At 41.5% G+C, this 72,089-nt stretch overlaps 1 protein-coding gene across 1 annotated transcript; it reads left to right on the forward strand.

Annotated features, from left to right (window-relative positions):
- Positions 1–27,959: 27,959 nt before the first annotated feature.
- LOC125453997 (mitogen-activated protein kinase kinase kinase 14-like) lies at positions 27,960–60,165 on the forward strand. The gene is made up of 7 exons (XM_048534226.1): positions 27,960–28,046; positions 35,993–36,122; positions 40,640–40,771; positions 41,694–41,789; positions 51,185–51,354; positions 54,494–54,644; positions 59,098–60,165. The coding sequence occupies exons 1-7, from the start codon at positions 27,960–27,962 to the stop codon at positions 59,577–59,579; spliced, it is 1,248 nt and encodes a 415-aa protein (XP_048390183.1). The 3' UTR covers positions 59,580–60,165.
- Positions 60,166–72,089: the final 11,924 nt, after the last annotated feature.

Here is a 72,089-nt window from a genome sequence, read left to right on the forward strand (position 1 = left end):
GCTTTATATATTAATAATCTGGATGAAGGGACTGGGGGCATTCTGGCAAAGTTTGCCATTGATACGAAGTTAGGTGGGCAGGCAGGTGGTACTGAGGAGGTGGAGAGGATGCAGAAAGATTTAGACAGTTTAGGAGAGTGGTCCAGGAAATGGCTGATGAAATTCAATGTGAGCAAATGCGAGGTTTTGCACTTTGTTAAAAAGAATACAGGCATGGACTATTTTCTAAACGGTGAGAAAATTCATAAAGCAAAAGTACAAAGGGATCTGGGAGTGTTGGCCCAGAATTCTCTAACAATTAACTTGCAGTAGAGTCCGTGATTAAGAAAGCGAATGTAATGTTGTTGTTTATCTTAAGAGGGTTGGAATATAAAAGCAGCGACGTGCTTCTGAGACATTATCAAGCTCTAGTTAGGCCCCATTTAGAATACTGTGTCCAATTTTGGGCCCCACACCTCAGGAAGGACATACTGGCTCTGGAGCGTGTCCAGTGGAGATTCACATGGATGATCCCTGGAATGGTAGGTTTAACGTACGATAAACAGCTGAGGATCCTGGGATTGTACCCATTAGAGTTTAGAAGGTTGAGGGGAGATCTAATAGAAACTTACAAGATAATGTATGGCTTAGAAACGGTAAACGCTGGGAAGTTGTTTCCATTAGGTGGGGAGACTAGGAGCCAAGGGCACAGCCTTAGAATTAGAGGCGGTAAATTTAAAACGGAAATGAGGAGACATTTCTTCAGCCAGACAATGGTGGGCCTGTGGAATTCATTGCCACGGAGTGCAGTGGAGGCCGGGACGTTAAATGCCTTCAAGGCAGATATCAATAAATTCTTGATCTCACAAGAGAGTGCAGGGAAGTGGAGTTGAAATGCCCATCAGCCATGATTTAAATGGCGGAGTGGACTCGATGGGCCAAATGGCCTTACTTCCACTCATATGCCTTATGGTCTTATGGCTCCTATTGCCATCCCTAGGAAAGAGATTGCCCTCCTTCCCTGCCAGAAGTCCAAGCAAGGCATTGCTGATCCTTGGATCCATTTTCTTTGTGGTTTGAGACAAATTGGAGGTAGTTGGGGTAGAGGATAACTAATTCGTGCTCAGTCATGCTGTAGACTAGCAGCAAGTAAAGGCCTATCCAGGTGGTCTTTAAGTAAGGCATTCAAACTATGTACTTTGGAAGATCCAGGCAGAAGTGAGTTCTGAGGAAGGGTTACCGACACGAAACTTTAACTCTCTTTTCTCCTCCACAGATGCTGCCAGACCTGCTGAGCTTTTCCAGCAACTTTGTTTTTATTTGAGAAGTGAGAACTTCCTTGTCACCCACCTCACCTGATTTGCTATTCCTCTCATGCACCTGCATAACTAAAGAACTGAAAAGCTCTTGATTGCCCATGAAAATTCGTCCTGTGCCCTTACGGAAGTGACAATGTCTAAACATACCAGATACCATATGTCAACTCCAAAGTCGGATACGTCACTTTTTTTTATTTGGCAATCCTCAAAATGATTCAGCTATGTCTGAAGATTACTCAGCTGAATCTCCAGTTTTTGAATCAACTAGCTGTTTGGCCGCTTTTCGCATGGCAATTCTACAACCTCTCATTGAATTGCGGCATCTCTAATAGAATCAAGAAAGAGAATCCAATTGAGATTTTCAAGTTTGCAATGTGATGTTATCATAGAATCCTTCCAGTGGGGAAACAGGCCATTCGGTCCAACATGTCCACACCACCCCTCCGAAGACCATCCCACCTCGACCCAATCCCCGACGTTTCCGCTATCTAACCTACATAACCCAAACATTCCTGGCTGCTATGGGCAATTTAGCATAGCCAATCCACCTACATCTTTGGACTGTGGGAGGAAACCAGAGCACCTGGAGGAAACCCACGCGACACGGGGAGAATGTGCAAACTCCACACAGTCGTCCGAGGGTGGAATCAAGCTCGGGTCCCTGGCACCGTGAGGCAGCAGTGCTAACCACTGAACCGCTGTGCTGGACTTATCACATGAAATATCAGAGTGTAGTCAGGTGTAGTGCGGATCTTTCTTATGTTTATCCCAGAGAGTGACTATGAAATTTCTGGTTGTATCACCTAATTAGTTTACCAGTAGCTCTAATGCCAGGAGATTGACATTTTATTCATCAAGGATGATGGGTCCAAGATACTGTTTTTTTGATACAAACTTTTTTGTAGTCCATGTGATTCCATACTAAATACACACAAAATTAGTCCATAGATACAGAGTTGGGTATATTTTGCTCTATCAGTTGTATAGAAAGAAGTGTCAGTTTGCTGATGATAACTACAGACAATAAGGTTAGTGTTGTTTTTTGTCAATTTCAGATCTTCAGTTCATGTCTGGGGAGGAGTATGCTGATGTAGCTCTGCATCCTGCAATGAAAACATGTCAGAGACATCACAATACTCTTTGCCTACCATTCGTGATCCATCCTTCATTTTAAAATGTTTATCTGACCCATTTCCAGGATCTGATCGCACTCCAGAAGGGAAACGAAACCAAGGCCAAACGCCAAAATTTATGATTGAAAGCTCTTGTGAAAAGCAGAAAAGTTTACAAGGAAATGTGACAAACATCATAGAGAAAAACAAAAAGGATATTCGTCCTTCCAAGCGTCGTGGTGCTAATATACAAACTTCAACTTTAAAAATGGATCAGCAACCATACCACAGAAAAGCCAGTCGTTATTATTCATGTCCACCCTTGTTTCAGCAATCACAGAGAAATGAAGATGATGAGCAGATTATAAAAGGTACATTAGTGTTCAAATTAGATTTAACAGCTTCCAAATGAAAATGCACAGCCTGCTGGTGATTCTAAGACCCAGCTTACACCATGCTGTTAAATCCCATCTAGATGTAAAAGTCCAATTACAGAATGATAATATGCTAATTACATTTTACAACATTACTTTTAAAGTTATTTTGTTTGCTCAAGGGATGTGGGTGTTGCTGTTTGCCAATATTATTATCCAAACGTAAATGCTGTCATAAACTGTCTTCTTAAACTGCTACAGTCTTTATGGTGCAAGTGCCCGTAAAATGCTGTACAAAGTTCCAGGACTGTGTTCCAGCAGCAGTGAAGGAATGACAATGTACTTCCAAGTCAGGCTTGGAGTGGAATGTGTAGGTAGTGGTGTTTCCATGTATCTGTTGCCCTTGTCCTTCCCAGGTGATGGATGTCATGGAATGGAAGGTGCTGTCAAAGAAGACTAGGTGAATTTCAGCAATGCATTTTATAGATAGTACGTACTAGTTCCAATTTGCATTGGTGGTGCAGGAATGGATGGGGTGACAATCAAGCTTTTTCTGAAAAGATAGTGAGCATATTGCGTGTTGTTGGAGTAGCACCAATCTGGCAAAGTAGAAAGTATGCTATCGTACTACTGACTATGTCCCACTGCAGGCTTAATGGGCTGAAGGTTCTGTTCCTGTGCTGCACTCTTCTTCGTTCTCTGGTCAGACATTGGAGAGACAGGAGTCAGTTAATCATCACAGAATTATTAGACTCTGACCTGCACTTGAAGCCATTGTATTTATATGGCTGGTCCAATAATGTTTCTGGTCAATGGTGACACCCAGGATGTTTTTAATAGGGATTCATGATAATGCAGTGAATATCAAGAGGAGGTGGTCAGGTCCTGGTATTTATGTGACGTGAATGTTCTTGTCATTTATTAGCCCAAGCCTAGATGCTGTCTACGTATTGCTGTGTACAGATGCAGGCTGCTTAATTATTTGATTAGTGGCAAATAATGCTGAACATTGTGCAAACATCAGTAATAACCTGACCTTACGATAGAAGAAAGGGGATTGTTGCAGCAGGTGAAGATTGTTGGACATAGGAGACTATCCTGAGGAACTCCTGCAGGGAAATCCAGGGATTGAGATGATTAATGTCCAACAACCACAACTGAAAAATATTCAGTGAGGCTTGTATCGCACCATCTAGCTACCCTTTATTTACATGTGCACAGTACTTTACACTGGTCTGGCTGAATTTGACCTGAAACTACAGACGGCATGGCCCTGTCCTCTTTGAGTAGCTCTAGCAGGAGTTTGTGGTCTTTATGTTACAAATTTACGCCTGTAAATGTCTTGTTGGAACCCCCTCTCACCAAACTTTTCTTCTCTGTCGGGGCGTATTTGTGCTCTGTGTCAGCCAAAGTCTGGGAAGAATATGCTTTTGGGCGTTCCTCTCCATTGGGCAATCTGTGAGCCAACAGCATCCCCATAACATACAGGGAGACTGCATCTAAGCACCATATCTTGCTTGGGATCATAGTATGCCAACAACTTAGATGATGATAACTGCACCTTCACTTCCCCAAAGGCTATATTTTGCCTATGAGACCATTTCCAAGATGGACCCTTTTTCGATAGCAAATGCAAGAATGCCAGGATGCATGCCAGGTTAAGTATGAGCTTTCCATAATAATTCACCAAACAAAGGGAAGACCAATGCTCTGGTACAGATGTGAGATCTAGGACACATTCAGTCCTACTGTCTCAAGTTCACATACCAGCAGCAACTGCAATAGCTTGCAGGCCTGGATTTTGAAGAAAATGTTAACTCTTTGCCCAAGGCTTGGCTTGTTTTGAGGTTTTGCTATTGGCTGACCTAGAGCCTATCTGTTCACGATATGTCCCGAGCGAAGCTACGCAATTGGCCTCACTCAAGTGGTGACCCCAAGCTCAGTCAGCCTGGCAAGGGTGTCTACTTCCATGGCCATATATTGAAATTCATTATCTCCACTGGACACATTTTCTAATAACAAAGCCAGTTGTAGTGCCTGTGTGAAGTCCAGTTAGGCTTCAGCTAGTAAGTGCTTGTGCATGGTTACATCATTAATCCCAGTACCAAATTGTCTCTCAGCATCTCATGCAGGGTTAAACTAAAGTCATATACCTCTGCCAGTCATCTTAACATTATCAAAAATTGTAATATAAATTCCCCTGCCTCTCAATCTGCTGAGTAAAACAAAAGCATCTCAGAGTTAGAGGAGGCTTGGGGGTCATAATATTCCTTAAGTAAATCCATTAATTCTTGAAAGATTGTAGCATCTGATGCCTCAGGAAATGCAAGGTTCCTAATAACTGAAAAAACTGCAAGTCCGTAAGCTGTCTGGGAATTACTCATTGCTTTTCATCTGCCCCATTGTCATTTGCCTGGAAAATATAATACATTCTTTTACATACCAGGATCAATTTTCAATGGCAGGATCAAATGGGTCAAGCTTCCCAAATAACAGCATGATTCCAGAAATACTTAGCCCAACTCAAAGACAACTATTGGAAGTGAATTGCTTAAGGATCATATTGTTTTCTCTCTTCACCATTGAAATAACTCTGATATGCTGTCATCCCGTTACCCTTTAGTTAAGTGTGCTCTGTACTTGACACTGGTCCAGCTTCCTCAGAGCCACTGACAGTCCTGCTTATATCTGTCAGCAAGTGCTTGCTAATTGAACCAGATTAAGAGCCCCAATCAGGGAACGCATATTCAATTATCTCCACCTGGCTGATATTGTTACAATCACTAGAACTACCATTTTTCTATGTGCTAGCTATGTTGAGCTTTCTACTGTTGCCCATTGAACTTTGTTAGGAGTCTTCAATGGCACATTCAGTCAAATGCTGCTTTGATGTTAAAGGCAGTCACTTTCACCTGATTTCTGAGTTGAGATCTTTTGTCCATTTTTTATCTAGGTCACTAGTCTTGGTGGACCCCAACTTGGCATCAACGAGCACATTAGTGCTAAGCAAGTATTGCTTGTTAGCACTGCTGACGGCCTCTTCCATCACTTTGCTGATGACCAAGAGTAGACTGGTTAAAAGGCAATTGGCCAGCTTGGATTTGTCCTGCTTTGTTTGGGCAGGTGAAAACTGCTTTTCCCATATTATTGGATAGATGTCAGTGTTGTAGATTAATAATTCTTTAATACCAGTGGTTTAACACTAATTTGATCAATCACTTAAGCCAAGAGCATGCGAGAAGAATGATGCAATTTATTGAAAATAGTTAACAATTCTTTCATCATATTGCAGTCTGTTTACCTAAATAACTTTAATTTCACAGAGCAAATCCTAATAGTGACAATTGAAACTAAATACATAGTTCTCTCACGTACATTACAGAGCTGAAATCTGGTAACTACACCATAAGGGACAGCAAATCAAGTAGAGGACTGGCAAATGCATTTGTTAATATACCTTCATGTCACATGAATTCACCTTGAATTGTTCTACTCAATTCACATTTAATCCAGATTTCAACCCTGGCTCCAGGTAGCAAACCATCACATCATTGTATTGCCCTGTAGCCTGCAGGCTAGGTGGGTTAACTATGGTAAATGTGAGATTACCGGATAAGGTAGGATGCTCTTTGGAGGATCAGTGCAGATTCAATGGGCTGCAAGGCCTTTATCTGCACTCGGGATTCTATTATTCTATTCTATGATTCTAAGGTCTATATTCAATACATTAGTCAGGCAAGTAATACCACGTTGGAGCAAGCACATTCATCACATGTACCATATGGTTCTGGGCATTACTTATACTGCAGGGTTTCCTCAATTCCTACATCTGGTATTCCGACAATTTCCTCAATTCCTACCTCTGGTATTCCGACAGCTTGTTGGCAAAGTAGAGGGTAATTTTGTGTCACCGCATATAATGCTTGGGGCGAAGGGTATTGATAATGGTATGGTGCTGGTAGTCCCATTATGGGCTAGCCGTCACCATTTGGAGTACTGCGAAGTCAAATTAGAGGAAGTGGTCTTTACTTGTGCATTCAGCCCCTCACACTGCGTGCAAGCAGCCTAACCATTGGCACCTATGGGTGGCACAATGGCTCAGTTGTTAACACTGCTGCCTCACAGCCAGGTTCAATTACACCCTTGGGCAACTGTCTGTGTGGAGTTTGCACATTCTCCCAGTGTCTGCATAGGCTTTGGGTACTCCAGTTTCTTCCCACAATACAAAGATGTGCGGGCTGGATGGATTGACCTTGGTAAAATTGCCCATGGTATCCAGGGTTGTGCAATCAAGGTTAGGTTAGTGATGGTAAATGCAGGTTTTCAGGGATAGGGTGATATGCCATTCAGAGGCTTGGAATGGCTTTGATGAGCTGAATGGTCTACTCCCATACTTGCAGGGATTTTTTGAATAATCATTGATTCTGGCTGATACTAGGGGTTTAGAGCACCAGGACCAATGCCAACAGATGTGTTGTTTGTCATTGTGCTCAGACCCGAGTATATGTTTTCTGAATTGGATTACTGTGCTCACCTGATGTTCCATTTTCTACTCTTTTAAATCTCTAGTCTGGAAAGACGTTCTATCACAAGGTGCAGATAATAGTTTCTCTTTAGCACAGATTTCTGGTAAACTGCGGACATTTAACTGAATGCTTAATAAAAAATATGTAAACTGGGAGAAACAAGCTGACTATCATGATGATGCAAAGTACATTATTTTAAAGCCTGAAAACTTAATTAAACAATAGATCTTTGAACAAAAATTTGAATGGCCTTTCTTAATTTTTCTTTGTTCTTATGTTTGATTAAAAATGAAACAAAATTAAAAAAATATTCATTTCAGACTTCTACCGAGAGTGTTTGCAATGTTCCAAAAATGATCATTGGCTGGATTTAGTGGACTCAGAACCAAAACATTTAATACGTAAGTATCATGAGACAATAGTTCACGAGTACCCAATGTGCATCAACACAGGGGAATGACTTCTACATAATAAATGCTAATTTATTTAATGTCATATTAATTAAACAATATTAATTTTATAGCTAAGATAACAAAGTGTGAAGCTGGATGAACACAGCAGGCCAAGCAGCATCTCAGGAGCACAAAAGCTGACGTTTCTGGCCTAGACCTTTCATCAGAGAGGCGGATGGGGAGAGGGTTCTGAAATAAATAGGGAGAGGGGGGAGGCAGACCGAAGATGGAGAGAAAAGAAGATAGGTGGAGAGGAGAGTATAGGTGGGGAGGTAGGGAGGGGATAGGTCAGCCCAGGGAAGATGGACAGCTCAAGGAGGCGGGATGAGGTTAGTAGGTAGGAAGTGGAGGTGTGGCTTGAGGTGGGAGGAAGGGATGGGTGAGAGGAAGAACAGGTTAGTGAAGTGGAGACAGGCTGGGCTGGTTTTGGGATGCAGTGGGGGAAGGGGAGATTTTGAAGCTTGTGAAGTCCCTATTTATTCCAGAACCATAAGACCATAAGACCACAAGACATAGGAGTGGAAGTAAGGCCATTCGGCCCATCAAGTCCACCCCGCCATTTAAATCATGGCTGATGGGCATTTCAACACCACTTACCTGCACTCTCCCTGTAGTCCTTGATTCCTTTTGAGATCAAGAATTTGTCGATCTCTGCCTTGAAGGCATCCAACGTCCCGGCCTCCACTGCACTCTGTGGCAATGAATTCCACAATCCCACTACTCTCTGGCGGAAGAAATGTCGTCTCATTTCAGTTTTAAATTTACTCCCTCTAATTTTAAGGCTGTGCCCACGGGTTCTAGTCTCCCCGCCCAACTGTAACAACTTCCTAGCGTCCACTCCTTCTAAACCATACATTATCTTGTAAGCTTCTATTAGATCTCCCCTCAACCTTCTAAACTCTAACGAGTACAATCCCAGGATCCTTAGCCATTCATCATACATTAAACCTATCATTCCAGGGATCATCCATGTGAATCTCTGCTGGACACGCTCCAGGGCTAGTATGTCCTTCCTGAGGGCCCTCTATCCATCCCCCTCTCTGATGAATGGTCTAGGCCTAAAACGTTAGCTTTTGTGCTCCTGAGATGCTGCTTGGCCTGCTGTGTTCTTCCAGCTCCACACTTTGTTACCTTGGATTCTCCAGCATCTGCAGTTCCCATTATCATTAATTTTATAGCTTATGGTATTGCTCCATTTTATAGATTTTGTGGTGCAACAAAAATGAACTAATCATCTACAAGCAATAAGTGGAGAGAGTTCATACCATCATGGATTGTGTGTTGGTTTTCAACCTTCAACCAAATTTCAACCTCCCAAACCATTTCCAACTGATTCATTCTAATTTAATCAGCTCATATTAACATGGATTAACCTGGCTGCTTTGAAGAATTTTAAGCATGGATTTAAAATTCAAGGCAGGCTGGAACTGGGCTGGAGTGAAGCGTTAGAACAATAGGAAAGGGTGATATAGTGGTAATAGCACAGGACTATTAATCCCACAGCCCAGGCTAATGCTTTGGGATCTTTATTCAACTTTGTCCAAGGCACCTAATGGAATTGAACTTCAGTTAACAATTCTAGAATATAAAGCAGGTCTCAGTCATGATAACCATGAAATGATCACCAATTGTTGTAAAAACATGTTTGTTTCAGTAATGTCCTTTAGAACATAGAACATCACAACGCAGCACAGGCCCTTCGGCCCTCGATGTAGCGCCGACCTGTGAAACCAATCTGAAGCCCATTTAACCATACTATTCCATTATCATCCACATGTTTATCCAACTTTAGGAAGGAATACTTCCAACATTACCAAATTTGGCCTACATGAGACTCCATGCCCAGCAGTGTAAATGACTATTAACTGGCCTTTGTAGAAGCCATGAAGCTACCCAGTTCAAGGACAATTATGGATGGGAAATAAATGGTTGCCAGCCATGGACACCTACCAAAGAATAAAGAAAACAAGTCTGTTCTAGAGGCAATGTCTACAACAAAATGTGAACACTTGCATTACTGCATGTTTACGTCACTGCTAAAGGTTTACGTTTGGGAGGGATGAGCTCTTTTGAGAAATCATTGTCAGGCTGATTCACAGGCACTTCCACTACTCTTGAAGACAGATAAAAGATCTGACAAATTAAAAGTTTTGCTTACAACTCCTCATAGCTCAGACTTATATGAAATAAAGAATAAAGTCAGCATCCGTGCTAGAGATATTTTTATTTTTGTCAGCAGGCATCTTTGTCAGCAGGCATCTTTGAGATTCCAGTCTCTCTACCACTGATTGTCAAATACAGAGATGCCACTTATCTTGCAGAAAATTTTCTATTATGTGATTGTATAGAGATAGGGTTTAATGAGTTTCTGGATGAGCCTCTGAGGTAAACTGTGGTGTAACTGTGACATGAGTGGCCATAAGAAAAGCAGTCTGCTCGGAGGTAAGAGCTGTTATAGCACAGAGCGTGCTGCTAAGTCACCTTGTTCATCATGAACAGTCCAAAACCACAAGCTCTTTCACATTCTAATTTTGTGCTGTCTCTCAATTACTGATTTGCATCATATCTGTGTGTGTTCTCACAGCTTGGAGATGAATAAAGAATCTGCTCCCTGGACATTTTTTGCCAATTTTACCATTTGTGTATTACATCGGCCTGGCATGATCTAGACATTTTGGTCACACTGAATGCAAACACAGGCACATTGGAGTTATCAAATTGGCTTTTTCAATCCTATTGACCCTTCTGAATCTCAAATGCAGATTTCTTTCCTTCTTTCTTTCAAAGTAAGATGTTGTACCTGTCTTGTACCCTTTCGATATATCCTTTTCTTTTTTGCCAAATGCAGTTGTTATTTCATGTGTTACATCTGCTCATTTGCTTCAATATCTTAGCAAACAGAAGGCTCACCCACATTTCACACCAGTTGCTCATCCCTATTTATTGTCTCCCTGTACTTCCCTCTGGTATATACATTGTTGGCACCTACCTTTCAAATAGATTCCTTATACCAGTACAGAGAAGGATTTTTGAGAACATGAAGGAAAGGACATATTATTGTATTGGTTATAATTAATATTATTTCTATGTTACAGTTTTCCTTTATTTTAAAAAACAAACACAAAGTAAACATATGTCAAAATTCTTACAATTTCAATAGACAACCACACCTCATATTGGTTGTACTTCAATGACATCAGCGACATAAAAGGTAAGAAGCATCAAAGCGAATCTGAAATAATCCAGAAAATAGGGAAACCTCAGAGCCAAGAGGAAGTTTTCAGGAAAACATTCAACTGGGAAAAGCGAGTAAATAACAACAGGGAAAATACAAGCGATCAGGATGAAGAGCTAACCGCAAAAGAAGTAAGTGTTGTGCATTTTTTTAAAAAATTTGTACAATTGTAATATTGTCCATGATTTGGATGTGGGAGCGAAAGGGTGGATTAGTAAATTCGCGGATGATATGAAGGTGGGCTGAGTTGTCGATAGTGCGGAGGGGTGCTCCAGATTACAAAAGGAAATTGATAGGATGCAGAGCTCAGCTGAGAAGTGGCAGATGGAGTTTAACCCTGAAAAGTGTGAGGTGATTCATTTTGGAAGGACAAATTTAGAACACAATGTTAACGGAAAGATTCCTGGCAGTGTGAGGTGCAGAGGGATCTCAGTGTTTATGTTCACAGTTCCCTGAAGCTGCCACCTAGGTGGATAGAGTTGTCAAGAAGACATATAGTGTGTTAGCTTTCATTAATGGAGGGATTGAGCTCAAGAGCCATGAAGTTATTTTCCAGCTATGCAAAACACTGGTTCGGCCACATCTGGAGTATTGTGTCCCGTTCTGGTTGGCTCATTACAGAAAAGATGTAGAAGCATTGCAAAAGGTGTTGCCTGGAATGCAGGGAAGGTCTTATGAGGAATGGTTGAGAGAGCTAGGGCTTTTCTCTTTAGAACGATGAAGGATGAGAGGTGACTTGATAGAGGTGTACAAAACGATCAGAGGTATAGATAGACTGGATAGCCAGAGACTTTTTCCTAGGGTGGAGGTAGCAATTATGAGGGGGCATAGTTTTAAAAGTGAGTGGAGGTAGATATAGGGGAGGTGTCAGAGGTAGGTTCTTTACTCAGAGGGTGGTAGGGACATGGACATTGCTGGAGAGGGTAGTGGCGTCAGCCTCATTGGGGCATTTAAGCGGCTATTAGATAGGCATACGGATGATAGTATAAGGTAGGGGTCGAGGTTAGATAGACCTTATTTAGTGCAAAAGTTTGACACAACATCAAGGGCCAAAGGGCCTGTAGTGTGCTAATAGTTCTATGTTCTAATATGTAGTAGCTCCCACAAAGATTTGTGGTGTCTGGTGGGTCCATATTAATCAAAGTATAAGAAACTATAGATGTTTTAATTGTTTACTGTTCATAATTCGCACAAATGTGAAATAGATTCATACGTTGAATCTATTTTGGTTTTGCTTCTGTTTTCTTTCTGTTAGGGTGTCAAAATAAGTGAAAACGCTTTGACCAATGGGGACTCCTTCACTATTTTGATAGCTTGTTAGTTTCATCTTTTTATTTCACCCTTAACTCCATATTTCCCATTCTGCCACTTCAACAGGCTTTATATCTGTGGTTTCTGGAATAGTTGCCAACGTTTGTGAGAGTTCTTTTTCCCTTCCTTAGATTTGCTTTTAATTCATTTAGCTAAATTCTGACCTTATAGTCTGACGTTCCTTCAGCTTTCAATGGCCAGCATTTATTGCCTCTCCCTAGCTGCCTTTGAACAGAATAGCTTGATAGGCCATTTCAGAGGGCAGCTGAAAGTCAACCACATTGTGCGTTTAGAGGCACCTGTAAACCAGACTGGGTGAGATTAGTAGATTTCCTTCTATGAAGGACATCAGTGAGCCAGATGGGGCTTTTTTCCTGACAATCAGCAATTGTTTCATAACCATGAGTAGATTCTTAATTCCAGATTTTAGTCTTAATTGATGTGAAATTCCACCATCTGCCATGGTGGGATGCAAACACAGGTCCCCAGAATATTGGCTGAGTTTTTGGATTTACAGCCCAGTGATAATACCACCAGGTCATCACCTACCTCTAACCTTCAACCTCCAAGCTGCAACCAATGAGAAAACACCTTGTAGAAGATAAGTAGTAAGACAGCAGTTCTCACTAATTGTTCACTAATTTGTATAAGGGATTTTATGAAGGTGAATAAAGCAGACAACACATCTGAAAGTGTTTTTTCAGATAATTGATGGACCTGAAATGTGGGTTAACATGAAGAACAATGGTGGCAAATGCTTTGGGTGAATGCATTTTATTTAAGATCAGAACAACTTGGAGAGTAATTGTTAATAATGACTGTTAATGCTGTAGAAGAAAGATTGTTCAGCTAAAGCACTATTCAGTTAGCTGCTGCTGAGGAGCTCTGAATCTGGACAGATGTTTGTGCTCATGCAGTTTCCAATCATTCTCAATATCATCAGGGTCCTCTAGCTCGCTGTGATATATTTTCTGGTTCAGTGGTGGTTCCATGTAGTATTTGTCTTGCAGAGCAAAAGCATTTGGCATAAAGCACTCCATGATGATACAGAGCCAGACTATCCAGGCAGCTGAATTATTATTTTAGGGCTTTCATGTGTTCATGGAGGAGAGCTCTAGCTGAACAATGGATGTAACTGTAGTAAAGTTGAATGCTGAGAGAGATTATCTGAGAACAGTCAATGCACAAAGCCTCTCTCTTGCTTTGAGACGTCAAAAGGGGGAGGATTGCTAATTGAAGCAAGATGATATTGCCATGGTGACTGTCATGAAAATGGGCACAAACTACATCATGTGCTGTCTGTGTCATATTAATAGAGTGCAGTTCCTCATGATCCATTGGGACAGATGGATCTTATGGAAGGACTTACAAGATGTAAAGAAGAAACATTTCATAAAATATTCAAGCAGTTAATAGTAAAGTAGTTTTTACTGTTATGACCAAGTTTGGAGAAGTGCACAGTTCCTTTTAAATTTAAGCAAGATGGTGATGTGGCCAATTATGACGTTATCAGACTATGTCAAGTTCAATGTGAGGAGCAAGTCAGACAAGATTCTGTAGTCAACAATAAACAAGTGGTACCAAAAATAAACTTACTCAAGCAAAGATGCAAAGATAATTGACAAACAGTTCAGACGACATAACTTTTAATGTTAGCATTAATGTACTTCGGCCACATAATACATAAACACTGGATGAAAGAATAAATAACAGATTAAATGGTTTTCTGGTTCAAAATCTATCCAGCACACAAGCCTCTGTTGCTGAGGTATCTTTCTGGCACAGTTGTCATTGAGTGAGTTCATTTTGCTTTGGACAATGGGATAAATTCCAAAGATACCCTCTTCAGGCATTTGCCCCAGTGATAAAGATGACTTTCAGTAGGTTTTAAATTCACACACTTTGCTGAGAGGAGTTGCAAAGATACAGAGATATGTTTCCCAGGCACATTACAAATTCTCACTCACTGAATTAGAAAATGTAATAATCTTACCTCATCCACAAACTCAGCCACGTGAACTCCTGCTAAAGGTTCCCAATATTGAATTCAAGCTCCCTATCCTTTCCAGGAGCATTGTTGTTGCCATTGAACCTAATGCACTTTTCTTAATGTGTCCTTTGTTCATCAGTTCAAGTTATACAGGTCCACATGATTTTTCAAAAAATCATTTTAATTGCATTTGTAGTAACAGCGTAATATACTTTATTTGAATTAAAAGTCTTTCTTTTTACCAAGCATGCAAAAATTAAAACATAACAACTATGATTGCTGTGGGTAAATTAATTTTCAGTTATACTACAATTGCAAGCTCAGAGCTTGTGTGTGGCTGGAGTATTTAACATGGTGCCTTCTCACAGGCTTCACAGTGCATTAATTTGTCCTTGGCTTCTGAATTCAAAATTCTCAAATTACTAAACAATGTCGAATACCAGAAGATAACATGGTGTGAAGCTGGATGAACACAGCAGGCCAAGCAGCATCAGAGGAGCAGGAAAGCTTGACGTTTCGGGTCGGGATCCTTCTTCAGAAATGGGGGAGGGGAAGGGGATTCTGAAATAAATAGGGAGATGGGGGAAGCGGATAGAAGATGGATAAAGGAGAAGATAGGGTAAGAGGAGACAGACAGGTCAAAGAGGTGAGGTTAGAGCCAGTGAAGGTGAATGTAGGTGGGGAGTTAGGGAGGGGATAGGTCGGATTAGGGAGGATGACAGGTCAAGGGGGCTGGATGAGGTTAGTGGGTAGGAGATGGGGGGTCTTGAGGTGGGAGGAATGGTAAGGGAGGCGGAGACAAGCTGGGCTGGTTTTGGGATGTGGTAGGGGGACGGCAGATTTTGAATTTGTGAAGTCCACGTTGATACCCTTGGGCTGCAGCGTTCCCAAGCGAAATATGAGATGCTGTTCCTGCATCTTTCAGGTGACATCATCGTGGCAATGCAGGAGGCCCAGGATGGACATGTCGTCCTAGGAGGCGAGGGTAGAGTTGAAATGGTTCGTGACTCGGAGGTGTAGTTGTTTGTTGAGAACTGAGCGTAGGTGTTCCACAAAGTGGTCCCCAGGCCTCCGCTTGATTTCCCCAATGTCGAGGAGGCCACAACAGGGACATCAGATACAGTATATCATGTTAACAGATGTGCAGGTGAAATCTGTTTGATGTGGAAAGTCTTCTTAAGGCCGGGAATCAGGGTGAGGGGGGAGGTATGGGGCAGGTGTAGCACCTCCTGTGGTTGCAGGGAAAAGTGCCGGGGGTGGTGGGGCTGGAGAGGAGTGTGGAGCAGACAAGGGAGTCACAGAGAGAGTGATCCCTCCGAAAAGCACATAAGGGTGGGGAGGGAAAAATGTCTTTGGTAGTGGGGTCAGATTGCAGGTGGCAATCGAAGAATGATGCATTGGATTTGAAGGTTGGTGGGGTGATACGTGAGGACTAGGGGGATTGTGTTTTGGTTATTATCGCAAATTGGGGATGTGAGGGAGGATGAGTTGCAGGAAATGCGGGAGACACAGTCGAGGGCATTTTCGATCACTGTGGAGGGGAAGTTGCAGTTTTTAAATAAAGAGGACATCTGGGATGTTCGGGAGTGGAATGCCTCATTTCGGGAGCAGATGCAGAGGAAGTGAAGGTATTGGGAATAGGCGATGGCCTTTTTGCAGGAAGGTGGGTGAGAGGAGGAATATTCTTGGTAGTTGTGCGAGTCGGTTGGCTTAAAATGGATATCGGTTTCCAGGTGGATGCCTGAGATGGAGACACAGAGGTCCAGGAAGGAGAGAGAGGTGTCAGAGATGGTCCAGGTTGGGGTGGAAGGTGTTAGTGAAGTGGATGAACTGTTCGAGCTCCTCGTGGGAGCATGAGGTGGCGCCGTAACAGTCATCAATGTAACGGAGGAAGAGATGTGGGATAGGGCCAGTGTAGCTTTGGAAGAGGGATTGTTCCACGTATCCTACAAAGAGGCAGGCATAGCTGGGGCCCATGCGGGTGCCCATGGCCACCCCCTTTGTCTGTCAGAAGTGGGAGGAATTAAAGGAGAAGTTGTTGAGGGTGAGGACAAGTTCGGATAAGCGGATGAGGGTGTCAGTGGAGGGGGACTGGTTGGGCCTACAGGACAGGAAGAAGCGGAGGGCCTTTAGGCCATCAGCATGGGAAATGCAGGTGTATGGGGACTGGACACCCCTGGTGAAAATGAGGTGTTAGGGACCGGGAAATTGGAAGTTCTGAAGAAGGTGGAGAGTGTGGGTGGCGTAGGTAGGGAGTTCCTGGACCAAGGGGGAGAAAATGGAATCCAGATAGGTGGAGATGAGTTCAGTATCTCTCTAATACCAGAAGCTTCTTTTAATGGTCAGAACATAGACAGATAGCAAATTATCTATTAACTTCCACCATCAATTATGTCATTTAAGTGAGTAAATTTTCAAAATATTAGCATTTTTATAGATAATGAATTGAATTAATGAGTAAAGCTTGTACTGTAATGCAAGAATCATAGAAATCATAAAATTATACAGATTTACAGCATAGCAGGACAGCATTGAGCCTGTTCCATCTGCAGGTATGGAGGTAGCCATCCAGCCTAATCCCCTTTCTAGCTCTTGGTCTGCAGTCTTGAAGATTACAGCACATAAAGTGCTTTGCTTTATTTTGTTATTTTAAAGTTGTGAGTGTTTCTGTTTCTATTTCTGTATCAAGTAGTGAATTACAGATCCACACTGCCTCTGGCTGAAAACTTTTCTCTTGAATGCCCTTTAAACCGCTCACCTCTAACCCTAAATTTATAGCGATTAGTTATGAACCCCTAAATCAAGAAGAATAGATCCATCCTGCCCGTTTCATCTGAAGCCCTCATAACTTTATGCACTTCAAGACAGGCCTCAGCCATTATCTCCAAAGAAAAGCCTATCCAACTTTTCCTCATAACTATAATTCTCCAGTCCAGGCAACATCCTCGTAAAACCCCCTTTGTATTCTCTCTATAGGGCAATCTTTTTATTATGCTGTGCGCAATATTCTAGCTGAGCCCTGACTAATGCTACAAACAGTTTCAGTCTGAATTCTTAGCTCTTAATTTCTGTGCTTTAGCTAATAAAAGCAAATATCCCTTCTGTCTTCTTGATCACTTTATTTTCCTGTCAACAATCTTCTAAGAGTCATTTTCAATTTGAGAAGTTAACTTTCTGCCTCCATGGACTGGCTGATTTTATTCAGCACATTCTGTTCTGAATCAACCCGCTTCAGGGATCTGTGGATGTACGCTGGGTCCCTATGTTTCTCTGCAGTTTTCTGTATCGTACCATTTATCGTGCATTCTCTTCCTAAATAGACTTCCCCAAGTATATTATCTCAGGCTTCTCCGAATTGAATTCACTTTGCCACTGTTCCATCTCCCTGATTAGTGTACTGATATTTTCATGTAGTTTATAACTTTTGACTTCATTATGAATTACAGAACAAATTTTTGTATTGTCTGAAAACTTCCCAATCAATCAATCAGCACCCATTCTCATGCTACATAAATTGATGCCACATTTTATAAGAGATAATGGGAACTGCAGATGCTGGAGAATTCCAAGATAATAAAATGTGAGGCTGGGTGAACACAGCAGGCCAAGCAGCATCTCAGGAGCACAAAAGCTGACGTTTCGGGCCTAGACCCTTCATCAGAGAGGGGGATGGGGTGAGGGAACTGGAATAAATAGGGAGAGAGGGGGAGGCGGACCGAAGATGGAGAGTAAAGAAGATAGGTGGAGAGAGTATAGGTGGGGAGGTAGGGAGGGGATAGGTCAGTCCAGGGAAGACGGACAGGTCAAGGAGGTGGGATGAGGTTAGTAGGTAGCTGGGGGTGTGGCTTGGGGTGGGAGGAAGGGATGGGTGAGAGGAAGAACAGGTTAGGGAGGCAGAGACAGGTTGGACTGGTTTTGGGATGCAGTGGGTGGGGGGGAAGAGCTGGGCTGGTTGTGTGGTGCAGTGGGGGGAGGGGACGAACTGGGCTGGTTTAGGGATGCAGTTGGGGAAGGGGAGATTTTGAAACTGATGAAGTCCACATTGACCGCACCCCCATCTACCTACTAACCTCATCCCACCTCCTTGACCTGTCCATCTTCCCTGGACTGACCTATCCCCTCCCTACCTCCCCACCTATACTCTCCTCTCCACCTATCTTCTTTACTCTCCATCTAAGGCCTGAAACGTCAGCTTTTGTGCTCCTGAGATGCTGCTTGGCCTGCTGTGTTCATCCAGCCTCACATTTTATTAGCCACATTTTATAAGTCTGTTTCTTGTGTCCCAGTTCTGATAAGTGTGAGATGAAAACCCTCAACTTCTAGTTTTCTTTAAGTAATGTAAAAGAGAAGGATGATATAGATGTTGCAGTCAAGGAAGTTGAGTGTGAAATATTAGGTGAAATTAACAAAATGACTGAGAAAGTATGAAAGGGTTTTAACGTCGTTGAAAGTAAAAAGTTCGCCAGGTCCAGATGAAATATATTCTCTGCTGACAAAAAAGCAACAGGAAATATAATAGAGGTTCTACTACCAATGTCCAATTCTCTTTGACATAATGTGTGGTTCCAGAGACTTGGAGTACGGCTAACACAGTAGCCAAGTTTAAAAAGCATTAACAGAATAATTACAGGTCAATTAGTCAAATCTGTGTGGCCGGACAATTATTTGAAAAAAAATTGAGGGACTGGATAAATCTTCTTTTAGAAATTTGCAGATTAATAAAAGCATAGGCCAGTTTTTTCTGATTAATATGTTTTTTTTCAGGAAGGCCAATAAGGGTAGCACATTCCATTCATTTATATGGATTTTAACAACACTTTGGTATGATACAATGTGGCAGACTAACCAGATAAGTAAAAGCCCATGAGATCCAAAGCAACAAACACTGTCCAGTTGCCTAAACGAGTTCCAACAACATGCAAGAAGCTTGACATCAGCTAGAACAACGCAGCCTGTTTGATTAGCAACATATACACTACACAGAAACATAGAAAAAAGGAGCAGGCCATTTATTCGTTCAAACCTGCTTCACCATTCATTATAATCATGGCTGATCATTGAAAGCAATTCCCGCTTTTCCTTCTTTGATCCCTTTAACCCAAATGCTTTATCTAAACCTTTCTTGAAACCATACAATATTTTGGCCTTCAGTGTTTTCTGTGGCAGTAAATTCCACAGACTCTCCACTCTCTGGGTGAAGAAAGTTCTCCTCATCTCAGTCCTAAATAGTTTTCCCTGTGTTGTTAGACTGTGTCCCATGGTTCTGGACTCTCCTCCATCAGGAACATACTTCCTGTGTCTACTCTGTCTGGTCCTGTTAGAATTTTATAGATTTCTCCTCATTCTTCTGAACCTCCAGTGAATAAAATCTTAACAGATTTAACCTCTCCTTTTATATTAGTCCTGTCATCTTAGGAATCTATCTGTTAAATCTTTGCTGCCCCCTCTCTTTCATAAGAACATAATTCTTTAGTACAAAAAAAATCAATATTGATTTTCTTACTAAAATGTCTGGCACTTTTCTCCTCTACCAAAATATGAAAAGGAGATTTGCACAATGCAAGCAAGAACTATCTTTAGGTGATGAACCTGACATATTCTACAAATTTGAGAGTGTAAGTCTTGTTGGACTAGCTCTCAGTAACTGCTGTGTATTTCACCACATGGCCATGCAAATGTTGCATGGGAAGCATAGAAACATGCATCTTCATTGCAAGGATGACATTATCAATGAGAACTTTCTCGATATTGGGATTAGTCTTTTTATGCCACGTATGCTCCATCCTCGTCTTGTGATGAGGTGTTTTTGAGTTTGAAGATTCGTTTGTTTTTCTTTTGGGCCTATCAAGAAAACAAATCCTTGAAATATGATGGAGAAATGCAACTTGATAGGTGTATTGTGGTGTTACATTCTTTTGGAAAAGCCACTTGCTTCCCGGATGGAGTGCCTGATCGTCCTCGTCACTGCTGAGAAGACTGTAAACTCCCCAGGGCACAGCAATCCTGTTGCTACAGCTTTCAACTTGAGACCCCATCTGGAGATGATGTGGCCAGACTTCTTCCCTTTCCCAGAGCTTGCTTCAGTAGTCACAAGCTTTTACGATTTATCTAGAGCTGGAAGTGGTTGCATAATTAAGTATGGACTTCAGAAGGCCTAAGCTTTGCTCTGGTGTATGATGGATCCTGGATGGCACGGTGGCTCAGTGGTTAGCAACGCTGCCTCTCAGTGCCAGGGACCCAGGTTTGATCACAGCCTTGGGCAACTGTCTGCACGGAGTTTGAGCATTCTCCCTGTTTTTGTGTGGGTTTCCTCCCATACCCCAAAGATGTGCAGGCTAGTTGGACTGGCCATGCAAGGTTGCCCATAGTGTTCAGGGATGTGCAGGCTATGTGGGTTATCTGTGGGAAATGCAGGGCTACAGGGATGGAGTAGGGCAGCGGGTCTGGTTAGGATGGCCTTCAGAGGGTTGGAGTGCACTCGATGGGCTGGCTGGCCTGCTTCCACACTGTAGAGGTTCTATGGTCTATGATTCAAAGACATACCACCTCTACACATGGGTTGCACTTATGGCACCCAATTGACCCTGTTATTTCTTCAGTTACCTTATTGCTCTTTGTGTAAGGAAGGATAAATAACTATACTATAAATTATTATCATAAATCATAAATAATTAACTATAAGTTATCCTTGAATGATAATTGGCATCTCTGCCTATTGAAGAGAACAATCTAATACATCGCTTGAAGGCACCACACTGTATTGAGTATGGAGCAATGTGAGGAGGCAGGCCTCAATGAACTATGGGATTGAACCCACATCACTGTCAATATTGTTCTCTGCACTGAAGCCATCTGGCCAATAGGGGAAAAGAAAATCTTTGGATTCTCTTTGATTTTATTTGCTAATATTTTCCCATGTCCCATCATTATTTTATCCCTGAACTTCTTATACTCCTCTAGGTCTCCTAAAATGCTGAGCCTTTGATATCTTTCATAATCTTCCCTTTCTTTATTTCCTACACAATCTACCAAAACTCATCTGAATGGTTCTTCAAAAACTGGTATGGGAATCAAAAGATTACATGTTGGGCTTTCCTACTGTTGATATATATCACAATTTTATAGATCTGCAATACGTCTTTATAAAGTCTTGGCCATGTACAACACCTGTTATGCAATTTCTGCATTTTCTATATTCGTATATGGCCTACCATAGGAATTTCACATGGTACTCGTAATGTCTTCTTACAATATCTAGGCAATATGACTATTTGACAAACAGCTGTCCGAACAGGTACATAAGGATGCCTTCATTTCCTCATTAGAACCCATTTTGAATTCAGTAATATTGTGGAGCTCTTTCAGCCTCAGATTCAGGGCAAACTCCCACTGCTAATTGACTTAATCTAGATCAGCTTGCTGAGCTTCAATGAACAAAAGAATAGAAAACACATTGCTTTAATTAACTTTACACTTAAACAGAGTTTCAGCAGTCTAGTATCTGCTTGTAATATTACTGTGATCCTAAATTTTGTTCAGCCATTTCTCTGGTCACTACAAATGATGGTAATAAATAAAGTGTTCTGTCTCATTAGCCTGAACTGTACTTTCCCTGATTACAGATGAAACCACAGCTTTCACTCCTGCCAATCTTTCCTAAAAAGTAAATCAACCTCATCCATTTGTAATTTCTTAACCATCCTGACTACCACTAGTCCAGCCAACAAGTCATGCTCCAATTGGACTTTGTACAAAAGAACTGGGATATATTGTCTACCTATTCCATTTACCAGCCCTTTGACTTTTATTGAACGTTTGAATGGAAAACTAAATCCTTCACAGCATAAGAGTTTGAGTAGCCCCTATATCCCTTTGAATAATTATAGACTTGGAAACTTCCTTTGAAGAAAAAAGGAGTTATATTTTATTCAGACAAAAGCACTTTATATCTTTCATTTACTCAATGTACTTTTTTGCACTCATAGCAGAGCTTACCTCTAATTTCTTAGCTATATTTAAAGCTAAAATCTGATCAATGACCCTCTCCTTTGAATTTTCTTCTTGGACTTTTTCACATGAACTTTGATATGTGTCTTGCCTGCAACTTTCTGCATTCTGAATGAACATATCCCACCGTGGTACAAAGGAAGCACTTCCATTTCCGATTCTCACCTCCAACCTCTGATTTGATGAGGAGGCTGTGGGGCATTCCCAGCTATCTATTCTTTGCCCTGGCTACTCATCTTCTTTGCAACGCTCCCATGTTCTATTCCTTTGGAACATATGAAACAAATCTAATCCAAACAAATCTAAGCAAAACACATCTAATTTTATGGATTAGTACATAATAATCATCATCCATTTTGCTTCCTATCCAGAAATTCCAAACCTTTGGTCTCAATATTTGTTCTTAGTACAGAAGTGAGTGAGTCTCTGAATTCCTCTAACAAAATAAGTTCTCTAAGAGCTTCATATGTAGTTTCAGTTGCTAATGTTGTAATAACTTGCCAGATCATTTCTCAATGATCTTAATACACAAGCTTAATGAAGACCCCAAAGGAAGTTACTCTTGTTCACGAGAAGTGCCCAATCTGTGTTAGTTTACCCCAGAAATGTAAAGTATTGCCAAAGTTTGAGATACAGGTGAAGCTAACTGTTTGACTCTGTAACCATATAATGCAAGTGGTGTCAAGGACGCTGCCATCAAGCCAAAATGAATTTCAGTTTTCACACAAATGAGTAATGTGGTCTATGAAGACCATTTCTTTATATTTTCTATATTTTTGATTGTAGATGGGAAATTGAATGTTTTTTAAAAATCGAGGATTTTGGAAGAAATTATTGTGCTTCTTAAAAAACAGTTTTCCAATTTGGTTTCATTCATTTGATTTGATTTATTTTTGTCACAGAAACAATGAAAAGTGTTGTTTTGAGTGCTATCCAGACAAATCAGACCTTACTTATGTAGATCAGGGTCATAGAATAGAATGTAGTCTATAGGGTTAGAGCTACAGAGAAGGTGGAGAGAAAGATTAGCTCCAATATATGAGAGGTCTGTTCATAAGTTTAACAACAGCAGGGAAAAAATTGTTCTTGAATCTGTTATTACTTGTTTTCAAACTTTGATTTGATTTATCATTGTCACGTGTACTGAGATTCATTGAAAAATATTGTTTTGTTTGCAAACCAGACAAATTTCTACTGTGGAGAAAGCAATGGAGAATGGAGAATGAGGGAAATAAATATTGATGTTTTGAAAGCAGTTCACATTACAGAAGAGGATGTGCTGGACACCTTCGAAAATATAAAGGTGGAGAAATCTCTGGGACCTCACCTAGTGTATCCCAGGATGTTGTGGGAAATTAGGGAGGAAATTGTGGGGTGCATTGCAGAAATTTTTTGTATCATCCATAAATACAGAAGAGGTGCCAGATGAGTGAAGAATGCCTAATGTTGTGCCTTTGTTTAAGAAGGAATCTTAGGAAAAGTCTGGGAACTATAGGCTTGTAAGTCTGACTTCAGTCATGGGTACATTGTTGGAGGTCATTCTGAAAGATCGGATTTATATGCATTTGGAGAGGCAAGCAATGATTATCAACAATCAGTATGATTTAGTGTAAGGCAAATCATGTCACACAAATTTAATGGTGTTTTTTGAAGAAGTAACAGAAAAGATTGATGAGGGCAGAGCAGTAGATATTGTTTACTTGGACTTTAGTAAAGCCTTTGGCAAAGTTCTGCATGGTAGAATAATTAGTATAGTTATATCACTTGTGAGCTTGCCAGTTGGATATAAAATTGGCTTAACAGCAAGAGACAGAGGGTGGTGGTGGAGGATTGAATCTGATTGTGTGTGTTTTCAAAATTCTATATCTTCGGCTGATGGAAGAGGATGGAAGAGAGTATAACTGGGGTGGGAGGGGTCTTTGATCATGTTGGCTGCTTTCCCGTGGCAGCTGGAAGTGTAGATGGAGTCGATGGAAGGAAAGCTGGTTTTCATGATGGGCTGTAATTGCTTGCGATCTTGGGCAAACCAGTTGTTATAGTAAGCTGTGACGCAACCAAATAGGATGCTTTCCATGGTGCATGTATAAAAACTGATGAGTCCTTGTGGACATGCCAAATTTCCTTGGTCTTCTGAGGAAGCAGAGGTACTGGTGTGTTTTCCTGACTGTAGTGTCAAGGAAGGACCATTAGTCCTAGGAAGTTAAAGCTGTCAACCACCTCCACCTCAGGTCCATTGATATAGTCAGGGGTATGTCTTCCACTCCACTTCCTGAAATTGATGACCATCTCCTTCATTTTGCTGACATTGGGGGAGAGATTGTTGTCTTTTCATCATGCTCTTAAGCTGTCTATCCCTTTCCTGTACTGTTTCTCATTGTGGTTTGTGATCTGATCTACTATGGTGTGTCATTAGCGAATTTGTAAATGGATTTAGAGCTCAATTTGGCCACAGATCAGTGTATAAAGAGTATAGTAAGGGGCTGAATATGCAGCCTTGTAGGGCACTAGTGTTGATGATTATTGTGGATTAATTATCTGTACTGATTGCAATCTGCAGGTCAGGAAGTCAAAGGTCCACTTGCAGAGTGGAAAGCAGAGTCCTAGGTCTTGGAGTTTGGAGATAAATTTGGTTTGAATTATAGTGTTGAAGGCAGAGCTAAAGGCAATAATTAGGAATCTGAAGTAGGTATCCTCATTATCCAGAAGTTCCAGCGATAAATGTAGGGCCAGGGAGATGGTGTCTGCCATGGCCATATTGTGACAGTTGGCAAATTGTAGTGCATCAAGGCAAGCCGAGAGCATGTAGCTGATTTGTGCCGTTACTAACTTCGCGAAGCACTTCATAATGATGGATGTCAGGTGGTGGTTATTAATGCACATTGCCTGTATTTTCTTTTGTACCGGGATCTTAGTAGTCTTCTTGAAGCAGGTGGAAACCTCACAGCATTAGTAAGGAGAGGTGAAAGATGTCTGCAAACACTCCCGCCAGGTGGACCGTGCAGGATCTGTGTGCACAGCCAGGGCACAATTGCCATATCAGGATTGGATGCTTTCCATAGGGCATCTATAAAAATTGGAACCAGTCATTGTGGACATGTTGAATTTCTTTAGCTGCTGAGAAGGGACAGGCATTGGTGCACTTTCTTGACTGTAGCATCAACATGGATGGACCAGGGCAGATTGTAGATGATATTTACTCCCAGGAAGTTGAAGATCTGGACTACTATCACCTTAGTACCATTGATAGAGATAGGGGTGTGTTCTCCACTCCTTTCTTGAAATTGATGACCAGCTCCTTTGTTTTGCTGACATTGAGGGACAGATTGTTTTCTTTATACCATACCATTTTCTATTTTTGATCTCATTGTTTAGGAGCTGACCTACCGGTGCTGGTGACATCAGCAAACTTGTAAATGAGTTACAGCAGGCATTTTGTAAAGGTCCACCAACAATGCTATGAGGATATCGACTTAGTGACAGTTAAGGAACATTAATATGGTTCCAAGTCAGGACATTGTATGACTTGGAGAGGAAGTTGCTATTAGTGGTATTACCATACATTGAATTTATGTCCTTCTAGGTGTTAGAGCTCAGGAGATCCTGGATACGTTTCTGTGGTATATCTTGTGGATGGTACATGATCCTGTCACTGTGCACAGGTGGTGAGGGGACTGAGTGTTGAAGGTGATAAATAGGATGCTAATTAAGTTTTGTTCTTGATGGTGTTGAGTTTCTTCATTGTGTTGGAGAGGTACCTATCCAAGCAAGGAAAGAGTGTTCAATTATAATCCTGATTTGTGCCTTGTAGATGGTGGATAGGCATTGGAGAGACAAAAAGTGAGTTATTCATCACATAATTCCTAGCTTTTCATCAGTTCTTTTAGCCACAGTATTTATGTGGTTGACCCAGTTCAGTTTCTGATCTATGAGACACCCCGGGATATGGATAAAAATGTATAGAATCAAAGAAAACAGGAGACATAGGAAATAGGCACAGGAGTAGGCCATTCAGCCCATTGAGCCTGCACAGCTATCTCAGTAATTCGGTATTGGTAATGCCATTGAATGCTAAGAGGAAATGGTTTGGTTTCCTCTTGATGGAAGTGGTCATTGTACGGCACTTGTGTGGTGCAAATAATGTTTGCCATGCTGCACAGGGACAGAAGTTGGTTGTATACATCACAATTGGTGAGTGGTACTGACCATTGTGTAATCATCATTAACATCCCTGATTCTGATCTTATGATGGAGGGAAAATCATTGATGAGCAGCTGAAGATGGTTGGGCCTAGGATACTACTCTGAGGAACTCCTGCAGTGATGATCTGGAGCTGTGATGACTGATATCCATCAAACATAATCATTTTCTTCAGTGCTAGATATGACTCCAACCATTGGAGAATTTTCTTCTAATTCCTTCTGATTCCAATTTTTCTTGGGCAAGGCCATTCTTGGTCAAATGGCAACTTTGTGTCAAGGGCAGTCACTCCCAACTCACCTCTGGAGTTTAGTTCCTTTGTCCACAAATGCACCAAGGCTGTAATGAAGTTAGGAGCTGAGTGGCCCTGGTGGAACCCAAATTGAGTATCAGTTAGCAGGCTTTTCCTTCACACATGCAATTTAATAGCAGTGTGGATGTCTACTTCCATCACTTTACTGATTATCAAATATAGAATGGTAGTGCATTCTTCGGCCAGGTTAGATCTGTGCTGTTTATTTTGTGGCAGGACATACTAGGGTAATTTTAGATAATGTTGCGTTGATGCAAGTGAAACTTGAAGAGCTTGGCTATGAGAATGGCTAGTTCTGAGGCACAAGCCTTCAGTGCTGTTGCAGAATAATGTCAGGGCCTACAGTCTTTTCCAATTTCCAGCATCCCCAGCCATCCCTTATATCGCGTGGAGTGATTCAGTGTAATGGAAAACGATCATTTACGATATTAGGGACCTCGTGTAGAGGCCAAGATAAGTCATCTACTTGGCAGTCTTGACTGATGAGCAACACTAATGCTTCAGCCTGTCTTTTTCACTGTTGTGCTGGGCTTCCTCATTGTTGAGGATAAGAACATTTGTACATACTCTCACTCCCTGTTAGTTATTTAATTGCCCACCTTTGTTCATGACTGATGTAACAGGACAGCAAAGCTTAGGTCTGTTCTATAAGTACCCTTTAGGATCTGTACACTATTGAAATGAATAGAATGAGAAATTATCTTTTTATTTATACTTTCCCTTTTAAAGAAGCAACTTTTCACTGGCTACTCAATAATGTTTTTTGGGTTATGGTATAGTTCAGTTCTAACAGTGATCTCTATTGTTAATTTTCTTTATTTGTGCCTTTTTAGAGACAACATCAAGCAAATGATCATTTAAGTGAGGGTAGAAACTGGCTCCCTATTTATTATCTTGGATGTGGAAAGTTTGGTGATGTCACTCTTGTTTATGACAAGAAGAAGAAGCTTGTATGTGCTGCAAAAGAGGTAACAAAGCTGAGATACAGAGTGTGGCTTAATTTTGAAAAAGTCTTGTTCTTACCCCTAATAGATTGCTAGTATTTATAATTGCATGAACGAATTATTGATTTTTATATTGTTGTTTCATTAGGCAAAACTATGATAATTGTACATATTAGTTAACATTAAAATTGTGGAAAACCATGAACTTTGAGAAAGTCTTTTCCCCGTTAGCTAATCACCTTGCGTTTCTGGCTGTCAATATAAATGGACATCTGCGGGCACTGCATGTAAAACCACATTGAGAAATGGCTTTATTGTAGTTATTCAATTCAAAATTGTAATTCTCACAATTGACCCATTACTGTACAATTTGAACTGTGGTTAGGGGTAGCCTTATTACTTGTGAGCCAGAAGATTGCAGGTTCAAGATAATAAAATGTGAGGCTGGATGAACACAGCAGACCCAGCAGCATCTCAGGAGCACAAAAGCTGACGTTTCAGGCCTAGACCCTCTGATGAAGGGTCTAGGCCCGAATCGTCAGCTTTTGTGCTCCTGAGATGCTGCTTGGCCTGCTGTGTTCATCCAGCTCACATTTTATTATCTTGGATTCTCCAGCATCTGCAGTTCCCATTATCACAGGTTGCAGGTTCAGGTTCTCACATTCGCACAATAGTGATAGAGTGGTCTATTGGGACACCCTGAGGAAGAAGTTGCCCTTCAGGTACATTGTACATTTTTCTCCTTTCACCTTGAAAATATGCCCTCTAGTTTTGAACTCCTTTGCATTGGGAAAATACCTTTGCCATTCACCTTATCTATGCTCTTCATGATTTTATAAACCTCTTAAGGTCACCCTTAACCTGCTATGCTCCATTGAAAAATATCCCAACCTATCCAGCTTCTCCTCATAACTCAAACCCTCCAGTCCTGGCAACATACATAGAACATAGAACATAGAACATAGAACAGTACAGCACAGAACAGGCCCTTCAGCCCACAATGTTGTGCCGACCATTGATCCTCATGTATGCACCCTCAAATTTCTGTGACCATATGCATGTCCAGCAGTGTCTTAAATGACCCCAATGACCTTGCTTCCACAACTGCTGCTGGCAACGCATTCCATGCTCTCACAACTCTCTGCGTAAAGAACCTGCCTCTGACATCCCCTCTATACTTTCCACCAACCAGCTTAAAACTATGACCCCTCGTGCTAGCCATTTCTGCCCTGGGAAATAGTCTCTGGCTATCAACTCTATCCATGCCTCTCATTATCTTGTATACCTCAATTAGGTCACCTCTCCTCCTCCTTTTCTCCAATGAAAAGAGACCGAGCTCAGTCAACCTCTCTTCATAAGATAAGCCCTCCAGTCCAGGCAGCATCCTGGTAAACCTCCTCTGAACCCTCTCCAAAGCATTCACATCTTTCCTATAATAGGGCGCCCAGAACTGGACGCAGTATTCCAAGTGCGGTCTAACCAAAGTTTTATAGAGCTGCAACAAGATCTCACGACTCTTAAACTCAATCCCCCTGTTAATGAAAGCCAAAACACCATATGCTTTCTTAACAACCCTGTCCACTTGGGTGGCCATTTTAAGGGATCTATGTATCTGCACACCAAGATCCCTCTGTTCCTCCACGCTGCCAAGAATCCTATCCTTAATCCTGTACTCAGCTTTCAAATTCGACCTTCCAAAATGCATCACCTCGCATTTATTCAGGTTGAACTCCATCTGCCACCTCTCAGCCCATCTCTGCATCCTGTCAATGTCCCGCTGCAGCCTACAACAGCCCTCTACACTGTCAACGACACCTCCGACCTTTGTGTCGTCTGCAAACTTGCTGACCCATCCTTCAATTCTCTCGTCCAAGTCATTAATAAAAATTACAAACAGTAGAGGCCCAAGGACAGAGCCCTGTGGAACCCCACTCACCACTGACTTCCAGGCAGAATATTTTCCTTCTACTACCACTCGCTGTCTTCTGTTGGCCAGCCAATTCTGTATCCAAGCAGCTAAGTTCCCCTGTATCCCATTCCTCCTGACCTTCTGAATGAGCCTTCCATGGGGAACCTTATCAAATGCCTTACTGAAGTCCATATACACCACATCCACAGCTCGACCCTCATCAACCTTTCTAGTCACATCCTCAAAAAACTCGATAAGGTTTGTAAGGCATGACCTACCCCTCACAAAGCCGTGTTGACTGTATTTGATCAAGCCATGCTCTTCCAGATGGTCATAAATCTTATCCCTCAGAATCCTTTCTAACACCTTGCAGACGACAGACGTGAGACTTACCGGTCTATAATTGCCGGGGATTTCCCTATTTCCTTTCTTGAAGAGAGGAATTACATTTGCCTCTCTCCAGTCCTCAGGTACGACTCCAGTGGAGAGCGAGGATGCAAAGATCTTCGCAAGTGGCGAAGCAATTGCATTTCTCGCTTCCCAAAGCAGCCGAGGACAAATCTGATCCGGGCCTGGCGACTTGTCAATCTTAATGTTTGACCTGTAAATTTTTTCTGAACCTTCTCCAATTTAATAATATCCTTCCTATAGCAGGGGAACTAGAACTGGATACAATACTCCAAAAGTAGCCTCAGTACAACTGTACATTCTGTACAACTGCAACATGATGTTCCAACTCCTGTACTCAATGGTCTGAGCAATGAAGACAAGCATGCAAAATGCCTTCTTCACCACCCTGTCAACCTGTGACACAACTTTCAAAGAACTATGTACCTGAAGTCCTAGGTCGCTTGTTCAACAATGCTACACAGGGTCCTCCTATTAACTGTATAAGCCCTGCCCTTGCTCACCTTACCAAAATATAATACCTCACATTTAACCAAATTAAACTCTATCTGCTACTCCTCAGCCTATTGGCAAAATTAATCAAGGTTTCTTTGTAATCTTAGATAACCTTCTTCACTGTCCAATATATGACAATTTTGGTGTCACCCACAAAATTACTAACCATGCATCCCAAATTATTATCCAAATCCATTATATAAATGACAACATAAGTAAACCCAGTACCAATCCCTACGGACCACTGCTGGTTTCAGGCTTCCAGTCCAAAAAACAACCCTTCACTATCACCCATTATCTCTTACCATCAAGCCAATTTTCATATGGAAAGTACTCCCTGAACCCCATGTTATCTAACTTTAAGAACCAGTCTACCATGCAGAACCTTGCCAAATGCTTTATTAAAGTCCATGTGGATAACATCTACCTCTCTGCCCTCATCTATCTTTTCATTCACGTCCTCAAAAACTTCAATTGAATTCATGAGACACAATTTACCTCGCACAAAGCCATGCTGACTATCCCTAGAGACCAGATTAATTTGGCACATTCTTGATTAATTCAGATAATTGATTTTTAAAAGTAGTTAACTTCTAACAGTAATGATGTGCTTATATTTAAATGATTAATTTTAACTTAACTGAAAATAAGGTTTAGGTGCACGGTTATCAAATGAGTTACAATAACTTTATCCCTTTACAATAATACTTTTAACTTTAATTTTAGCATCACCATTGCTTACAAACTTTTGAAGTTAACTAATCTTTTGCAATCATTCTTGCAAAACAAGCTCCATATTTTGACATTAACTCCAAGTAAATCAAGTGCTCAGGATTACTATATTATTGGGATGTACATCACTGTATAGACTTAATAATTTCTCTCAAAGTATCAGTCAAGTTCACAGGGACATATAATTCCTGAAATACTGAACTATTATTGTGATAAGTATAATTTAACTGAAAAAGGCTCCATGGTATATAGATTTATTACACTATTAGACTGAAATATTAAATGCTAGTGACTTTGAACCATTGGGCACAAGAAGATTTTCATCATTATTTGTTAATTGATCCTAGTGGGCAAGAGCTTTCACTGTTTCATGGCTTTTCATCTGTCCAAACGAGTTAAAGGATTTTCTGTTTTTGAAATAAATTTAACTCTAGATGTAATAAAAAAATATGATTTGCTGACATTCTCAGGGGGTACTGCAGAGCCTAGCCTATTACAGGAATGAATTCCAGTGTGCATTCACATTCTCTGTCTCTTAAGGCATTTTACTCACAGAAAATGTCCTTAAAAATTACGATATAATTAAACTTATTTCCTTCTAATCCTTCACTCAGCCTCACAGTTTTTGCTTTGAGTATAGAAATTTTTCAATAACAAAATGAGAAAGAGCATGTTTACTTTTTCACATTAAAAACAGTGTAAAGTGAAACCTGGATGGTTCATATTGAAGTTTCTAAGCTTAAGCTAATTATGTTTTATCATGCAGGCTCACAAATAATGCATCTGCAAATGTATTTATCAAAACTGTATTGTCACTATTGAAAATAGTGTTGATGCTTAAATAAATAGTATTTCTGCACTTGACAACCAACATATTCAGAAGAATTTTCCTTGTAATTACTGTTGTGCTAAATGCTCAATTTTTAAGACAGAAATGACTGATGACTCATTATATTGAGGAGGGAAATTAATTCACATAGTCCAGCTTCAAAGCCATGTTACACAGACTACCAGATGGGGCAAATAACACCATCAGACTTAGCACCTAGGCCCAAGTGTATTTATTCAATTATATAAATGAGGAATGTTTCACATGTAGTGGCCATCAGTGCCATTTGGTTTCAGTCATCTAATGCAGTTTGCGGAGCATGGCCTTGAAATGGCATTATGTGAAAGCATTTTTCCCTGTGTCTCTGACCCCTTTATGTTGTTCCATGATTTACCCCAGGAATGCCATCCTTCCTCATTACATTGCTGGCCAACGGAAAGTGTAATATTCCCAGCCTCTGACCTTCGTCTCTTCTTCAAGAATTCAGAGGAACATCACTGCTTCAGATGAGTCATCCCGCAGTTATTTGACTTGTATCCATTTGGAGTGGTAGTTTACTACAATCAAGAACATTTTATCCCTGTGGCCATCCATTCCAAGATGTTCACATGGACTTGATGGAAGCAGGAAGACATCAACAGTTCTCTTGTCTCCTGTTGATGAATTGTACAAAAAAACTATAGCTTGATTTTAAATTTAGTGACAACAACAGCAGATCAAATGCTAAGAATTCTGCACTGAGTAACTCATCTATGATCTCCCCAGTGCCTGTCCACCATCTGTAAGGCACAAATCAGAAATGTAATGGAAGAATACCCACTTGTCTGGAGGAGTCCAGCTCCAAAAACACTCAAGAAACTTGACACCATTCAGAACAAATGATTGATTGGAACCACATCCATCATCTTCAACATTCATTCCTTTCACCACAATGTACAGCAGCAAGCTCTGCGTACTATCTACAAGATGTAAAGCAGAAACATATAAAAGCTCCTCTGGCAGCACCCGCAAAACTAGCAACCCCTACCACTTAGACGATTAAACAAAGCAGCTACCTGGGAACATCACCTCCTGCAAGTTCACATCAATACCACACACTATCCTGACTTGGCAATATATCATCGCTCCTTCACTGTTGCTGCAATAAAGCCCGGGAACTCCCTTCATAACGGCATTGTACATGTATTTACACCCCACGGATCACAGAATTCCGTAAGTTATCTTACCACGTCCAACTCCAAGGCAGCTAAGGATGGACAATAAACATGGTCCTAGCCAACAATGCCCAAATTCCAACAATGAATTAAAAAAGTGTATCTTCCAACGTCAGGGTCAGAGTCTTATAGATGAAGAAAGGATCCACGACTCTGAAGTGTCCCTTCTCTTCATCTGACTATGAGAATGTGAAACATATGCCACCCATCCTTAAATGTAGTATTCTCTGATTCCCTGCCAGATTCCTACATCTCTGATGTGTCACTGATTGCATTCGGTGCCTGATTCGTTGCCAGTAGTGTTGTGATGATTATCAATGTAAAGGTTTCATCATCTTCAACTAAAACTATGTCTCCTTGTTCAGGTCTCGCCAACGATTATGAATAAATCTATACTACACCTCTTCTCACCCACCTTGCTGCAAAAATTCCATCCCCTATTCCTAATTCCTTTCCTTCCACCGCATCTGCTCTCAGGATGAAGCATTCCACTCTCGTACATCTCAGATGTCCTCGTTCTTCAAGGACCGCAACTTTCCCACCTCAGTGGTCGAGAATGCTCTCGACCGAGTTTCCCGCCACTCATCTCTCACACCCAGCCACTGCAATAACCGCCAAAAGAGAATCCCCCTCGTCCTCACATACCTCCCCACCAACCTCTGTATACAATGCGTTATCCACCAACACTTCCGCCATCTACAATCCGACCGCACCACTAAAGACATTTGTCCATCCCCACTCTTGTCTGCCTTCTGGAGAGACCACTCTCTCCAGGACTCCCTTGTTCGCTCCACACTCCCCTCCAACCCCACCACACCCGGCACCTTCCCCTGCAACCGCAGGAAGTGCTACACTTGCCCCCACACCTCCTCCCTCACCCCCATCCCAGGCCCCAAGATGACTTTCCTCATCAAGCAGATGTTCACCTACTCATCTGACAATGTGGTATATTGTATCCATTGTACCCGTTGTGGCCTCCTCTACTGTGGGGAAACCAAGCGGAGGCTTGGGGACCGCTTTGCAGAACACCTACACTCGTTTCTCAATAAGCAACTGCACCTTCCAGCCGCGAACCATTTTAACTCCCCCTCCCATTCCTTAGACGACATGTCCATCCTGGGCCTCCTGCAGTGCCATAATGATGCCACCCAACATTGCAGGAACAGCAACTCATATTCCGCTTGGGAACCCTGTAGCCCAATGGTATCAATGTGGATTTCACAAGCTTCAAAATCTCCCCTCCCCCCACTGCATCCCAAAACCAGCCCAGCTCATCCTCACCTCCCTAACCTGTTCTTCCTCTCACCTATCTCCTCCTCCCACCTCAAGATGCACCTCCATTTCCTATCTACTAACCTCATCCCGCCCCCTTGACCTGTCCATCCTCCCCGGACTGACCTATCCCCTCCCTACCTCTCCACCTATCTTCTCCTCTATCCATCTTAGGTCCGCCTCCCCCTCTCTCCCTATTTCTTTCAGAATCCTCTCCCCATCCCCCTTTTCTAATGAAGCATCTAGGCCCGAAGCGTCAGCTTTTGTGCTCCTAAGATGCTGCTTGGCCTGCTGTGTTCATCCAGCTCCACACTTTGTTATCTTGAATAAGGCATTTGCTGTTTTCAAAAAGCCTATCTGTTTTTGCATTAATCTCATTGTTGTCAGTTTGTAAATACTTATGGAGGCCTTTTGCAAAACATTTAGCATCCTAAAAGGACTGGATTAAGTCATGTGTTACATGGATGAGTTCCTGATCCAAAGATCAATTCAATCAGAACATGGCAATAGAATCAGTGATAATGGGAACTGCAGATGCTGGAGAATCCAAGATAATAAAGTGTGAAGCTGGATGAACACAGCAGGCCAAGCAGCATCTCAGGAGCACATAGAATGTGAGCTTTTCTGCAACACCTACAGGAAGCAGGGCCTACACCTTACAACAAATATGAATTTTCACAAGTCAAGACTGCCAAGTACCTTGAGCATATTGTAGATGCATTTGATTTAAGATTGATCTACAGAAGACGAGAGCAATAAGGGAGTTTCAAACTCATCAGTATGTGACTAACCTCCAGAGATTCATGAACAAGATAAACTGAGTCAGAAAGTCTCCATCCAAACTAGCTGCCATCGATAAGCCATGACATCAGTTTTTAATCACAGGATAATTTGTATTTACTGGGTGAAGCATAACAAGAGGTCATTTGAGAAATCAGTTGATATCAGCTGACATTTTCATTCACTTCGATTCAACCAACTAGTATCATTGTTGTAGATACAAATTGTACAAAACAGCAAATTGTATCCTTCCAGATCCAAAGGGATGGAAATCATAAATCACTTACTAACATCCTCATTCATTGACAGTGACTAAATAAAGATACGCAGTGATAAGGAAACAGCGTTAGCTGTCAAATGGGATTGTGAAAAGTTTTCAGATTAATTCCGTGGTCTTCACTTCAAGACAGAAACAGGCAATGATCCCTTATCTGAAAAGACTGGCCAAGTTTTAGTTTTATATTAGCAATTGTTTAAAATTGTTATGTTGCTCTACATAATTGTTCATTAAGAATTGAAATGCTAGTAACCTTTACATCAAATGCTAGCAGACACTTCTTTTGTTGCTATTTGACCATCTCTGTGCCTTGTTAGGTTCCAAGGAAACATTATAGACAAGAAGAATTGGAAATCTGGAGAAGTCTAAATGCAGTGAACATTGTTCAGCTGTTTGGATCTGTTGCACATGGAGATTGCGTAATATTCTTCATGCAACTGGTGAACGGTAAGTACTAATTGAAATTACTTACAAGCTCTAAATGCTCATTTATGGAGAAAGTCAATTTTTTTTCAGAATTTTTTTTCAACATGTGTGCTGTCTTATTTATAGAGTGGGTATCAGATGGAACTCATAGTTGTATGTCCAATGCAATACAAAAAAGCTATATTATGCTAAGAATAATACATTTGAAATGCTTGATGTGTTTTACATTGAGACAAACTGATATAGCTCACAAATAATTTTTAGTTGCATATTGGAATTTTAAAATGTATATACTTCAGACTTGTAGCTAGCAATTCTGTTGCACACACATCTATGGTGGAAAGAAAATCATGCATGATTGGCCAAAATAAAATTAACAATACAGTTTGTTCAAGTAACCAATTGTTCCCAGTGTTGATCAAAAACATTGCATTAATTATGGAAGACAAGAAAGCTACAAACTCACATTAATAAAAATAACTTATTGCTGCAACTTCTTGCCATCTGCAGATTGCTGTAAGTTATTAATTTGAAAATATTTGACAAAATGTTACACATTCCAAAGATTCTGCGATAGTGGCAATATTTAGAAATTGGCATTAATTTTATCTGAACTGTAATTTTGTAGCAACAGTACAGGTCTCAGTGAAAATGTTGAATTCTGGTTTAATTGCTTTTAGTTGACTGGAAATATATAATCGTATATATTACCACTTCACTTTAGAACTTCTCCTCACCAATGATAATAAATTTGACATCCGTTCAAGGCCTACATTTGACTACTTTGATTCTTCCCTGAAGTAAAATACTTAAAAAAATGAAACAAAGTTCTCAAGGCTAATAAGGGTTTTGTTTCAGTGAGAACTGCAGTAGTGTTATTTTGAAAAGTGCACATTATGAACATACAAAGAAGGATGTGCAGGAAAAGACCCTCTGGTCTCTCTGCCAAATTCAGGGTTTTACTCAGGGTTAACAAGGGGTGGGTTATTAAACAACAGGTGGGTTATTAAACTGCTTCCAGGGTAGTTGGAATTTTAAGTGTGTTCATCAGATTGGAATGTGCTGATGTAACCTGCCAAATTCTATAGCCTCTCTGTACCATTGTTCAGTACAGGGTAAATTTGTGGTGGACAATTCAGCAACTGCATGAAGATGATGGCACCACTAAATATCCCCATCTTCAATGATGGGGCAGATTAGTACATCAATGCGAAAGATAAGCCTGAAGCATTTGCAACAGTTTTCAGCTGGAATGGATGATCCACCTCAGCCTCCCCTGAAGGTCCTCAGCATCACAGAGGCCAGTCTTCAGCAAATTTGATTCACAATGTGTACTGTTAAGAAGCATTTGAAAGTGTTGGATGCTGAACAGGCCATGACCCTTTACAACAGCATTGAAGACATGTGCTCCAGGATTTACCCTGCCCTTAGCCTACCTGCACAACTACAACACCGTCAGGAGTCACATGACACCAGGTTATGGTCCAATGGGTTTATGTGAAATCACAAGCTTTAAGAGTGTAGCCCCTTTGTCAGGTGAAGTGAGAGAGAAGAGCACACAGACACAGAGTTTATAGGCAGAGAGATCTAAAGATCGTACTACTGGTGTGAGTGGAGTGTCGAATATTAACACTCTGCAAGTGACCAAGGTGCGAGTAAAGTGTCAACAGTTGAATAACAAACAATGGGATGACCTAGAATCTGCTTAAATGGGGCAGAAAGATAATTACAAAAATTTAAAAATAAGGTGGTGCTGGAGACAATCTAAATGACTGCAATAACACAATATTCCCACTTCATAACTACAACACGAGCATCTGTGCTCCAAAATTGTCCAGGTTTGTCCTGTGCTTGAAAAGCGAGACAAATCCAACTCAGCAAATCCTGTTTCATCAGTCTGCTCACTACTATTAAAAGTGGTGGAGAGTGCTAACAATAGTTCTATCAAGCAAAACTTATTTGGCAACAACCTGTTCACTGATGCTCAATTTGGGTTCCACCAGTGTTTTTGAGCTCCTGACCTCATTGCAGCCTTGCTTTAAACATGGATACTGGAGCTGAATTGCACAGGTGAAATGAGCGTGACTCCTCTTGACATCAAGCCAACATTTAACGCAATGTGACATTGAGGAGCACTGACAAAACAGGAGTCAATGGGTTTCAGCAGGAAAGCCTTGCCACATATCCTCCACATAGGGAGATGGTTGTGTTTGTTGTAGGTCAGCGAGCTCAGCTCCAGGACATCTCTAGGAGTTCCTTAGGGCAGTGTCCAAGGCCCAACCATCTTCAGCTGCTTCATCAATGACTTTCTCTCCATCATAAGGTCAGAAGTGTAAAAGTTCACAGATGATATCACTATATGCAGCACCATTCTCAAATTTTAGATGCTGAAGTCAGGCCCAAATGTCACAAAACCTAAGCAGATATTCAGATTTGGGCTAAAAGATGGCAACTAACATTCACCCAGCACAAGTGCCCAGGAATGACCATCTCCAGCAAGAGGAGTTCTATCTATTGCCATTTGACATTCAATAATAATATCACTGCTAAATCATTCCCATTAATATCTTTGGGGTAACCATTGCACTGGACTGGACTAGCCATATAAATACTGTGGGTACAAGAGCAAGTCAGTAGCTAGGAATTCTGCAACACATAATTCATCTCCTGATCCCCCAAAGCCTGTCATCCAACCACAAGACATAACTTAGGAGTGTGAACGAATGGCTTCTGTTTGCCTGGATGAGTGCAGCTCCAAAAATACTCAAGGATAAGAGATAATGGGAACTGCAGATGCTGGAGAATTCCAAGATAATAAAATGTGAGGCTGGATGAACACAGCAGGCCAAGCAGCATCTCAGGAGCACAAAAGCTGACGTTTCGGGCCTAGGCCCGAAACGTCAGCTTTTGTGCTCCTGAGATGCTGCTTGGCCTGCTGTGTTCATCCAGTCTCACATTTTATTATCCAAAAATACTCAAGATGCTTGACGCCATCTACCACCTGCCAAGTTCCTCTCCAAGTCACTTACATCTCGCTTGGAATATATTGCTATCGCTTCATTGCTGATGTGTCAGAACCTAAAACTCCCATCCTAATATACACCAAATGAACTGCAGCATTTCAGGAATGCAGTTTATCACCTTCTTCTCAAGGACAATTAGGGATGAGCCTAAATACTCGCTCAGCCGGTGAGCAACACCCACATTCCCTGAATAAACAAACAAAAAACTAGACGAAGTGAATGAGTAAGAATCTGACAGATGGAATGTAATAAGTGTGAGGAGGTGCGAGGAAGACAGGTGTAGAGTATTTCCAGAATGGTGACAGATGGAAAGCATTGATGTCCATAAGGACCTATCTGCCCTTATTTATAAGTCACTGAATACTAGCATGAAGGTGCAGCCAGAAATTAAGACAAGTTGTATATTAACCTTTCTCAAAAGAAGATTTGAGTATAGCAGGAAAGAAGACTTGCTTCAATTGTTTTGTAGGAACACTACCACCAGCAAGTCCTGTTTTTGAAAGATATTGCTGTTCCTCCACTGTCACTAGTTCAAAATCCAAGAACTAACTGCACTGTAAATGTTTTTAAACTCCACAAAATTGCAACAATATAAGAAGTCAGCTTACTACCATCTTTAAGGATGGATAATAGGTGTTGTCCTATATCCCATGAATTTATACAAGACGAAGGCTAATACTTTCTGGGGTTTATGAGTATGAGAAGTGATCTCATTGAAGTCAACAAAATTGCAAAGGGGCTTCATAGTGTAGATGCTGAGAGATCTTTACCACAGGTCAAGGAATTTTAAAAATTGGGGTCATAGTCTCAGGATAATGACAGTGATGAGAAAATAATTCACCCAAAGGCTTATGAATCTTTCAAATTGTCTACTCCAAAGATTTGTTGATGCTTCATCACTGGATACAATTAAGGTTGGTAGGGATGGATTTTTCAGTCTGTTAGAACAGCAGTTGGGTTGAATGCACGCTCTAGAGTCAAACTTCAAAGTGAGTATGCAGCTGCTGTCCTTGTTCTGGACAGGTCAAAAAAATAAAATTCCATACCCCTTCTCCCCTCCATATTCTGGCTGATGTTTGACCAAAGTTTTGTACCAGACTAAAATATGCTCACCTAACAATCAACTTCACTCACACACATACCCCAACACACTGTACATGCGAGATATTTTGCCACTTATCATTGCACAGAATAAATCAATGCACTGGAACACTCAGACCTCTATCTTTAATTATTTTCCCTGAAGGTATGTGCATTTTGATCATTCCCCGCTGTGTGAGTAAAACAGCACCCTTGCAAGTTAAACATCACTTGCCAATCACGGCCCAATTATCACAGCACAAGGGTTGCCTGAAGCATGTGAGTTTTAAGACTCACTCACACGAAGTATCATCTGCAGACTTGCATGCCATGGCCATCTTTAAATCAGAAATAAATTAATTCCAACAGCCCACTTATTGTTTTCCTACATTTTATTTTGAAAGACATTTTATATTCGTCCTTCTTTCTCTACAGGTGGAACACTAAGTACACTGATAACGAAAAAGGTTTGCCTTTCTCACAAAGTGGCCATAAAGTACTTCAAAATGGTTCTGGATGCCCTAGACTATTTGCACCGATGCAGCATCATTCACAATGATGTCAAAGGTAGAAGAAAGCTTCATGCCATTTTTTGCTGTTATTTAATAAATAGCATGGGTATTACAGCATGATTATTATGATTCACTGTTCTGACAGATTGAAGTATTTATTCAATTAGTAATAGCAATTGTGTTTCTATTAGGTTTTTCAGAGAATTAATTGCTTAGATTGTCCAGTGAGTGAGCAGTTAGCATTCGTCATCTGGGGAAATGGCTGAATTCTGCATCAGCGACTTTCCTTTGCTGGCATTTGAAACATCCTGCCACTGGATTCAATCACATTAATATCCAATATAAGTAATGATGCTGTTCAAATGCTTATCCTATATCAAAGTTAAAAGGGGAAATAAATAATATTATTAAGGTTTTGCAATATTTTAAAAACTAGAGCCTGATGAGGCTAAAAAGATTACATGCAATTCTCATGCAGATTGATAATAACATTTTTTTAAAAATTGAAGTAGGTTTGTAATTCAGCCATACACTATGATTGCAGTTGGTCCACCCAGCCTCTTCCTATTGCACCATTACACACAAAGACTAATGATGTGACAAGTTAGATGTTTCCTAATCTTCTGGGAAAAATAAAACCAGCTCAATATTATGTTATTGCTACTTCAAGCTGAAATATACAGCTAACAATAACTTCCCAGAAGGATGGAAGGGATGTGGAAATTGGGTTCGGTTTAGAATTAGCTCAGTGCTAAACTGGGAAACTTTTAGCATTCATGATGAGCAAGGAAGTAACCAAATAGACATCCACCAGCTGAGCTTTCCTATGTTCTACTACTCTTCATTCAGCTGCTATAGACTGTACTAATGAAAACAACATTTTGATTTGTTTTCTTTTCATTAATTTAACAACTAAACAGATAAATAATAATAGTTTTATGATAATTTTCAATAACAATAAGTTTGAAATATTTCAGGTGACAACATTCTTCTCTCTGACAATGAACAGCGACTTTTGCTTTGTGACTTTACGTTTGCCAAAAAGCTACCACTGGGACAGCTCACACCCAAAGGTAAACTGGTTTAAGTAGACTTCTAAAGTATGCTTATTTTGTATTACATTGCTGTTCAAACCTAGATTACAGCTAAAGCTCAATGAAGAAGTATTGGTATTGTTTACACTATGTGCTTAAAAAGTAAAATGGCATGAAAATCCAAGAGTTCTGACCAACAGATTCAGAACTGATAGCTGAATCTGATAAATAGCAACATTTGGAATCAAAGTTCTGCAGCATACAATGTAAGCTTGAGATTCGTTTAATCTAGGGAGATTTTTAATAGATATCCTAGAAGCATCGCAAAGCCAGTTAACTCATTGGTATCTGCATGAAGCTTAATAATTTCATGACTTGTGTTAATCTCCATGCCAACTGATGTAGTTCTTGAGACTTGCTCTTCCAATGTGACATCATGGGATCCTTACACCATGGCAACCCTCCGACAATTAGCGTGCAATTAAAGAGAGGCAATGGTGAAACTTTTGTCTTAAAATTGGGTGACATTTGCTGATTCCCAGAAGTATGAGCATTAACAGTGATATCTCTCATAAATAAGGGTTAACAAAAAATGCTAAGTACCAAACAATTGTACAATTTTAACGAAAGAGTAGAACGGACAAAAGAAGTAAATTATAAAACAAAGTAGAACATTGAATTTTTAAAAATTGTGTTGTTGTGTGTATACACGTCCAGTGTGCAAGCCCATTTGGTAATGTCATTGAGGCACTGGTGTCAGAAAACATATTCTGATAATTATTCAAGACCTGCTCTAGCAATGCATGACTAGTAGAGTAGTCTTCCTGGTCAAAAACCAGAGAACCAATCCCAGATCCCAGAGATAACCCATGACAGGAATGTGTGTATCAGACCTGTAAGTGCATTTCAGTAGCCCACAGCACAAATTTCCAATTCAGTTCAAGATGGCTGGTCAATTGCCAGAAATAGTCGCAGGTCTTGTAGGGAAAAGAAAACATTGATCGATAAATTCTTCAGTTTCCTGCAGAACCATTGTTCCCAGTTCATGTTTGTGGCCTTGTAGAAAGCTACTGGGATGGCAGCATTTCACTTGGGCCAACTGAAAGCATAGTTGGAACATACCATACGATCATGTCTTACACAGCCACCTTCTTAGCCCCAATTTGACCCTGATCTGCGAAGGAACTGGAATGTTATTGCTGAGCCAGAATCTGTCCAGATTGAGAATTTTCCTAAGTACTTTAATTGACCATCCTGAATTTATAAATTTTACTTACCACCTTCTCCAGATGTAAGAATTTCAAATTTTTTGTCTTTTAAATTAAAAGTATCAGCAGTGGCAAAAGTGCATTGATTATGAAAATTCCTTACATCAATTTTCAGTGGTGGTTGACTGTTTGCTTTGCTATTACAATATCATGATACCTGGGATGAACTAGGAATTGTAAGACTTGTGAAAAAATATGTTGATGTAAATGTAGATTTACAATGAAAGTGTATAGTTGTTTTTCTGCAGCATCACCAGAGGCTGATCTTTCAGCCATATTGCTCCTGCTTTTTAGCATTCACTAAATCACTTAGACTCACTACTTCTTCCTTTACTTTTAAAAACCTATTTCATCCTCTCTCCATACTCGCCCTGAGAAGTATTCTACAACTCAAAGTTCTTGTTAGATTTGCAAAGCACAGATTGCAATTTGAGCAATTTCTGGGTACAAGTGGAGTGCAAGGAACAATCCCTTCACTTGAATGATGAGGCCCAAATGATATCAAAGTCTTTGGGCCACAGCAGCTTCACTGTTGAGCTGCAGACTCCTAAACCGCCAGGTAACTCACTGTGAAGAAGAATGGAAAATCAGGCCACTCCAGTTTCAGCTGCAGCTGTCAGGTAAGTAATGAAAAGAGACTGGAAGGGGTTACAATTGGGAGGAATCGTGGCTGAGAAAGGAGAGGCAGTTGAAAAAAGGGGTTGATTAGGTCAGTGAATGGGCAGATGTCTGCAATGTCCAAGAGGAGGTACCTGTGGTCAACTAATGTCAGCAATTGGGCAAGCCATACCAAGCAACACTCCACCTTCTTTGAAACACACCATTGTTCCTCTGAGCTCCATATTCAGGTATATGTAAGTACATTTTAAAATCTTACCTTATTGACTGCAGTCTAGCGGATTCTTTGAGGATTGCCTAATTGTGGCTATGTAGATTGGTCTCCCTGAGGGAAACCAAATAAACATATTGCAGAAACATGTATTTGGCCCTTATTTGCTTTTGATCATTATCAGTGTGGTGAGTTAGACAATTCCTGCTCATTTCGAACACGTGCTTGCTGTCACTATATTGAATGCCTAGGAGTCCATGCAGCCTCCTTAAAATAGGCATTCTTCTGAAAAATATCAAGATCTACAAATTTCAAATTGGCTATGCCCAAAATGTCTCGATAATATTTGTCACTTTGCTTACTGCTTATTTTTGAAAAAGTGGTTGAGAAGAAGCTACCTAAGTTTATCTTAATTTATATGTGTTTTGTATTTTTTGTTAAAACATCTCCACAGTTGTTGGCTACAAACTGGACTTGGACACTGAAATGGAATATTTTGCATGTGTACACAGTGTGGGTGGGGTGGTGATTAAGAGGTTTACATAAAAGTTTGAATGTTGAATTGCCACAAAGAATTCCCAGCATTCCCACCTTTAATTTTCACTTGCCTGACAAAATGGAAGGACTGGCCATTTTCCGAAACCAGGGACATACCTTAAATTGGAAAGTGAGAGCCTGACGCCATCTTAACTTAAGCCTTCAGGAAGCCTGCACATTCCAAGCCCAACAGCCAAAACATGGTGAGAGTTGTAGAGTTCATGACCAAATGTAGACAAGGAAAGTGTAAAAGTGTAACTTTTCCGCAGAATGCTTCTGGATTGGGAAGAGCAGGAACAATGTCCGGAGCACTGCAAGGTATCCTTGCGCATCCCAAGATCCTGTTGTCAGCTCCCTCATAGGAATTGGATTAATTGCTAATCCCAATTATCACCATTAACTTCATGTCAGAGACCATCTCCTTGGTTTTCCAGTCACCTCAGTTTTAAATTTTGTAACTGTCTGATGTCCTTACTAGAACAAGACTCTTCTGTTTTATTAAAATGATGCCCTGAAATGAAACTGGGCTTCATTGTAAGCTCCCCTTGGTGATATGACTTCTCCCCTACTACTCCAATTACATCTACAGTTTAAATTGCATTTGTCAGGAAATATAGAATTGCCATTGGAGGAGGATGGCAGAGGGGTTCTCCAGTCTTGTTCATGGGCAAAATGGACCAGTATTCACTGTGTTTCAAACAATGAAAGATGATCCCATTGAAACTTACAAAGTACTTCAAGATAGACAATGTTGCCGCAGGTAAGATGTTTCCCCTGGTTGTGGAGTCTAGAACCAGGGACCACAATTTAAAAGTAAGGGGAATGCCACTTAGATCCAAGGTAAGAAGGATTATTTTTGTACTCTAGACGATTGTGAACCTCTGAAAAAATATACCACGAGGGCTGTGGAGGCCCAGTCTTTGAATATGTTAAAGTTAGATATTGGTAGATTTCTAATTTCCAATGGCATGCGGAATAATGGGGATGGGTTGAATAAAAGGCATTGAAGTGTTTGATCGGCGATGATTGTATTGAATGTTGGAGCAGACTTGATAAGCTGAATGCCTTACTCCTCTTCCTATGTTCCTAACCACAACCTTCTCCCTATTTGCTAGGTATGACTCCAAGTAGCTGAGAGTTTTTCCGAATCCGAGTGTCTCCAGGGCTGCTTGATGCCATATTCAGTCAAATGTGGCCTTGATCAAGGGCAGTCATACTCACCTCACCTCTGATACTCAGCACTTTTGTCCATGCTTGAACCAAAGCTGTAATGAGATCAGGAGCTGAGTGGCCCTGACTCAATCCAACCTGAACATCAGTGAACAGATTATTAGATTAGATTTCGTACAGTGTGGAAACAGGCCATTTGGCCCAACAAGTCCACACCACCCCTTGCTGCATCCCATCCAGACCCATCCCCCTATAACTCACACACCCCTGAACACTACGGGCAATTTAGCATGGCCGATCTACCTAGACTGCACATCTTTGGACTGTGGGAGGAAACCGGAGCACCCGGAGGAAACCCATGCAGACACGGGGAGAATGTGCAAACTCCACACAGACAGTTGCCCAAGGGTGGAATTGAACCGGGTCCTTGGCGCTGTGAGGCTGCAGTGCTAACCACTGAGCCACCGTGCTGCCCTTATTGCGAAGCTAATGCTGCTGATAACACTGTTGATGACGTCTTCCAACGTTTTACTAACGATTGATAAACTGATAGGGCAGTAATTGCTGAGCTGGATTTATCCTGCTTTATGGGTACAGGACATACATCTAAACCTTTTTCCACATTGTCGGGTTGATGCTGTGGTGTTGTAGCTGAATCTGGAAATAGCAAAGCAGATGCCAGTAAGAAGTAACCTCAAAGATGGTGCGTTTGCATAAAAATCAAACTGGTTCACCTTGCAAGAAGGAGACTTCTTGGTGCTTAACCATTCTGACCTATATGTGATGCCAGTCTCACATCAATATAATTCATTCTTTGATACCCATTAAAATGGCCAACAAACCTCTCAGGTGCATCAAGCCATTCTGAATGTCTTGAGTGCTTCAAGATTACACAGGAACACTGACTACTGGGGGAAATTCAGGGTAAGTACTAAATGTCACGTTTGCAAGAATGAATTAGAAAAAGGAATGATTACATGTAATTTGAGTCAGACATTTTTGGAATACATTATTAGAGAAATATGATTTTCTGTAATAAGAAATTTGTATAAAATGCAATAAAATTGAAATTAATTCATCCTTCAACTGATGGTGTAATTTATAAAAGTCATGTTTTATGACTTGCAAGCTCATGTACTGTAGAAAAAGGAATGGAAACTGCTTTTACATCCTTTAATTGGGAAAGTAAGTGACAATCTCATATATTAAATGATGTGCCCTCCCCATCTCCATTCAGTAACTGACATAGAATGATAATGCAGAAGGAGGCCATTCAGTCCAACATACATGTATCAGCTCGTTGAAGGGGCTACCCAACCTTTATGTGTCATCCCACAAACAATTTCCCTTCCCCTCTATGATTCCCTTTTGGGAGTTACTATCATTTCAGACCATATAACATTTCCATTTCCCTTTCTAATTAAAGTTAAGATATTTCATTTCCCCCGATGCAATGGCAATAAAAGTCAACATTTTGAGTCAGAAGGCTGAATTTTTATGTTACTGACTATTTATAGCAGAGGGGGATTGGCAGCTTGTGTTTTGCCGTAGATTCTTAATTCAGCCTTAGTATTAGAAATCTGCTTCTAGATTATCTAACCAGTCACAGAGTGCAAGTGAGATTGTGTCGATTGCAGGATACCTTTATGAAGGAGTCCCAGCAGGATTCAGAATGAGTCCATTGAAGACCAGCTGCTCATGAGACGGCAAGTATAAGTATGGACGTTCAATGTGAAAAGGCTGTCCCTTTTCTGATGCTTCCCTGGAGGTCGTTATGCAGCTGAGTGCTCAAGGGGAAGTGGAATTCCATACGGAGGAAGGCGCCAGTCTTGCAAATGAAACAGCCGTGACTGGAAGTAGCTGAAAACAACAGTGGGAATGTGCTCCTCAGCTGCAATCAATATGCAAGGAGTACGATGATCCTATTGGGACTAAAAAGGTGTTTGACATTGAGCATTCAGATGCCAACCCACACATAATTCCTCAATGTTCTTCTTTGCAGCATTCCTCACACCAACACACCTTGTGACTGCACTTATTCCATTGTCTTTCTGGGCACACTCTCACACCCCCTGGTAAACAGCCAATGACCTCACCTGCATCAAGCCCTGGCCTCAGAGTCAGCCTCCACAAGGGTTATTATTCCATCCTTTTCCCGCAATCCTTTTGTCAAACCTTTAGCTCAGATTTCTCTTCTTGCAGGAGTAGAGAGCGCTGTCACTTGTACTTCACCAATACTGATTTGCTGTAACCGGTGACTGAAATATAAGCACCCGCACGTTGATGACTTTAAATCCTTTCCCTACATCACTTCTAATAGTTGCCTTTTATGGATTCTTGAAGTGTAACCCAGAACCTGGAACAGAAGGAAGTGAGGAGTTCTTAAAAGAAATTTCACACGCTCAAGGGAACTCGTGTACTTGACTCATGTTTACCCTTCGGCAGCTCAAAGATGGACTCCTCAACACAGCCTCCAGGTTAGCCAGGTTTTCACATAGTGAGACACACAAATGAGCAACAGCTGGGATTGGAGGCACGAACAGGAATGGAGAATCCTTGTTGGAGGCTGCAGGACACTGTAAGTTCTAGTCAGCTGGATGCGAAACGTCAGCTTTTGTGCTCCTGAGATGCTGCTTGGCCTGCTGTGTTCATCCAGCCTCACATTTTATTATCTTGGAATTCTCCAGCATCTGCAGTTCCCATTATCTCTGCAAATGCTAAGCCTCTGGGTTCATCAGCAAAGAAGGCAAATCTGGAGCAGCAGCAGAGAATGTATGAGGTTCTATTAGTATTTCCAAAGGCACTATGCACCCTTGCAGAGAGACTGCTGGGTTCTGTCTCTGACGTGTGCACTATATCCCAGACATTTCCATGGAAAGAATGGCCACATGCAATGAATCAAATGCAACAGGCAAGCAAGGGCTTATGTATAATGATTGACCAATGGTCTTCACACTCAGCTTAACAACTGAAATATGATGAAGGAAAACCTCATCTACTGTTCAATCGTCATTAAACTGCAGGCAATTACTCTTCAAATTTAGCAAGAAAGCACCATGAGAGGAATGAGGGAGAAAGAGCACCAGAAAATTGGAACGCTTTTCCTGGTAATTCAACTTCTCAATTTTCACCTCTGCTCAACCCTACTCCAGTGAACAAGTCTGACCCCCTTCCGCTGGTACAGGCGGGGAAGCTTTTGGTATGGATATCATGAGCTTCAAAACCCATCTGCCCATGGGAACCTCAGCAGTCACAACAGGAGAAAAACTAATTTGTTTCCAGCTTTGTTAAAGGGATAATATCACAGAGGTACAATAAGATATGGAAGAGAAAGACTTTTAACATGCACAATTGTACTTGGATGTTTTTCCACAATGACACTGTGGTCAAGAATTTGAAAATGTCTCTGAATCACAACCTTTATTTCCAGTTTTCATTATTCAGTCATTTTCTTTATTGGGTTCTACCTTCCAAATGAACATTAGTTTCAAGAAGAACAATATGACATGAGTAGAAGATCAGTAAAGGGTGTTGATGCAATGCAGAGATTACAGGCAATGAGACTGATTTGAGTTTTGTGGGTGACAGGAGACATATGTGCATCGGTGGTGTCTGGACAGTGGATTCAGGAGTGTTCATATGTCTGAACTGTGCTGCCTGAGGTCAAAATTGAACTCTCCAGCGGCTAAGAGAATGGCTGCAAGTGCCCAGGGAGCATAAATGTCCTCTTCATCTGCCTTCCAGAATGCAGAGTAGTCATCATCTTCCTCCTTCTGTGATTCCATTCCTCTCTGCAGCACAATATTGCACAAGATATAGCATTTCTAGGGCTGTCCAGACACCCTTATCTCAACACAATAGTTTGCCCTATATGATCTTGTGCTTATGTGGCAACGGTTGTAACTTTTCTCTATTATTTCAGAGAAGCCGTCATATGTATCATCATGCAAGTCTTTATAGACAGTGACTCCAAGAAGGCACCCACAATCTCTGCTTGAAGACGCAATGATATATGAACAATGTGACCAGCCCAGAAGTCAAATATTTTGTCAGCTTTCTCTTATCTTATACAGGCATGATTTAAAACCTTTCAGAAGTCACATAACAGTGAACATTGAGAACAATGGAATTATTTCTGGTTGAGGTCTTCTGGTTGACCTGAGAGTACTTTGATTTCCATGTGTACGTATTCTGTTGTTCCTGTAATTCTCCAAATCCAGCCACTACAGAAGAAAAAAAGAACTCACTGGTTCCGTTTGTCCCCATCGTTATCAAAGTGAGCATACACAGCAACCCTGTTATAAGTCACCCAGGAGGTGAAAGCAGATTTTAACAAAGCAGATTCTCAGATTCTGCAGATGCCAGCAGCAGATCCTTGAAAGGAACCACAGCAAAGAAATTCAGATTTGCAATGACCTTAATAGCCAGAAGCATTGCATGCTCAATGGCTCACTTGGAAGGAGTTCCTGCATCAGAAGTCTACTGATTTCAACAACAATTACCAGCAAAGGCTCAGTCTCCTGAGGCACTGTTTCCCAATCATGTTGAGAAAGTTGATCCCCTGCCAATATATACTATGCTGGCGCCTCCATTCAGCTGTGTCCATTTCCCTTATCCTTTGGAGTGACACGTGGCTCAGGAGAGGACAGCTACTATAATTGTTATAATAAAATGTGAGGCTAGATGAACACAGCAGGCCAAGCAGCATCTCAGGAGCACAAAAGCTGACGTTTCGGGCCTAGACCCTTGACGCCCGAAACGTCAGCTTTTGTGCTCCTGAGATGCTGCTTGGCCTGCTGTGTTCATCCAGCCTCACATTTTATTATCTTGGATTCTCCAGCATCTGCAGTTCCCATTATCTCTGATACTATAATTGTTATTACTGCTGCTGCTCCTTTTGTTCTCAAAGGTACACCTGCATAAATTGCTCTCGAGCTCCACTGAATGTTGACAGCAGGGAAGTGCAGATCATGCTAAATGGTCCAGGTTAGATGAAATGACTTCAAAATTTTGGAAATCTCCTCTAAAGCAGTGAAAATATAATCTCAGAAAATTTCTTTGAGCAAGTTCCTTCACCAAGGCAAAGCATCTGTGTTGTTTCTGTATTTGAAGGCATTCTATCCAGTCAATTTCAAAAAGTCATTAAGGCCTCCTAGCTTCTTCCCTTATTGACACTGGCATATTCTACAGAGCTTGGGAAGCCCTTGCGCTGTCTGTTTAATATTCATTTAACTGCCCATTAACATATTAAAATTGCAGGCTGTCATTCCAATGAGTTCTCATGATCCTCTAAATGCATGGTGTGGCTTCTGTCATCCCAACATTTTGTTTCACTCTTTTAACTCCCCATACCCCTAACCTGCGCTAGAACCTACCCCTTTCACTTTTGAAGTTAAAATTCTACCCAGTGTCAACAAGGAGCTGATGAAGACAGTTGAATCAAATTAATCCCAAAGAATGATCTGAATGACCAAGAAAAATCTGAGATTTCAAAGTATAGAATAGACCAAATCTTACTGTGTACCTTTTGTGCACTAAGTCAAACTACTACCTCCTTAACACACTTCAGATACCCGGAGTAGTCCGTAATTTAAAGTGTAAGAAAACCTCTTCCATGTTTATTCCTTCAGGAGAAGCTCCGGTAGGTACACAAACACATATGGCTCCAGAGGTAGCTCAGAGTGCTGGCCATGACTGGAGAGCAGATGTTTGGAGTGCGACCTGTACACTTCTACACATGATTAATGGGAGGCAGCCTTGGCTAAAGAAGTTTGGTGACATACCTGTTTTATATAAGGTGGTAAGTGCAATGTATCAATATAGGAAAATAATACAAAATGGTTTTTATTCGTTTAGTGGTCAAGCATTTAATTTTCCACGAATGTGCACATGTTTAGTAAATATTTAGCCTGTGTCATTTTGAAGACTGATTGTTGCTGCTGTACTTTCATCTCTGGAACATGGATTTGAATTATATTATACTTGCAGAATGAAAGGGTACTCATTCTGCTTGATGTAAAGGACTTGGGTGAGTTGAATTTGAAGCAGTCTCATTTCCAATGCGTAGGAATAAAAATATCCATCTATAGTTTGGGTCTCACAGGTAACCACTTTTGCAAAGGCTGTAAAAATGGCTAAAATGAGGCAATTAGAAGTAACTAAAATAGTCTGATGTGGATATAGACAGGCACTATTATTTCAGTGTGAAAAGAGTTTTATTTTGACCTGGAAGCACTTGATAGCTATGGAAAATGGTTTCTCCATTGCACCTTAAGTACAGAAACATTCTTGCAAACATAGAGACCATATGAGCAGTTCATACAGTCCTTTGAGTCTATTATACCATTCAATTAGATCACAGTTGATCAATACCTAAATGAATTCATCTAGATTTGCTGCAAACTCCAATCAAAATTCAAAAATCAAACAGGTTTCTGAGAGGCTCTTGACAACTTTACTTGCCTTTCCTCTGCCCACTTCTCTGCCAACAACTCCCTATCCCACTACCAGTAAGAATAAAGTAAAAACTTCTTCAAAACTTCTCACAAATTGTACATATGAAAATTGAACATTCCTGCAATTTCATTACCATTTTACTGCAGTCGCCAACTCTCCGACACCTCCTCCTACCGCTCCCCGAATCATGACTGCATCCCCAAGCACCACAACCTGATCACCTCAGGTGACCTCCTACCCACAGCCTTCAACCTCATTGTTCCCCAACCCCGCACGGCCCATTTCTATCTCCTTCCCAAAACCCACAAACCCGCCTGCCCTGGGCGATCCATTGTCTCCACCTGCTCCCGCCCCACCAAACTCATCTCCACCTATCTTGATTCCATTTTCTCCCCCTTGGTCCAGAAACTCCCTACCTACGTCCGTGACACCACCCACACCCTCCACCTCCTCCAGAACTTCCAATTCCCCAGTCCCTAATACCTCACTTTCACCATGGACATCCAGTCCCTATACACCTGCATTTCCCATGCAGATGGCCTAAAGGCCCCCCGCTTCTTCCTGTCCCGCATGCCCGACCAGTCCCCCTCCACCGACACCCTCATCCACCTAGCCAAACCCATCCTCACCCTCAACAAATTCTCTTTCGATTCCTCCCATTTCCTACAGACAAAGGGCATGGCCATGGGTACCTGCATGGGCTCAAGTTATCCCTGCCTCTTTGTAGGTTAGGTGGAACAATGCCTCTTCTGTACCTACACTGGCCCTAAACCTCACCTCTTCCTCCGTTACATTGATGACTGTATCGGTGCCGCCTCGTGCTCCCAAGAGGAGCTCGAACAGTTCATCCACTTCACCAACACCTTCCACCCCAACCTCAAGTTCACCTGGACCATCTCCAACACGAACCTCACCTTCCTAGACCTCTCTGTCTCCATCTCAGGCAACCAACTAGAAACTGATATCCATTAAAAGCCCACCGACTTCCATGCCTAAATAGAATACACCTCCTCCCACCCAATTTCCTGCAAAGATTCCATCCCCTATTCCCAATTCCTTTGCCTCCACTGCATCTGCTCCCAGGATGAGGCATTCCACTCCCGGACATCTCAGCTGTCCTCATTTTCCGAGGACCGCAACTTCCCCAACCCCCACCCCGCAGTGGTCGTGAACGCTCTCAACCATGTCTCCTGCATTTCCTGTAAATCATCCCTCACGCCCCATCCCCGCAATAACCACCAAAAGAGAATCCCCCTCGTCCTCACATACCACCCCACCAACCTCTGGATACAACACATCATCCTCCAACACCTCCGCCAACTACAATCCGACCCCACCACCAAAGACATTTTTCCATCTCCACCCTTGTCTGCTTTCCGGAGAGACCACTCTCTCCGTGACTCCTTTGTCCGCTCCACACTGCCCTCCAACCCCACCACACCCGGCACTTTCCCCTGCAACCGCAGGAAGTGCTACACTTGCCCCCACACCTCCTCCTTCACCCCCATCCCAGGCCCTAAGAAGACTTTCTACATCAAGCAGATGTTCACCTGCACATCTGCCAATGTGGTATACTGCATCCGCTGTACCCGTTGTGGCCTCCTCTTACATTGGGGAAACAAGCAGAGGCTTGTGGACTGCTTTGCAGAACACCTACATTCGGTTTGCAATAAACAACTGCACCTCCCAGTCACGAACCATTTCAACTCCCCCTCCTATTCTTTAGATGACATGCCCATCATGGGCCTCCTGCAGTGCCTCAACGATGCCACCTGAAGGTTGCAGGAACAGCAACTCATATTCCGCTTGGGAACCCTGCAGCCCAATGGTATCAATGTGGACTTCACTAGCTTCAAAATCTCCCCTCGCCCCACTGCATCCCAAAACCAGCCCAGCTCACCCCCGCCTTCCTAACCTATTCTTCCTCTCACCTATCCCCTCCTCCCACCTCAAGCCGCACCTCCATTTCCTACCTACTAACCTTATCCCGCCCCCTTGACCTGTCCGTCCTCCCCGGACTGACCTATCCCCTCCCTACCTATACTCGCTTCTACTGGCTCCATCCCCACCCCTTTAACTTGTCTGTCACCTCTCCATCTATCTTCTCCTCTATCCATCTTTGATCCACCTCCTCCTCTGTCCCTATTTATTTCAGAACCCTCTCCCCCTCCTCCTGATGAAGTGTCTATGCCTGAAATGTCAGCTTTTGTGCTCCTAAAATGCTGCTTGGCCTGTTGTGCTCATCCACCTCTATGCTTTGTTATATCAAAAATATACTTTTGTTTCCTTTTATACAAGTACAGGATTGACTTTTGTAATAAAACGTATGTTTGAATATGTTTTTAAACAAATGGTTTCCTTCATTTGAGGGTTTTAAGTTTATTTGGATTTTCCTCAAAAGAAATTGTTGTATTGTTTCCACATGATAAGTTGTGACATTTGGTTTTTTCCAATTTTAATGAAATAAATTAATTCCTTTGTAGATTGTGGAAGAAAGTCCACCATATTTTGAAATCCCACCATCGTGCCACATTTTGGTTGATAGTCTTATTAAGAGGGGCCTAATAGTGGACCAATACAAGAGACCATTTGCTGGAACCTTGCGAGATGAAGCAGTTGATACCTTGGCACAGAGTAAGAAATAATTTATAAAAGAAGTATAATTTTGCATTTTCATTGGAAATTTAACCAGTTTTACTTCCATCATGGGAGTATTAAATGCCTTTTTGCACAGTTTGTTGTTTCTCCATATGTTAAAATGAGATCAAAGTTACTGCTTTCTGGTGATTAAGATTTTCAGAGCTACAATATACTGTGAGGGGGAAACTATTGGAATGTGAATTTGAGCATACGCAAACTTCACAGCAGGATGAGGTTCCAATCCTGGCTGTACCAGCCTGAGAAAATGAGGAAAGATTAAAAGGATGGAACACAAGGCTTATGCAAGATCAATCTAGACAGTGTAAAGGCACCTCTAGGCAGCCAATGTGCAATCAACAATGGCCAGGCATGCTGTTTGGACTAGCAATTCTTTTTTATGTAAAAGGCAGCAACACATAATAAAATTAACTGCATTATTTAACAACTTAGTGAAACCCCATTTGATAATATTTAAGTTTCCTAGAAATTTCATATAGCCCTAATGCTCCTCATCATTGATGTTTACAAGAATAGATCTTTGACAACCTCTCTAACAAATTTATGTTTTCATTCAAATATTGTAAACATATACTTTGATATATTTACAAATATTAATGTAACTTACCCCTTTCAGTTTCTTCCCTTTTGTTTTTGTGTACTTATCATCCCAATCCCACTCACCTATCATCCTTGCCCTCAATAACCTATATAATCTCCCAAGTTAAGCAATGCCTCCACTTTAAAATTCTCAGTTTCCATGCATTCCAAAGTGTGGGCCACCCTATTCCTGTAATCTTTGCCAGTCTCACAACCATCTAGATAACTCTAATCTTCTAATTTTGGCCTCTTGAACATTGGCTATTCTGATTTCTCCAACATTAATACCTAAGCCCTAAGCACTGAAATTTCCTTTCCAAACATTTCCAACCTCTCTACTCTCTTTCCTTCTGTAGAATGCTCCCTAAACCTTATCTCTTTGATGAGGGTTTTGACCACCTGCTCTAGGATAAACTTATGTGACTCAGTGCCAAATCTTGCTTTATAATGTTCCTGTAAAGCATCTTGGAACATTTTACGATGTAAGGATATAGATATATACAAGTTATTGTGGTGTTTGTTATTCATCCATTTATTTATTTTTGCTCTTCCATTCTCATTTATTTAGTTGTTATCTGGCTTCTGGGCCTCCTCTTAAATCTTTGCTTTTTATTTCTACATTGTGATTACTTCCTATATTTTCTTTCCCTCCTTTCTTACTTTTTTTTTCTTTTGAAGTTTAACATTTCTTGAACTGTAATACTGCAGCTTTCCTTACATATCCAATAATCTGGAAAATTGCCAGCTATTACCCTGCAAGAAAAAGCTGGAAAAGTGTAGGTTAATCATTAACTGATCATCCTTCACATAATCATCAGCAAAAGTGACACACTGTCTCAATATCTAGTGCCAATAACAGGTTCTCAAATGGTAAATTTGGATTCTGCCAGAACCACTTGATTCCTGAAAACATCACACTCTTTATTCAGGCATGTGGGCAACAGCTGAATGCTAGAGGAGTGGTGAAGGTAGCCAGCCTTGAAATCAAGTCAGCATTTGACCAGATATGACACCAAATGTCTCCAGAAAAATAATCAGTCAGTGTGAAAACAATTCAAAGCTTGGAGTTATACTTAATACATTTGAAGTTTGTGGTGAGTGACAGAGACTAATTATAGCAATCTCAGAATATCATTGCAGGAGTTTTTCAGAAAAATGTCCTTGGTCTAACCATCTTTAGCTGATTTATCAGTGACAAAAATCAGGTGCACAGCTGCTTATTGATGATTCCGCAAAGTTAAGCTTCATTTACAACTGCTCTGTTAATGAAAAAGCCTATGCCAGCCTATGTCAGGATTTGGATAATATTAAAGCTTGGGTTGACAAGTATAGCATTTGTGCCACATGTGTTTTAAGCATCTCCAACAAAAAAAAATCACAATAGTCTCATCCTGACCTTCAACGTGCCACCATTGCAAATTTCACACCATCACAATATCAAGACATTGACAAGACACATCACTCACTGGGCTGGCATACCAGAACTTGTAGGGTGCAGGTGTGTGTGGGTTTAATGACACCCCTCCAATTAGACAAAATTGTGATGGCATGCTCAATAGTCCCTTTGATTGCAGCAGCCATAGTGATATTCAGAAACTCAACAGAATCCAGACAAAAACCATTCAATCAGTGACACAACCATTAGACTCAAGAACTGCTCACCCAGTTACCAACACGCCAGTCATAACGACAGTCATGATCCACAGCATACATGACAAAAACTTAGAGGTTGCTTTGATAGCACCCCTCATTTGCAATCTCCATCACTAAGAAAGATGAACATCATGTAACTACAGCACCATTATCTTCAAGTTCCTTTTCAAGTTACGTGCCATCCTGACTTGGAGATGCATGCGTCATTTCTTCACTGTCACACATCAATTTACTGTGAAACTCTACTATCAAAGCACTATCACCATGAGTGCTGGAGTTGTTCAAAGGAAAGCCCTGCCACACTTTCAGACAAAAGCTATGGATGTGCAATAAATGTGTCCTTGAAAATAATGCCTGCATCCTGAGAATAAACTTCTAAACGAAACATGCTTGTGTGGAGTCAACTGCAACACTGAAAATGCAATTCCAACTCACTAAATCCAAGTATGCAACCACTATTAATTAGCTCTGAGAGGAAATTGCTCACAGGAAGACTAGCTAAGAGGTTCACAAATAGAAGACCAAAACAAGTCATAATTTATTCATGATAACAAAGTGTGAAGCTGGATGAACACAGCAGGCCAAGCAGCATCTCAGGAGCTCAAAAGCTGACATTTCGGGCCTAGACCCTTCATCAGAAGAGGGGGATGGGGAGAGGGAACTGGAATAAATAGGGAGAGAGAGGGAGGCGGACCAAAGATGGTTAGAGGAGAAGATAGGTGGAGAGGAGAGTATAGTTGGGGAGGTAGGGAGGGGATAGGTCAGTCCAGGGAAGATGGACAAGTCAACGAGGTGGGATGAGGTTAGTAGGTAGGAGATGGGGGTGCGGCTTGGGGTGGGAGGAAGGGATGGGTTAGAGGAAGAACAGGTTAGGGAGGCAGAGACAGGCTGGGCTGGTTTTGGGATTCGGTGACGGGAGGGGACGAACTGGGCTTGTTTTGGGATGCAGTGGGGGAAGGGGAGATTCCCTCTCTCCCTATTTATTTCAGAACTCTCTCCCCATCCCCCTCTCTGATGAAGGGTCTCGGCCCGAAATGCCAGCTTTTGTGTTCCTGAGATGCTGCTTGGCCTGCTGTGTTCATCTAGCTTCACACTTTGTTATCTTGGATTCTCCAGCATCTGCAGTTCCCATTATCTCTCATAATTTATTCATGGCCAGTTTTCAGTGGATGAATTTTGATTTCAGTTAGAAAATTACCCATCCAGACAGACAGAGACTATGTCACTTTTAAGTGTTGCTGGCTGGATTTACCTTCTTTCAGAATAGAAAGTGATGAATTTGGTCTACTGCAGAGGTCATCTGCAAGCAGCAAAACCATTGGGCCAACTACCTGGGCCATTCAAAGGGATACTCATGATAGAGGTAGGCTAATTGCAATGTCAAAGCTTAAAGTTTCCATGTTGGAGCTGAAGAATTATAGTGGCTCCCCCCTTGACAGCATATGGAAATTAATTTCTGACTTCATTTCAGCCTCCATAATGAATGTGTATAATCTCCCAAACATTCAGTGCACAAGGAGCAGGAAAGTTTTGCATTACGTCTACATCTCCTATTCATTGCTTTGTTCTATTTGAATTTAATTGTCTTGGAGACTTGTAAAGAATTGTTAACAGCTTAATGACCTGATTTGTGGTTACAAGCTAAATCAAAAATAATAGAAATGATATGCATGAGGACCGAACCGGTTGGGGTAACTTTCACTGGAGCTTAGACTACTAAAGGATGATTTGAGTAAAGTTTACAAGTTCCGAAGTGGTATTAGGAATGTGGACATGGAGGGACAGATGTCAGAGGCAGGTTCTTTTCTCAGAGAGTGGTAAGGGGTTGGAACGCCCTGCCTGCGAACGTAGTTAACTCAGCCACATTTGGGGCATTTAAACAGTCCTTGGATAAGCATATGGATAATGATGGGATAGTGTAGGGGGAGGGGCTTAGATTAGTTCACAAGTCGACGCAACATCGAGGGCCGAAGGGCCTGTTCTGTGCTGTATTGTTCCATGTTCTATGTTCTATATATTTATGCTGTATTTATGTTTATATTATAATTTCATGTCAATACTGATTTGAGTTAGATGGTCTATGTTTCCTCAAAACATGCTCACAGAGGCATAAAGTTGGGCATTCTTGCTCAATGAACTGTATGAAAAGAAATCTCTCTATTAGATAATGATAACTACCTACAATACTGTCTGTCAGTTTCAGATCTTCAATTCATATTTGGGGAGAAGTATGCTGAAGTATCCTCTCCACCCTGCAGTGAAGATATGTTGAAGACATCACAAAATTCTTCTCATACAACTCTCGAACCATCCTTCACTTTAAAATGTTTACCTGACCCATTTCCAGGATCTGACCACACTCCAAAATGTGAGGACAAAATCATTGAAGGCCAAATCCCAAAAATTGTGGTTGAAAACTCTTGTGAAATGCAGCAAAGTCCAAAAGGAGACGTAACGAATACCATAGAGAGGAACAAAAAGGATGTTGATTGTTCCAGGCCTCATCATTCTTGTATTAAAGCTTCAACTTTGGATATGGGTCAGCAACCGTACCACAGAAAAGTCAGTCATATTTATTCATGTCCAACTTCATTTCAGCAACCAAAGAGAAATGAAGATGATGAGCAGATTACAAAAGGTAGACTAATGTTCAAAGTAGATTTAACAACGTCCAAATGAAAATGCACAGCCTGCTGGTAATTCTAAGGCCCAGCTTACATCATGCTGGTAAAGTCCACCCAGACATAAACGTCCAATTTACAGAATCATAATATGCTAATTACATTTGACATCATCGTGGTTCAACAGGAATTCAATAAATTACTTGTGTGACAGTACGTTAAATAAATAATGCAGTCTGTTTTGGATAAAGAGCAATTATTCCATCATACTGCAAGTTATTTACGTAAATAATTTTACTCTCGCATACTAAATCCTAATACTGATTAGTGGAGCTAAGTATATATTTATCTCACACAGATTACAGAGATAAAATCTGGAAACTTTGCTATGTTTTTATTGGCACACTTACTTCAGATTACATTCAAATACGTCATTATTTTGTGCACATTTAATGAAAATACATACAATTTAAGGAGACAATCAGCTTTCTGTCCTGAAATCTGCTTGGAAACCTAATAAAGTGAATGTTGTCATGTCCAACAAAACCCCACAGAAAAAAGAAGTAGATTAAATATTTCAGAAATGCTTACATTTCCACACAGAATCCTGATTTCTGAAGCATTGGCTGTACATATTCTCTGTTTTTGTGATTGATTTGGAGAAGAAAGGAAAACACTGGGCACATAGCTTTTGGAACCAACCCCTAGTTGCACATGAGACGAATGCTAAGAATTACATGTTTGGGGTGGTCAAAATAGTGTCATACTTCAGAGCATTTGATCAAGTAGGCGGGGGTTGGCTGACAACCTCTCCACCTCCTCACCATCTCCCTGATTAAGTCTATGACAGGAAAGCTTTTGGATGACCTTGCTACAGTGCCGCTGTCTCATCCCGTTGCATTTGGGATTCACCATGTGACAAAGGCTAAAGAGATTGAGAGTCTGCACACTGGAATTTAGAAAGTGAGAAAATTCCTATATATAGGTTTCTTGAAGGGTTTGACAGGGTAAATGCCCAGAAGATGTTTGCCATCGTGTGAGAGTCAAGGATGACAGAGCACAGTCTCAGGATTACAGGGCACCAATTTAAGACTGAAATGAGGAGGCGTTTCAGAGAGTTGTGGGTCTTTGTGACTCCTTGCCCCATGGAGCTATTGGGGCAGAGGCCTTGCATATATTTAAGAATTATATAGATAGCACTCTAGAACAGTAGGGGAATCAAGGTTTATAGGGAAAGAGTAGGAAATAGATGTGAGGAGAGTCAAATCAGCCATGATCCGATCCATGAATGATGGAACAGGCTCAAGAGGCTAATTGGCCAGCTCCTGTTCTTATTTAAAATCAGAGAGATATACAGCATGGAAACAGACTCTTTGGTCCAATTCATCCATGCATTTCTAATGGTCATTTGGTCTAAGTCACAAGGGATATCTGTTCCGGTGGGGATAGTTTGTTGCAGGGACTGTTGTGTCTAGTGGGATTGGGGTCGTGCGTGTTGGACCTGAGGTATCAGTAATCAGGGAGGGGTATGGTGTTGTCGGAAGTGGCAGGGTTTGGGAGGATTATGATGTTTCAGTGGGTCTATTTAATCGTTACTCAGATGTTAGAGTAGGTTTTACCCCTCTCTCCGTTCTTGGCTATCTACTGAACTTAAGTGTCAGAATGTTTCAAAATCTTGGCTTCCAACTCAAAACTGTGGACTTTATCAGGGGATTCCTGATGCCAGATAATTGCCCCAAAGAAATTTCAATTTTACTAGCAATTTACAAGAGCTAGCTCTGTCAGGATTTGATACATAATCAGCTGTAATTATGAGTCCCATCAGAATTTCTTGCCAATATCTCCTCACATGGCTTATTACATTATCTTTAAAATGTTCCTGTGACCATTCTTTTCTAAGAAGGATCTTGAGATATGTTCCTCAAAATAAATATTTCTAGATGTTTTATTTATTTCATTTCTTTCTAATGGCACTATATTTTGAACACCCTACAAACGTAATTCTTAGCATTTGTTTCACGTGCAACTAGGGGTTGGTTCCAAAACCTACATGATCAGTGTTTTTCCTTCTTCTCCAAAGTAATCACAAAAAACAGATAAGTAGAAGGGGCAGATGTGGAGAATCTGAGATAACAAAGTGTAGAGCTGGATGAATGCAGCAGGCCAAGCAGCATCAGCGGAGCAGGAAGGCTGATGTTTTGGTGAAGAAAGGTCTAGGCCCGAAATGTCAGCCTTCCTGATCCTCTGATGCTGCTTGGCCTGCTGTGTTCATCCAGCTCTACACTTTGTTATCACAAAAACAGATAACATGTACAGTCAAAGATGGGCGTGGTGACACAGTGGTTAACACAGGTGCCTCACATCACCAGGGACCCAGGTTCAATTCAATTGGGTGACTGTCTGTGTGGAGTCTGCACTTTCTCCCCATACCTACATGGGCTTTTTGTTAGGTGCTCCAATATCCTCTCACAGTCCAAAAATGTTCAGATTAGGTGAATTGGCGATGTTAAACTGCCCCATGGTGTGCAGGGATTAGCAAACTATATCTGTTAATCATAATTATTACAGGGATAGGGTGGTAGGCTGGGTGGGATGCTCTTCAGACTCAATGGGCTGAATGGCCTCTTTCTTCACTGTAGCAATTCTATGGATCCTCCTTGATGTTTGCCAATGTACGTGACATTATTTCCTTCTTATCTTTGAGATGTCTGCCTGGCTCCTCCAAGTTTTACGTGTAATTTTATTTTATTTTAACATTAAAATAAAGTGTTCTTGCTGCTGGTCCTATCTGTTCTGATTGACATTAATCTAATCCCACATTTCCTGCCTGTATTGCGTGATTTGCCACCACTACGGGCAAAGGTTCTCAGTTTCCATTCTCTTTGCCTGTTCCCTGCTTTTTATATGTCTCCTGCTGCTAAGATGGAGATCAACAATTTGTTTCTTTGATTTGCATATTGTGGTACCACATGTTACCAGTAGTATTGTATTAAAACAGAGAGAGATTTTGGTGTCAACATACATGAATTACAAATGCTAGAATGCAGGTACAGCAAGCGATTAAGACAGTATGTGGAATTCTGTATTATTGAAAATTGTACCCAGAATGGAATATCAAAGTGAGGATTTCTGCTGTTTGGGGTCTTGGTGAGACTGTATAGTTTTGGTTCCCTTATTTGAATAAAGATACAGTTGCACTAAAATCACTTTACGAAGTTTTTTTTCAAATCATTCCTGGGATGATGAGTTTATCTTATGAAGAAAGTTTGAACAGGGTAAACCTTTCCTCACTGGAGTTTAGAAGAATGAGTAGAGATCTTATTAAAATATTTAAGATCCAGAATGGATTTGAGAGTGTGGAAACTGTTTTCTCTTGTGGGGAAGACTAGAACTAATGGACACGGATTACGAATATGAGACCGCCCACTTAAGATTGAGGTGAGGAGAATATTTTCTCTCAGAGGCTCATTATTACCATGAATCAGAACTATGGAATTGTAGAATTTTACAGCACAGACGGAGGCCATTTGACCCATCATATCTGTACCAGCTCCCGAAAGTGATACCCAGCTTGTTCCACTCTCCAGACCTATCTCCATAGCCCTCTAACTTCATCACTTTCCACCTCCACCACTCTCCCAGACAGCGCATTCCAAATCCTAACAACTCTCTGAGTAAAGTAATTACTTCTCCTCTCACTCCTAGGTCTTTTGCTGATAATCTTGAAATTTTCTCCCTCAGAAAGCAGTAGAGCGTGGATCCCTGAATTTATTTAGGGAAGTGATGTATTGACGCTATGGTGTTATGGAGCACAGGCATTAAAGTGTATTTAAGACCACAATCAGATCAGACATGATCTCATTGTCTGGCAAAGCAGGATTGAAGGGACAAATGCCCTGCTCATGTTCCTAAATCCAGCATATCTATGTTATAATACAAATGTCAAGTCTATTATAGTACAATAATTAATGCAGAGTATGCTGATTAAAGACATGAGCTAAGAGAGGTCGTTTGTAATGCATTTATTAATAATTTTCCAAAATTCACACAAACATTTGAAAAGACAATACATGCATGTAAAAAGAATAGGCATAACCAGGTAATTACTGACTATTTAGCATCTCATTCATTTTGGGAACACTGCTTGAGGACACTCTGCAGGAGCAAGTGAAATTTAAGTCTGATTCTTCTTCCATGCAGTATACATGTTCTTTTCTCTTTGATATTTCATTTAAATTGAGTCTGAGTTTAAAAAATATTGACGAAATGTGTCTTTTTTCAGCAGTATTCAAATTAAAATGCTATGAGTCAAACCTAAAGAAAATAGCCTTTTTGAAGTTTTGGAATCAGTTTTGGAACATTTTAAAGTGCTCTTAAAGTACTGCAATAAATTACTTGAAATAAATCTCCATATCATTTATTCTATATTTATTTTAGTTTGCAGTTGGGCTATCATAAAAATATTACCTAACAAAATAAGTCATTTTCATCTTACTGAATGAATTTGGACATCTGTAATGATCTTTATCAAGAGAAGCAGCATCTGTATTTCATTCACGAATGATTCGATAACATATGTGTAATAAGTGTTTGCTTTCTTACTTTCCCTTTTCATTAATTATCTACGTCTATTAATTTCATTGAAACATTTATGTTGTTTCAATAAGCATTTTTAAAAGGCAACTTCACTTCATTATATAGATGAATTGTAAATATAATAAAACACAAGCATTTGAACATTACCCATTGTTAATATACTTAAAACATTTTTGAGTTCTACAGTTCGTTTCTCTGCATTTATGTTTCTGCCTTTCAATCCATTAAAAATGAATTCAATTATACTTTATTGTGTTCATATGGATTTGTATTCCATAGATTGTTCACATCAAGTTCCACAAAAGGGAATGTTAGAACAGTTCCAGTCATATATTGAATGGGACAATACAGTCTATTGTTTGCTTTAATAAAAAATATATTACCCATGTCACACGTCAGCTGTGGCACACTTTGTAGTACTCTTATCACTGAGTTAGAAGGTTATAATTCTGTCCTTCAATCAATTTGACAAAAACAAATTATCTAGTCATTATCACACTGATGTTCGTCGGAACTTGAATTAACTGTCACATTTCCCACATTAGATGTGTTTTTACTTCTCAAATATTTAATTAGCTATAAAGCCTTTTACATATATGCAAGTGTTTCTTTCTTATGTAGAAACATGAATAATTAAGTTCATGGTAACTTCCGCAGTCATACAGGATGCATTTTAATGACAATGAAATAAAAGAGGAAATTTGTAACACTTTTAGTTACAATTTTCCAAACTTCACACAAACATTTGAAAAGATAGTACATGTATTCAAAAGGAGATGGCATAACCAGATAATTACTGACAATTTTGGGAAAAATGCTTGCAGGCACTCTGCAGGAGCTATGTCCAGTCTTAGACACTAGGTTCAAATTCAACTCATGAATTCTGACAAAAGTGCATGAAGCCCAGCAAACGCTGTCCCCTCTATACTACAGCTTCCCTTCTGCTCTTTTGTCAAGTTTGCATTTTGTAGATCTACAGGTTTGCATGGGACTATTTTAACAATGTTGCCAAATTCACAGCTAAAGATTGATGTTGTGTCAGCGATTTCTTGTTTTTCTTCTTTCCTGTTCCCAGACCTTATTGTGATGTGGAAGTGCCGCTGTCGGACTGGGGTGGGCAAAATCAGAAGTCACAGACACCGGTTATAGTCCAACAGGTTTATGTGACATCACAAGCTTTTGAAGCACAGCCCCTTTGTCAGGTGCAGTGCCTGTGGTTACGTTGGCTTCCATGGCTTAATTTTTAATTGTCAATCAGCACACTCCATGGCAATACATCTACCATTCAGAGTCTCATCACCTCCCTCATCACCTCAGGGGACCTCCCACCCACAGCCTCCAACCTCATTGTTCCCCAACCCCGCACGGCCCGTTTCTATCTCCTTCCCAAAATCCACAAACCTGCCTGCCCTGGTCGACCCATCGTCTCAGCCTGCTCCTGCCCCACCGAACTCATCTCCACCTATCTGGAGATAGGCTCTCTGATGAAGGGTCTAGGCCCGAAACGTCAGCTTTTGTGCTCCTGAGATGCTGCTTGGCCTGCTGTGTTCATCCAGCCTCACATTTTACTATCCACCTATCTGGACTCCATTTTCTCCCCTTTGGTCCAGGAACTCCCCACCTATGTCCGTGACACCACCCACGCCCTCCACCTCCTCCAGGACTTCCAATTCCCTGGCCCCCAACACCTCATATTCACCATGGACGTCCAGTCCCTGTACACCTGCATTCCGCATGGAGATGGCCTCAAGGCCCTCCGCTTCTTCCTGTCCCGCAGGCCCGACCAGGCCCCCTCCACCGACACTCTCATCCGCCTAGCGGAACTCGTCCTCACACTCAACAACTTCTCTTTTGACTCCTCCCACTTCCTACAGACTAAGGGGGTGGCCATGGGCACCCGCATGGGCCCCAGCTATGCCTGCCTCTTTGTAGGTTACGTGGAACAGTCCATCTTCCGCACCTACACAGGCCCCAAACCCCACCTCTTCCTCCGGTACATTGATGACTGTATCGGCGCCGCCTCTTGCTCCCCAGAGGAGCTCGAACAGTTCATCCACTTCACCAACACCATCCACCCCAACCTTCAGTTCACCTGGGCCATCTCCAGCACATCCCTCACCTTCCTGGACCTCTCAGTCTCCATCTCAGGCAACCAGCTTGTAACTGATGTCCATTTCAAGCCCACCGACTCCCACAGCTACCTAGAATACACCTCCTCCCACCCACCCTCCTGCAAAAATTCCATCCCCTATTCCCAATTCCTCCGCCTCCGCCGCATCTGCTCCCACGATAAGACATTCCACTCCCGCACATCCCAGATGTCCAAGTTCTTTAAGGACCGCAACTTTCCCCCCACGGTGATTGAGAACGCCCTTGACCGCATCTCCCGCATTTCCCGCGACACATCCCTCACACCCCGCCCCCGCCACAACCGCCCCAAGAGGATCCCCCTCGTTCTCACACACCACCCTACCAACCTCCGGATACAACGCATTATCCTCCGACACTTCCGCCATTTACAATCCGACCCCACCACCCAAGACATTTTTCCATCCCCTCCCCTGTCTGCTTTCCGGAGAGACCACTCTCTCCGTGACTCCCTTGTTCGCTCCACACTGCCCTCCAACCCCACCACACCCGGCACCTTCCCCTGCAACCGCAGGAAATGCTACACTTGTCCCCACACCTCCTCCCTCACCCCCATCCCAGGCCCCAAGATGACATTCCACATTAAGCAGAGGTTCACCTGCACATCTGCCAATGTGGTATACTGCATCCGCTGTACCCGGTGCAGCTTCCTCTACATTGGGGAAACCAAGCGGAGGCTTGGGGACCGCTTTGCAGAACACCTCCGCTCAGTTCGCAACAAACAACTGCACCTCCCAGTCGCAAACCATTTCCACTCCCCCTCCCATTCTCTTGATGACATGTCCATCATGGGCCTCCTGCACTGCCACAATGATGCCACCCGAAGGTTGCAGGAACAGCAACTCATATTCCGCCTGGGAACCCTGCAGCCATATGGTATCAATGTGGACTTCACCAGTTTCAAAATCTCCCCTTCCCCCACTGCATCCCTAAACCAGCCCAGTTCATCCCCTCCCCCCACTGCACCACACAACCAGCCCAGCTCTTCCCCCCCACCCACTGCATCCCAAAACCAGTCCAACCTGTCTCTGCCTCCCTAACCGGTTCTTCCTCTCACCCATCCCTTCCTCCCACCCCAAGCCGCACCCCCAGCTACCTACTAACCTCATCCCACCTCCTTGACCTGTCCGTCTTCCCTGGACTGACCTATCCCCTCCCTACCTCCCCACCTACACCCTCTCCACCTATCTTCTTTACTCTCCATCTTCGGTCCGCCTCCCCCTCTCTCCCTATTTATTCCAGTTCCCTCCCCCCATCCCCCTCTCTGATGAAGGGTCTAGGCCCGAAACGTCAGCTTTTGTGCTCCTGAGATGCTGCTTGGCCTGCTGTGTTCATCCAGCCTCACATTTTATTATCTTGGAATCTCCAGCATCTGCAGTTCCCATTATCTCTGATACCATTCAGAGTCTACTTGCCAACCAATCTGCACTTGCCTTACAAGCAGTATTTATGTTGGTTTTCCCCTTGATGTGAAATATTCATAAAAGACAAAATAAGCTTCTACAAAATGTGTCTTTATTCAATGAATACATTGAATAAGATATCAAATGCTGTAAAAAATAAGGAAGCATGACAAGAGTTCCTAGTGGCCATGTTCAGAAGAATTTTCTGCAGCTGTATGTTTCTACTGCCATGGCTCATGAAATGACTTATGCCAAGTAGATCAAGTGTCAGTCGGGGAACAGTAACCATGATAAGATTTAGTTTGGTTTGAAAAGGGCAATATTAATTCACTGGGGAAAAACCCAGCTTCAATGTGGTAATCATAGATCTAATTCAGATAAATTGGCATCAAAGAATAACAGGGAAAACTGGAAATGAACTTTAAAGAAGATGTTGCTCAGGCAAGGTATTTTCCTACCGAGGCGAAAGGAAGTAAGAGAAACAAACCCAGAGCTTCCTGGTTAAAGAAAAAGATACTGTGAAGTAAGGTGAAACAGAAAACAAAATGAGCTTATGCCAGATGTCAGATGGACAATGCCTGCATAATTGACAATGAGATCCATCAAAGAAAGTTCAACAAATTCCTAGAAATTAAGAAAGCAGATTTAAAAATCAGAGAGACAGTATGAGTAGAGACTGGCAGGAGGACTGGGGTGCGGGATGAGCAGTTCCCAGATGTATATGAAAATAAATCATTGAAGGCAGTGGGAGAGTGATTAGCAAAGCAGACAGCAGTCATGTTCTAAAAAGGATTAACGCTAATTTTGCTAACCATTTTCTTTTTTAGATGCCTGTAGAAACTCTCGCTATCTATTTTACACTTCTAGCTAACTTGCTTTTGTACTGTAATAACTTTCTCTCAATTAGTAATTTTCTACCTTTCTTTATATGCTGATTAATCTTTTTATCTGTCACTCATTTTTGCATGTATGCTTTTTTTCTTAAGTTTGATGCTTTCCTCGATTTCTTTAGTTCACTGGGGATGCTGGGTACTGGCCTGAGAATTCTTCTTTCTGGTGGAAACATGCTTACTTTGATCATTCTGAAAATTTTCTACCACTGCTTAGTTAGGGTTGCAGCTAATCCTGGAGTATAAGTCGTTAGTATTATTGCCAGAATGTTGTGAAAGCTCATAGCATTTGCAGTATCCTGTGCTTTCAGTCGTTTCTTATTATCATGTGGAACAAACTAAGTTGATTGGAAATTACCATCTGTAATACTGGAGACTTCTGGAAGAGGCCAATATGAATCATCCGCTTAGTATTTCAGGTTGATTGATGGTAATGGCCTATTATAGGGTTGTAGTCCATTGCTGGTCAACATTCCCACAACATACAGAACGAACGTGGTTTACAAAATACCATGTAATGAATGCCACAAACACTACATCAGTCAGACAGGAAGGAAACTTGCAATCAGAATACATGAACATCAGCTAGCAGCAAAATGCACAATGAACTCTCCTTAATACTGGTACATTCAGACAATGAAGGCTATCAATTTAACTGGGACAAGGTAACCATTGCAGCCTAAGGCAAACATAGTCATGCATGGGAATTCCTGGAGGCATGGTTCTCCACCCACACTTCAATCAACAAACATTTAGTATTGGACCCCCCCTATACAAACCCATTCAGATCCATACAGGAATGACATCCTCACCATAATGGGCCAAATAGTATAAATTCCAAGCAGAGTAGATTAACATCGTTTCATTGGAGGCTCCACTGATGATATCACCGAGCATGATGACAAAATGTCTGAACAAAAACAAGCCAACTCGGCGAGCAAGTCAACAACCTCATCCACAAACCGAGCTACACGATCTTTGCGAAAACTTTAGAAAAGGCATTGATGTATTTGATTATCCATGTTTGTATTGAATGGCAGGCAGGTTCAATGGGCTGAAGCATCTACTCCAGTTCATACATTCTTAGGAAGAGGTCAGTTTAGGCATAGGATCTGTTTGGTTTGGTCAGGATCTGATCAGTGTTTAAGATCAGATGGGTTTGGACGGGGTCAGGATATTTCATACAGGTTCAGTAAGTTCAGACAGAATCAAAGCAGTTCAGATAGGATCGAGTCAGTTCAGGCAGCACATCCAGGAATTGGACATGATCAGTTCAGAATGGACAGGGTCCATACAGAAGGAATCAGCTTAGATTAGATTCCCTACAGTGTGGAAACAAGCCCTTCGGCCCATCAAGTCCACAACACCCCTTGGAGCATCCCACCCAGACCCATCCCCCTATAACCCACACACGCCTGAACACTACGGGCAATTTAGCATGGCCAATCCACCTAGCCTGCACATCTTTGGGCTGTGGGAGGAAACTGGAGCACCCGGAGGAAACCCACGCAGACACGGGGAGAATGTGCAAACTCCGCACAGACAGTTGCCCAAGGCTGGAATTGAAGCCGGGTCCCTGGTGCTGTGAGGCTGCAGTGCTAACCACTGAGCCACCGAGCCGCTTCGTACAGGATCAGTTCACTACATATAGGATCTGTACAGAAAGAATCAACTTAATACAGGATCAGTTCCATACAGACAGAATCAGGTTAGTTCTTTGAAATTCAGGTCACTTCAGATAGGATTGTATCAGTTCAGACAGGATGAGATTAATTCAGATAGCACATCCCGGGATTGGACATGATCAGCTCAGTACAGACAGAATCAGCATAATATAGACAGCATCCGTACAGTATAGACAGAATCAAGTATAGTGGACAGTGAAGAAGCTTATTTAAGATTACAAGGAGACCTTGATCAATTGGGTCAATGGGCTGAGGAGTAGCCGATGGAGTTTAATTTGGATAAATGCAAGGTACAGCATTTTGGTAATATAAACAAGGGCAGGACTTATACAATCAATAGTCGGGTCCTGGGTAATGTTATAAACAGGAACCCTGGCGTTCAGGTATACAATTCTATAAGATCTGTGTCACAGGTCAATAGGGTGGTTAAAAACGTGTTTAGCATGCTTGCCTTCATTGCTCAGACCATCGAGCATAGGAGTTGGGAGGTCATGTTGAAGTTGTAATGGATGTTGGTGAGGCCTCTTCTGGAGTACTGTTTGCAATTCTGGTCTCTTGTTATAGGAAGCATTGTAATAAACTGGAGAGCGATGAGATTTCCTACAGTGTGGAAACAGGCCCTTCGGCCCAACAAGTCCACACCGCCCCTTGAAGCATCCCACCCAGACCCATCCCCCTATAACCCACACACCCCTGAACACTACGGGCAATTTAGCATGGCCGATCCACCTAACCTGCACATCTTTAGACTGTGGGAGGAAACTGGAGCACCCAGAGGAAACCCACGCAGACACGGGGAGAATGTGCAAACTCCACACAGACAGTCGCCGACGGTGGGAATTGAACCCAGGTCCCTGGCGCTGTGCGGCTGCAGTGTTAACCACTGAGCCACCATGCCGCCCCTGTTCAGTGAATATTTACCAGGATAATGGAGGGTTTGAGTTATAAAAATATGCTAGATAAGTTGAGACGTTTTGGAAATACCTGGAGCGTATGAGTTTGAGGGGTGGCCTTTATAGAAATCTTATAAAAGTCAGGAGGAGCATAGATAAGTTGAATAGCAAAGATCTTGTCCCTAAGGAGGGGGAGTTCAGACCTAGATTATAAGGTGAGAGGGCAAAGATTTCAAAAGGGCATTAAGGCAACTTTTTTTACAGTGATTAGTGTGTGGAATGAATTGCCAGAGGGAAGTGATAGATGCAGGTAGTCACAACATTTAAAAGACATTCAGATAAGTTCATGAATAACAACAGTTTGGATGGATATGGGCTAAAAGTAGACAGCATAGTTTGGGAACACATTCAGAATGGACTGGTTGGAAAAAAGGATCTGTTTCCAAGCTGTATAACTCTCTATAAGTACAGCCAACAAAATCAGCACAGGCAAGACCTAGCCAGTTCAGACAGAATCAGAGCAGTTGAGACTGAATCAAGTCACTTCAGACAGGACTAGGTCAGTTCAGACAGCGCAGATTCTGTACAGACACAATGGATCCGTTTAGTACAGACAGGATTAATACAGTACAGACAGGATCGGTTTAGTGCTGTCAAGTCAGTACAGTACAAACATGATCATTTCAGTCCAAACAGGATCGATTCAGTACAAACTGGGTCAGTACAGTGCAAGCAGGATCAGTACCGTACAAGCAGGATAATTTCAGTACAAACTGGGTCAGTACCGTACATACAGGATCAGTACAGTACAGACAGGGTCAGTAGAGTACAGACAGGATCAGTACAGTACAAACAGGGTCAGTACAGTACAGACAGGATCAGTACAGTACAAACAGGATAAGTACAGTACAAACAGGGTCAGTACAGTACAGACAGGATCAGTACAGTACAAA

Source organism: Stegostoma tigrinum, chromosome 7 (assembly GCF_030684315.1).
Source record: "Stegostoma tigrinum isolate sSteTig4 chromosome 7, sSteTig4.hap1, whole genome shotgun sequence".
NCBI lineage: Eukaryota > Metazoa > Chordata > Chondrichthyes > Orectolobiformes > Stegostomatidae > Stegostoma > Stegostoma tigrinum.

Bases quoted from the DNA above. Each gene is read 5' to 3' on its own strand.
- LOC125453997 (XM_048534226.1), top strand. From the start codon at position 27,960: ATGAACTTTGAGAAAGTCTTTTCCCCGTTAGCTAATCACCTTGCGTTT. The intron at 36,123-40,639 runs GTAAGTACTAAT...CTTTCTCTACAG, and splicing joins CTTCATGCAACTGGTGAACG to GTGGAACACTAAGTACACTG. The intron at 51,355-54,493 runs GTAAGTGCAATG...ATTCCTTTGTAG, and splicing joins TACCTGTTTTATATAAGGTG to ATTGTGGAAGAAAGTCCACC.